This window comes from Ictalurus furcatus, chromosome 12 (genome assembly GCF_023375685.1).
Source record: "Ictalurus furcatus strain D&B chromosome 12, Billie_1.0, whole genome shotgun sequence".
Classification (NCBI taxonomy): domain Eukaryota; kingdom Metazoa; phylum Chordata; class Actinopteri; order Siluriformes; family Ictaluridae; genus Ictalurus; species Ictalurus furcatus.
This window is the reverse complement of record NC_071266.1, coordinates 11,900,381-11,972,469: the sequence shown is the minus strand read 5'-3', so window position 1 is coordinate 11,972,469 and position 72,089 is coordinate 11,900,381. Positions and strand designations below refer to the sequence as shown.

The window sequence follows — 72,089 nt, the reverse complement described above, 5'->3', positions numbered from 1 at the left end:
TGTTTATTCATACATTTTTTCACTACAAAAATCTTGTCATGCCGATAAAGCACACATTCAATTGAGAGTGAGAAACAGAGAGAGAGAGAGAGGCCCATTTATTACAGGTTCATTCCAGTCTACGATCTTTGGCACAGTTTTGCTGACAGAAATGACAGAATTATTCGGCTGTGAGTTGGAAGGATGGAAGGTGTAACATGGCGGCTGATTTAGTGCCACTGAGAACAAAGATGGCCTTCGACAAAGTTCTGTCAGTGAGAGAAATTTCTCACACGATGCTCATCTAAAATCCACCAAAAGGACGACAGCAAACTTATGAGACAGCTACAATCCCGTAAATGAAAGAAATATCTGTATTTCCTGTGAGGGAAATTATTCATTTTTACGTATTTATAGTTTTGTTCTTGTTCTGTTCATGTTCATCTGAGGATAACGCCTAAGAAGGCCATGTCACATCACTGAGGTCAGTACAGAATGTTGATCTGTTTAAAGAGACACAAACATGTTCTTCTGTTCAAGGTTCGTCTGCACATCTTCAAGACCCTAAAACAAAGCCTGTTTGAATTGCCTCAAACCGCATCTTATCGGTACACAGAAGTGTGTCATGCTCTGTGTTTCATACATATAGTAGTGGTTCAGCACGAGCACTTCAGAGCACTCTCATTATTCTATCCTGCTTTATTCTATCCTGTATTAACCATCTTTCTGTAGTAAACCTTTTTTACCTTCAGAGAACGAGTCTGCGAGTGTTGTCTAATTTCCACGAAATTCCTCAAACTCGTTTTTGTTTTTAATTTCCAGAACAATTTGGCATCCCTGGGTGGGCTGCGTGAGTCTTTCAGCTTTTCTGGACAACAAGCAAACCGGAGGACACCTGTGAAAAAGTTTCACCCTGATTTGACACGAAGGCGATTCGCTCTTTATTGTGCAGAGCGAAAGACCGATGCAGCCTTACCACTGACTGGTAGGAATCATCAAGAATTTAGAATTAGAATTTGAATTTTATGAAGTCGTTGTGTATTGCTGTCTGTATGGAAGAGAGTCAATGATATAAGAAATGCGCGTATTACATTGAGAGAAGTATTACATGGAGCAATTTCTTATAAGAAGTTCCAGGAACTTCGCCTCTGCAACAGCAGAGATATTGGTGTTTCTTAGATCACAGCTTCAAAATTAAGACATATACCGATGGGTTTATATAAAGAGAGAGATAATAACGGTAAAAATATTTGCTAACGGAAAGAGTCCGGTTCACTCAATAAATAAGTAAAGAGAATACTTATTAAGAAGCGCAAGAGGCGCAGTATTTTTACGGCGGATTATTATCAAGTGGCATGCCCCATTGACTCATTCCATCATATCAACAGTACGTGATACATTTGGCAAATTTAATGCACAAGTAAATTTTACTGAGAAAAATAAATAAATAAATAAATAAATAATTTTAAAAATTTAAAAACGAAGGGAAGACAAAACTGTAAGTCCTACCAAATTGCTGTATGTGGACTCGCCCTCACAGGTAAACTCTTTTACATTCTTAAGATTTGCTCTATTGAACCTATAGGTTATATGATTAATTGAATGTGTAGAGATTTGGCACACACTAGAACCTTTTCTGTCTGTGCACGAGAATGCATATTCACTTGATTTTCATAGCATGTTAAATTGATTAAAACTTTGAAAGTTATAGAAGCTGTAAAAAAAAAAAAAAAACGAAAAATATGGGAAAAACATGTAGCAAAGCACATCCTGTGACACATGCTATGGTATGTACAGGGTGCTCAAATGTTGATCCTTATATCACATTTATGTGTGTGAATTATGGGGAAGGATGTTTGAACCAATATGATGTATGGGTTAAAGAATGTGGTTTCCTAGAAAAAGATAGTTTTCTCTTAGACAGTTAGAACAACTGAAATTTAACATGGAAGCAAAGGAGAGAGATATTCCTAAAAGTAAAAAAAAAAAAAAAATATGCACAGTTTTTGGCTGACTGGAAGGCATTTGCTGAATGGCAGAGCGAAGCACATAAAAGAGAGAAAAAATGTCAGGCAGGGCCTTCATCTGTTTCTCAGTGTGCTAAATTGCAGAAAGCCGATCCTGACCTGGACTCCGCCCCACTGTGACGCCCACAGCCAGTAAGGAGGAAGGGACCTGCAGTTTCAGAGGCACTTGCTCACGATGAAGCGGCCCAGCCTACGCCACTCTATCCGAACCTGTCAGACCTGAGCCACTAACCCCCCACCAAACTAGGCACCTGGGAACAGAAGAGGTGATATCAGACACCCAAACTATCAGTTAGCTCACAAAGAACAGGAATATATACACACACCCACATCCCACATTAGTCAGACTGATAATTCACAAATGTCTGAACCAGTCATGACCCTTAACCTTTTAAAGTATAATGCCTCTCCTTTTACACAGTTACCATGTATATCTCTTGTAGTTAATGGAAAAAGTGTCACATTTTTGGTACAATCGGGAGCAACGTCCATCCATCCATCCATCTTCAACCGCTTACTCCTTTTCAAGGTCACAGGGAACCTGTAGCCTATCCCAGGGGGCATCGGGCACTAGGCGGGGTACACCCTGGACAGGGTGCCAGTCCATCGCAGGGCTCAATCACATACACACTCACACACCCATTCACACACTACGGACACTTTGGACATGCCAGTCAGCCTACCATGCATGTCTTTGGACTGGGGGAGGAAACCGGAGTACCCGGAGGCAACGTATTCAGTAATAAAACAAACACTGCGAATTAAAAGAATCCCCGAAAATGAGTTAACGGTCACTCCGCTCCATGGGCAGGACATTCAGTATTAGAACGTTTCTCTGAACCACTAGTTTGTGAATGTGAAAATGGGAAATGAGTAACCCACCAATTCCTAATTTCATCTTCATGTCCAGTCAATCTACTGGGCAGGGACTTAATGTGTGTTTTACACTTAAATTTAATGTCCTCACCTCAGGGAGTAACAATAACTGATGACTTTGGGAACTCCATTTGTTAGAGAAACAGGGCTCTGGGTTTATCAATGGTCCATGCATAACAAGCCTAGAGGCTGTGCTCGTTTGTTGATGTTGGCACATGATAAGATGATGGACAACTATGTTGAATTTATGCTGTCCTCTGTCCTCCATTGCACAATGCAAGTGCATGAAGGAAGAGACTTTAATTTTGAGAAAGAATGGTTTATGGATATCCCAGAAAGCGAAGAGCTGTACCTAAAGGCACTATATTGGTGTGACAAAATTTGTGCATGTTCAGTCGAATTGAGTGACACGCAGTTGTGTGTATTTTTTGTCCCAGAATCAGCGCCTCACGTCTCATTAGCCAAAATAAAGAACAAACAGTAGAAAGATGTGGGACTGTGGGTCAGATTATGTGAGAGTGAAAAAATTACAGATTGGGAACAGAAACCCACCTCTAACATATGGTACAGCCTGACACTGGGAGTTTATAAAAAATTCTTTCAGGAAATGTGCAAAGTTAACCTGGATGTACAGTAATATGTCATGACAAGGGAATGTTTCTGAACCTTGGGACAAGCCCCACACACCTAGAGATACACTCACAATTGAAGAAGGTGCCTCTTTAGGCCCAGATAATCGCAATACCCTCTTAAATCAGAAGCTATTGAGGGAATTAGGCCAGTATTTAATTCACTACTTAAAGCAGGGGTCATTGTTCCCTGTCCTGACTCACCAGTGCACGCTCCAATATTTCCAGTGTGAGAAGCAAAAAAAAAATCAAAATCAAGACCCTACAACGTGATGAATGTAGATTTGTACAAGATTTGCAAGTGGTTAATGCAGCAGTAAAACAGAGAGCTCCAGACGTGCCAAATTCTTACACTACATTAAGCCAGGTTCCAGCAAATAGCGAATGGTTTTCAGTCGTAGATTTAGCTAATGCGTTTTTTCAGTATATCTCTTGATAAAGACAGTTTCGGTTTGCATTCATATTTGACGGATGTCCTTACACTTTCACTCGCTTGTGTTAAGGGTATTGTGAGTCAGTAATGATATACACCCAAATGCTGAAGGACAGCTCCGCACCTCTACTACTTTCTCCAGGGCACAGTGTGAAACTGACAACATTAAATTGTTGCAGCATCTTGCTAAGGAAGGGCACAAAGCCAGTCTCTCCAAAATTACAGTATTTAGAACAAGAAGTGAGATTTCTTGGGTCATGACATTTCTGCAAAGGGAAAGAAACTCTCAGCTGACAGAGTATCTGCAATCCAGAAGATTGATGAAGAAACAGGTTCTATCTTTCCTAGGTTCATATTGTAGTTCTTTTTGCAGAAGTTCATATTGCAGAACTTTCATTCTAAGCTATACCATTCTAGAAGCACCACTCAGAGAGATGGCATATGGCAATGACAGGTTGGACAGCTCATTCTCAGGTAAGTTGGATTGAGTCGCTGCAGAGCAGCAGCTGAGAAAGCTGTGGTGGCATCCAAAGACCTGATAGGCTACTCAAAATTGAACCTCTTGGTTCCACATGAGGTGTTGTTACTCCTACTTGAACAGAAAACCTCACACCTGTCCACCCAATGGTGGCTGCACCATACTACTAGATATGCCAAATGTCACTATAAAACAATGTAGTGTTCTTAACCCTGCTACTCTCCTTCCAACAGAGGGAGAAGGGGAACCACATGATTGTGTGGTTCTGACTAACGAACTCTGCTCCCCTAGAGTCGACCTGAAGGATGTTTCATTGGAAAACCCAGATCTGATCCTTTTTGTGGACGGTTCAGCATCACGTGATCCAGAGACAGGTAAAAAACGAGTGGGCTATGCAGTAGTGACTGCACACGAGTCGGTCTGGCAGGAAGTCTCCCCTCAAACCTTTCAGCACAAGCAGCTGAACTATATGCCCTCATAGAGGCATGAAGACATGCTGAGGGACAGTCAGTAAATATCTACACAGACAGTAGATATGCCTTTAGGGAAGTACATGATTTTAGAACAATTTGGAGACACAGGAACTTCCTGACGAGCTCAGGAACACACATAGCCCACCACAAACTAGTCTCTGTGCTGCTGGACGCAGTCCTACTCCCCCCAAACTATCGCAGTATGCAAATGTGATGCACACACTAATAAATTAGACCCTGTTTTCCCAGGAAACTCTCTAGTGGACAGTGAAGCAAAGGAAGCAGCTGCATCTATGGTCCCAAAACTCAAAAAAAAATAATCACTCCTTCTTTACAGCTTTCAGACCTCCAAGCACGAGCTACGGTGGAGGAAAAGGCTGTGTGGTGCAAAGCAGGCCGCACGGTTGTTGATGGAGTTTGGCGGTGCCCCCAGGACTGTCCTTGTCTTCAAAGTTGATGCATGGCAGGGACCATGCGTCTAAAGGGGGCATAATAGTTGCATTAAGCATTGGTTTCTGTAATTACTCAAAAACAAAAAAAAAATTATTTACGATTTTTGCGCAACTCATAATGTGGGTTGAGGTTTGAAGGCAGAGAAGGCCATGTCCCTACATCCAAACAGGACTCAGACGCGGTAGTGATAATGGCACACCTTTTGTGAGCCATGCCCTTAAGTAGGTGGGTGAATATTTGGGTATTGACTTAAAGCAGCACTGTGCGTATCATCCAGCTAGTGGTGGGGTGGTAGAGAGAGAAAATGGGACACTAAAAAACAAACTGAGCAAATGCTGTTCTGAAGCAAATAGGATGGGCTTAGCCCATTTGGGATACAGTTTGGGAGACCTCCACACACAGGAATTGGACCTGTGACAGCTCTTCTTCCCGACGCTGCAGCATGTGATGATGCAATGTTAAATTACTGTGCAATCCTGTCCTCTGCTCTGCATTCTATCCACGAGCATGTAAAGGCAGCGCTTCAAGCTCCAGCCATGGGTCCGCTGCATGATCTGAAGCCCGGAGAGTGGATCGTGATCAAGGACTTCCGCAGGACCAGGTGGAACAAGCCACGGTGGTCCCAGATAAGCCCACAAAATTCTTTAGTAGACTATTGCTGCAGATTGGACGTCAATTAGTAGTTAAAAGCCCGTATGATGTTGGCCGCCTCTGTAATCCGTTCTGTTTCACCTTTCGTCAGAAGAATCACTGCCAACAGTGCTACTTGCACAACATCACATGTCACCTCATCACGCAGACACATAATGGTTATTCTATCATTGAACACATGCGATCTGCAATATGCAACCGTCCGCAGATTTGCGAGACGGGGTTTGATTGGCTGAACTCAGTACTCGGGGGATGGGACTCGTGGATATTAACCGTCTGCCTACCAATAGGTGCAATGATTCCTCATGTCTTGCTCTTCTTGCCTTTTATTGTTTCTCTCATTCGGAGCAGTCTCTCACGCTCATTGAAATCACTAATGACCAAACACTGATGTTGACAAAGACTGATTATGATCCCCATGATGACCAATTTGACTTGTATCCTAAACCTGACTGGGTATCAGATTCTCCCAGCAACACTGACGATGACGTCCCATTGACATCCATTTCAAACCTATTGTAAATATTCCTTTGACCATGATGAATCTTATTTCACTCTAAAATAAGCTTGCTTGACGACAGGATACTTTATATCCGCAAAAACAGCCTTAGCGCCTTCATTATGTCTGTATAATGATGAATTCAGTTGAACTGTGAAAGGTTTCTGAAGTTCTGATGTACTCCCAGCATAATAATTTCTCTGTTAATTTTAGTTATCATATTTTGTAATGATAAAATGGGGGAAATTTGAGAGAAATTATTCATTTTTACGTATTCATAGTTTTGTTCTTGTTCTGTTCATGTTCATCTGAGGATAACGCCTAAGAAGGCCATGTCACATCACTGAGATCAGTACAGAATGTTGATCTGTTTAAAGAGGCACAAACATGTTCTTCTGTTCAAGGTTCGTCTGCACATCTTCAAGACCCTAAAACAAAGCCTGTTTGAACTGCCTCAACCTGCTTCTTATCTGTATACAGAAGTGTGTCATGATCTGCGTTTCATACATATAGTAGTGGCTCAGCACAAGCGCTTCAGAGCACTCTCATTATTCTATCCTGCTTTATTCTATCCTGTATTAGCCATCTTTCTGTAATAAACCTTTTTACCTTCAGAGGACGAGTCTGCGAGTGTTGTCTAATTTCCACGACATTCCTCAAACTCGTTTTCAAGAATGTTTGTGTTTATGTGAGAGAGGGATGATGTAAGCACAACTCAGTCATTTTCTTTCATCGTAGGTGACAACTCAGTCATTTTCTTTCATCGAGAACACGCTCTCACACTTATAGAATTCTGATAAAACTTTACTGCGATCATCTCGGCAAGTAATAATCTTTAAAACATCACTGATTACGTTTACATGGACAGCAGTAATCTAATTATTGACCTTATTCTGAATAAAACAATATTGTGATTAAGATGTTTACATGAGTTGCTTTTAGAATACTCCTGTCATGTTCCCGTTTTACATGTTATAGAACATAGTTCGATTAATGGCACACGTCATTACGTCACTGCGCCACGCCATCTGACGTTCCCTCCAGAATTTCACATATTAACATACAGTTCATCTTCGTTATGGTACCGTATACAGTTGTGGGTGTTTCATTTTTAATTTTATGTACGCTTCAAGTGCAGTTAATTATTTGTCATGCTATACGTGCAAATAGACGACTGCTTGAAGCCGTGAGTCCAAAACCACATACTTACCTACTAGCTATTTATTAGCCAAAATACACGTGTTTCTCCTACTATATAGTAGGTAAATACGCAGTTTTGGATGCAGCCTCGCTCTCTTGTTTGCCATCAAATGCTTGAGCACTGCCGTGTGTGTACGTGTCCTGTCACAAAATGCGGTGAAAACTCCCACACGGCGTTAATAGTGTGATTAAGGTGTGTACATGTCTGTAATGCACGACAATAATGCGACTAAAACAGGAATACTCCACATGTCTTAATTCGATTTGTGTTTACTTCAAGTATGACTTTAGTCGAATTAAGGTCATAAATAATTGCTGTTTACATGCTAGTTTCTTAATCAGAGTATTGTCTTAATCGGATTAATATCGGATTATTGTTGTCCATGTAAACGTACTGACTGAAACCGTACGGTGTAAAATCGGCTTAACGGCATTCAGTTCCTTTTGTCGAGTCCAAATCAGAGCAAAATCGATACGTGTGGTTTGTTTGTCATATCTTTTTTAAAACTTTGGCCTCAATCTGCACAAAAACTGAAGGAACAAACAAACAAACAAACAAACAAACAAACGTTGTATGTGGGGTGTTTTGAAAACATCTTCATAAATCTCATTAGTCAGGGATAAAAAAAGCAGAACTGTGGTAAATATTGGCACTTATCAGCAAAATTTTAGCTATGTGTTTTTAATTATTTATTTATTTATTTATTTTTAATCAATAATTTGGGTTCATTAAACCACTAAAATGTAGAGGAGGAACATGTGGCCTATTTATCCAGACTGCACCGTAAATAAAATTCCCATGATCACATTTCACAGTAAAACTATTTTCTACACTGTGTGTCATATACCAAGTAAACCTTTATGGCCTAATAATTACTTTTGCTCCCTCAGTGTTGGATTGAGATGCGACCTGCTGCATTTCATCACTCCCTTTGTACACATGTTTTACATTGCTGCACTGAGGTCAGTATTTTTCCAGCCTCATCCGTGCTTTACATTAAGAGCAGATACAAAACCTACATCACATGAAGAATAGAAAGAAACAGATATATAACTGAAAGTGATAGTTAGGAAATAATAACAGATAGAGGTAATTAAATACCTGAAGTGGTTCAGTTATTATTATTATTATTATTATTATTATTATTCAGTGAGATTAAGCTGTAAGCTAGAATCTCTCCCTAATCATGTGTACAGAGGAATAAAATATCAGAAGGTTCTGAGGTCAGTCTGATTAACATCTCAGTCAGAGTAAGAATCAGTTTTTCATGGCAGAATCAGAGATGAATTAATCATATGGATTATACATCCATCCATCCATTTTCGATACCACTTATCCTTACTGGGTCGCTTGGAACCTGGTGCTTATCCCAGGGAGCATGGAGCATAAGACGGGGTACACCCTGGACAGGGTGCCAATCCATTGCAGGGCAAAATCACATACACAATCACATTCACACACCCATTCATACACTACAGACCCTTTGGACATGCCGATCATTGAATCATCATGAATTTTACTCTGTATAGACATAACAGACTGGCATAGACAAATTAAATCTGAGAAAACAAACAAACAATCAACTAACAAACTAACTAAATAAACAAATAAATACACATTTTACTTTAGACATTAAAAAATATATATTAAACTATGAATTTGTAAAAATTATTTGATGTAATATATAACTATAGTTTTTATTAACATTTTTTAAAACAATTCCTTTTGTATAAACATACACACAATTATTACATGAATTTAAAACAAAGAATTTCATATTTTTAAAATCAATTATATTAACATGTTAAATAAATATGTAATATGTAAATATGTTAAATTTATCTATAGTTCATGTATATATAAACTAGAATTGTTTTTATGTATATTGATTTAATTAGATTATTTGTCAATAAATGTATTTATAGCCTTTATTATTATTATTATTATTATTATTATTATTATAGCGCATATGATTATATTTAGATACATTTATTTCTAAAGCACACACACAGTGTTATAAACCTGTAACTCAGCTCCCTCTCTGTACACACTAGTGCAATGGCGCCACCTGCCGGACATTCATTCTAAATAATAATAATAATGTTACAGTTCTTTATAACAGGGGTTACCAAACTTTTCCAGGGCAAGGCCCCCCAAATGGCATTAACATTTGACAGAGGCCGCCCTTTTGCAAGATGTCTTTAAAACACATTAAAAATACAGACTTCTGAATATTATTATTATTATTAATAATAATAATTATTATTATTATTATTATAATAAATTTTTAATATATTATTTTATATAATAATAATATATTTTATTAATAATTACATCTTATAGCTTTACATTACATTACATTAGGAATTGATTGTGTGTGTGGGGTTGTCTGAGAGTGAGCATTTATTTTTCACACCAAATTGTTGAGGCCCCCCGGGCGCTCCCTGGCGGCCCCCACTTTGAAAACCACTGCTTTATAAGATTTCACTGCAGTTAAACAGCTCAGAGTTTTTATAAAGGAGCTGAAAACACAGCAGACATTTAGCATTAAAACTTCTTCTACACAGAAAGTGTCACTGTACAGTGTGATGAAATGATGAGGCGAGAAAATCCTCGACTTTCACAGCAAACAGTGAAGTTTTATTAAAGATCTGCAGGATAATTAACAGACAGAAATGTATGTAATTATACTGAATATAATATTTGCATAATGTTTAAAAGTAGTTTTTATTAGCAGAGAAGCAAACCTAATAATGTTGATTAAAAAGCTTTTTGCATGAGTGTACAAGTGTTACAGGAAAAAATGAAGGTTAACAAAGTGTCTGTTACACTGCTTTTACACTTTTCTAACAGAGAATCACTGACTGCACCTCCTTTTGTGCTGATGGAGGAAAAAAAGGCAACACACACACTGTAACCATAACAACGCTCTAAGAGTGCCAGCTGGTAAAGGCTAACTAACTAGCCTAGTTTGTGCTCAAGAGTAGATCTATTATTCTCAGTAATCCAGACGAAATAAAGATTAATGTAAATATCGACAGAGAGATTTTCCCTCTTTATATTCATTCACTAATAAGACTAATTTTTCACCAGCACTTTGTCCTCTATGTTTGTTTTTCTCACTCACCCCCCAACCTGTGACCTGATTGGTCAGGAGCTAATAAAGTTTCAGTATGACAAAAAGAGTCTACTTCCCGTAGAGTTATCTGTAAATTGTGTGCTGTCTGAGTGTGAAGCAGCTGTAAATAAACACCTTGATTCAGTACATTTAAAAATGCATCAGAAGATGAGATGGAATATATTACAGAATTTTTATGTTTCTTGCTGCATACGTTTTAATCAGCATTAACTAAATGAAGTTGGTTTTTATGCGATTTTTAGATTTAAAGAGAGAATTTCAGGTTAGAAAAGAGGCTGTATTTTCCCAACTGGTAATCTTGGAAATACACTGAATATCCGATTATACAATTTTGTGAGTCGTTCGTTCAGGTTGTCAATGGTGGGCGTCCGGACTCGAAAGTTCTCTAGCTCAGCGATGTAGGCCTTCGATGTGAGTTTCCTAATATTGTTTCTATCGGTGCAACAGAAAGCGCTCCAAAAATGACTGGGGATATTAATTCCGTCTTTATACTTTTTCCCGCCTCTTGTTATCGGTATCCAATTATTCCCTGGAACGACCCCGGTCACAATGTACACCTGGTGATTTTGGTCTACCCTGCAAATGTTCTTTATTTCATTAATCATTCGTGTCTCCACTTGCTGTTCCCATGCCCCGTTGCTGTTTTGTGTTTGTGGTGCTATATTGGTTAAAGTGAAGGTGGAATCAGCTTGATCCTGATTAGCAGCAAAGCTACGTGGAAACACGTGACCTCGAGTATACCTAATACCATTATTATCGTTACAGTTTTTATAATCTAAGTTCACAGCCTGCTTAATTATATTTCTCACAGTTGTTTCCTTTACCGGGGAATCCATCATCTCTGTCTTTTTTTTATATTCTTCAATATCTTCAAGCTGTTATGGAGGAGAAATGAAACAGTAGAGAATTAAGCACAAACACATAAAGCAACTCACTCAACACACTGTTCATGATAAATGAAACACAAAAATCATTTTACAGAAATAAAATCCATATTATTGGTGTAAAGTCCAGTGTATAGATGTCTCTTATACTGAATTTTAAATTATACTTACAGTGCAAAAAGAAAGACTTTTAAAATTGGAGAAGGGAATGTTTTATTTATTTGTTTGCTTGTTTGTTTGTCTACTGACTTATTTATTGCATGTACAATTTTTGGTTATTTTGCATTTACTTGCTACTATCAGTCTCCAAACAGTGTTTCCTGCTTGAAAATCATTTAGTTCAGAACTTAAATGATACATATGTGAATAAATCAGTAATGAAAGGTTTAAACACACTGACTGACCTGAGGTTCAATTTTCCATTCATCGCTGCGTTTAGTTTGCCCTTGATGTAAGAACTTGTAGGCCGAGTAAACAGGGATCCTCCTCACAGTGTCATACACGGTGGCAAATCTGTATGCGTTTTTCCAGCGCTGACAAATCGTCTTATACTGATGTCCAGGGAAGATAGTAGGGATGATGATTTCACTTCCATTATGTGGGTTTCGGATGAAGAATGAAGGACAGGATTGTTTAAAAGAATTGACAACCTCCGTCAGGGTCAGTGAGGAGAAAACGGAGAGCAGGAGCACCAGAGCGAGGAGCTTCATCCTGACAGGAGGAGTGTGTGTGAGGAGTGTGTTTGAGGAATGTGTGAGGAGTGTGTGTGGAGTCTGTGAAGCGTGTGTGTTTAGTGTGTGAGGATTCTGTAAGGATTGTCTGAGATGATGGAGAACAGAAATCTACCTGGAGACAGGAGAACAGAAGAACCATTAAATACATCAAATACAGTTAAAATGAGGAGAGACCTGCTCTTATCAGTAGATTGATAGACAGTTAAGGGTTGTGACTGTAGCTCAGTGATCAGCCTGTACAGTGGCTGTGAATTCTGTTTTTTAAGTAGGCCAGTGATCATTAGAAATCCACACACAGATTTGGTGCTTGGACCCATAATATCTATCTATCTATAAACTAAGGGTTCCATAAACTAACTAATTGACGAATACCTTCACTAATCACTGCTGTAGGAATGTCAACTAGTCATTTGGTGGAAAAACAAAGTGAGTCAGACAGTACAGAAAGAAAGCAGCTCTATGAACTGTAATTATGAAAATATCTCATACTCGTTAAAGCCATTTTTACAGTCGACTGCACAAGTCTCCACTGGGTAAATTACTATTTTATTTTGCTTTAAAGGACAGTTAACACTTTGATATGTCTTTGCATGAAGTGGAAGGTGTGTGTGATACTGAACGGGATAGATCATCTAGTTTAGAGTCAGATCAGCGGTGCATGGCAGCACAGAGAGTTTCAGGACGTTACTGAGGCTGGAGTTGAACAAGGTGTTAAAATCTCCCAGATAATGCAGTAGACATTTCAGCCTCCATCCACCATTAAGCACAGAGTTTATTATCATTCAGCTATAAGCAGCTTCCACACATCTTATGACCATTTCAAATGCACACTTTGTGCTTAACATAACACACGTTCATGAAAGTAATGTTTGGGAGCATATTAGATATTAGTTTCTCTTAATTATAATGTGTGTTACAATTATCTGTACACGTTTATAATCAGTACAGAACTCAGAAAGGGAGAGATAGTTAGTTAGATAGATAGATAGAGAGAGAGAGAGAGAGAGAGAGAGAGAGTTCCTCACCACAAGCTGCAGGAACTTGATGTTGAAGTTCAGTAGAAGGTGTGAGATGATCGCAGGAGGAGATCTTTATCTGTAGAAGGACGGCTGGTCTCTCGCTCTTCTGTCTCAGATACTCACCTTTTATAACACTGCTGTCACGTACATTTCTCACGTGGTGTAGTTGTGGTGAAGAACAAGCTAATTTCCTTTTGTTACACATTGGCACTGCCCACTGTCTCAGCCTCCCAAGGAAATAAAGTTTAATAATTTTTTTTTTGTCTTATTAAACCAAGAGAGGAAAAAAAAGAAGCAGAAGAAGGAACAACTGTTTATCATGTAGTTGCTATAAGATAAGGAAATTGTTTCACTGACATTCCACAACATTAAATGTAATTATAAATGGATAAAATGTATGATGTGTTGTTCAATAATCAATTAAAAACTGTAAATAATGGTAAATTGTTCTGGTATAAAACACTTGGGGACGTGCTGTTATGGGAAATAATCACCTTGATGATGGTAACAGTAATTTTCCTTCACTTCACCTGCATCACACCACCCTGTTGTGAATTATTTTCCTGTAATAGCACACAGTGTTACATTTTATTCCATATCTAATGCAGTAAATGTTAGTTAAGGGAACCTTAAGTCAAGAATCAACACTTTATTTACATCTACAGGAGCAGAAACAGCTTTTTGGAACAACATCAGTACAGAGAAGAAACACGTTTATTAGAGAAAGAAGAGTGAATGAAACAGTCATATCAACCTGGAATAATCTATTGCTGAAGTTCATTACTAATGAATTATTTACAATGTTGCAGTTCTAATGTCTGCAACCACCAGTTCACACCTCCAGACCTCAACAAGTCAGATCAAAACTTATGGTTTTTTTTCATGCTTCGTAGGTGGAGACGGAAGCAAGTGCAGCTATGCAGATCAGTGTCAGTAATCCAAAGGGGAAAGGCGAAGTTTGTGGTTGTTAAACAGGCAGGGGTCAGGCGATCATCAGGCAAACAAACAAAACTAGGCAAGGCAGAGAATCGGAGTCGAGAGCAGAAACAATGGTCAAAGTCACTTTGGCAAAACACATTGAAAAGGCTTGGAGAATGGCAGAGAACAAGTAAACTGAATGTTTACTTTGCACCGTCTGAATGTTCCCAAAGTCTCCTTTATGCTACGAGTGCGTGTGTGTGTGATTGAGTGCAGGTGTGTGTGGTTAGAACTCCGGAGAAGGCGGGCGCGTGCGTGTGTGGGAAGTGTAGTCCTCAGTGGCCATGTCTGTAGTTCACGGTGCCTTCTGGGAAACTGAGTTACGGTTTGGCTGTGATATGACAGTTTTAACACACACCATGGTGAGAAAACATTTCACTAAGCAGAATAATGTAACAACTTCTTAGAAGTTTTCACAGCAGTGTTTTTATAAAGAAGCTGAAAAGCTGTGATGAAATGAGGTGACAAACTCCTCCACTTTCTCAGTAAACAGTGAAGATTAATTAAAATTCTGTAGGTCATTCAACAGAGAAATGGGCTTATATTACACAAAAACAGAAAACAATACAGTATGGTGACTGTCTGTTCATCTGTAATTCCACCTCAGCACTGCTGAATTCTGGACTGAGGCAAAGGCACGATCACTTAGATGTTGTTCTTATAGCAAAGGCCATGAGTTAAAAATATTCAGTCATTTATGGTCATGCAGAAAAGAGAAAGACAAAACAAAATGTTGTGCTCTTGCAAAATGCAGAAAACAAACAGGATGCACTTTCCACTGCATCCATCTCTGTGAACGTTCTGGAGCGCGTCACAATAATGAACAGAAACTCAGTGTATAACTGTCATACAGACATGAGAAATATGTCTATAGAAACCATGAAATGCCTAAATATCTTTTAATGAACCAATTTAAATCCAAAACAAATATTCTCTGATTATGTAACATGCATGAAACTAATGATAGGTGCACTTTTTCTGTCTACGCTCATTAGCACGGATAGACACATCCACCCTATTCATATGGTAATGACCCATGCGAGCTGAACAAACATCTTAAATGCCCCCATCGATGTGACAAAAATGGCATCAAGCTTCATCAGATTCATTGACTTTTCATCGCTTTTGGATGATGGAATGCTACACAGTGAAGAAGCTCTTCAGATGGTCCTGGACAGTGAGGAAGAGTTTATTATTCCTCAGAAGATGAACGGATGCATTTTGAAGAGCGACTCGATCCAGCGGAGGAAATAAATTCGAATGAGTAGTCATTTATTCTTACTTACATTAGTTAACGTGTTATGTTTAGATAAGCAGGTACATATTTTACTAGACAGGCTATTTCCCAACTATATTGCCAGACCGAAATCAGACGTTATTTCGAGTGAAATATATTGTCAAGGATATAGGCAACTTTTCATTACATCTAAATGTCATACAAAAACAGTATATAAATTTCATGGAGTATAATATGATAGAAATATGATATGATATGTAATATGATATAAAAATAATATGAATGTTTAAACTATATTTAATTGGCCTAGTTTTGGCTAGATTATGACCAGTGTTTACTGTGTTGCTTGTGCCAGGAATGGCACAAAGGTGTGTGACAGTGTGCTCAAAATCTCTGTGCCCAAAAATGTGCCTTTGACCCATGGCCATTGACACAGCCTAGCATTACAGCCTCTCTAAAACAAAAAGTGTCACGCAAAAGTTAAATCAATGCCTTGTTTAATTGTGAATGAATGAACAGGGTGGTTTTCACAAAATGTTGTAGAAATGACCCTGGCTTACATAATCCAATACTCAAAAGTCTTGTGAAAATATATTTAAATATATTTGTGTTTATACTAACAAAGTTAAAACTTCCTATTTTAAACAAAATTTATTAATTTTTTTTTAAAACAAAAGTTGGTCTGCATAATGCAATGAGACTTTTGGCATTAAAATGCTAAAATTGAAATAAGAACAAATGTCAGGGCATGTCAAAACATCTCCAGGATCCAAAAAATGCCTCTGACAGCTTTAGAAAGCCACTGGTGGGTTTTTTTTTTTTTTTTTTTTTTTTTTTTTACTACAGCTTGCAGTTTTAACACACACTATGCTGAGAAAACATTTCACTACATGGAATAATGTAACAACTTTTAAGAAGTTTTGACCTCAGTTAAAAAGCTCAGCATTTTTATAAAGAAGCTGAAAACAGCAGTGTAATGAAATGAAGGTGAAAAAATCCCCCACTTTCAAAGCAAACAGTGAAGCTTTATTAAACATATGCAGATTATTCAACAGAGAAATTGATTTATATTACTGATATACAGAAAACAATATGGTTATTTTTGGTTGATTTCTAATTCCACCTCAGAAATGTTGAAATCTGGACTGTGATTGGTCAGGAAGTGTTGATTAATTTTCTATAAATTGACAGCATTGAGACAGGTTCCTAGCCAACATTGATATCTGGGCACGAAATGGGTTATGGGTTCCCATGTGGGCATGCGCTAAAAATGGGCAAATTATATGGGTCCCATATGGGTCAATATAGGTATGACCATGCTGGATGATAATATCGATCCTTCATAGGATCTATGTGGGCAAAATGATTTTAGGGCTGCGACTAACGATTATTTTGATAATCAATTAATCGGTCGATTATTTTTTACGATTAATCGATTAGTTGGTTTAAAAGGCCAATTTTTATTTCCTGTATTTCTTCGAAAAAACACGCTATTTCACATTCTGCCCAATGTTGTCCTTCAAACATTGTGCAAATTGAAGGCTATGAAAAAGGTATTAAATGTATCTATGTGGGCTATGCTGAGAATTGTGCAAAGGATTAAAAAAAAAAATTAACATTATATTTTAATAAAACAAAAAAAAAAATCAGCTGATTGTCCATAAGCTTTAAAGTTAAATCACTACATTAAAAATGCTAAAAAAGAAAAACAAAAGCACAAACGAAGTGTTAACGGGTAAGAGGCTAAATGTTCTGAAGTAACACACACATTCACTCATTTGAACACAGTAACATGTTGTACATTCTGGGGGGTGTAAATGCGGTGTAAGGACACATCTGAGAACTAAAACTTACACCTTATTCTGGTGCTGAGAAAAGCTGATGAACACAGTCTGGCTGAAGTTAGCCACTTCCCTGTTCCTTCCCTGCACGTGTGTGTGTGTGTGTGTGTGTGTGTGTGTGTGTTTAAGAATCCTGCAGTGAGGGAGGGAAGGAGAGAAAAAAAGAAAAACACATCTCTGAAGCTCCTCTGACACTGTCACAGATTCAGCCAGCATACCATCAACACCAGGTCCTTTAGCGCCACCTACCCGTTCACAATCACCTGAGTACTGACCTGCCACACCTGTATCACCCTAATCAGGAACCATTCATAAGCACACCACTATCACATGCCTGTTGTCTGGTTTTGTCAGTCTCTACGTGAGTAGCTACCATTCAGGCTCCCTTCGTGGTGACCTCGGGTATGAAGCGCTATCCGCTTTCTCCAGCTTTCTCCAGAACAGAGGAAAGGACTCGTCAGTTAACTGTGTTCGTACCCTTTGAACTGTTGGTGCCATCCCTGCTCAGGCGGACGGCTACGAGGGACTTTCTAGGCCAGTGGATCTCAACCAGGGTGGTGCGGAGCGATCAGAAGTGGGGTGCAAATTGTTTTAAAGAAAAACAAACAGGGCATTATTTGGGTACTCTGTGTATTTTATTGCCTTTCAAATATATTAGGTATTCGCCACATGATAGGGGAGGCTTGGGGGAGGGCCTTTACAAAAGGTTGAGAGCCTCTGTTCTAGGCTATATACTTGCTTGCTCGCTTATTGTATTTATCTCTGCCAATCTGTGAAATAAATATTCCTGTTGATCTTCATGTCTTCTCTGCGGTTTGTGACGGACACGCAGCCAGCTGGCGTGGCTCATGACATGAGAATTAAACTCTTACACGCCTGAGAGATGATAAAACCGTTTCTCCAGAAACACTTCTGATACCACGAAGACATTCTTCTGCTTTCTTCTGAAGAGGGAAAAAACCCACTAAACCAAACTGTCGCAATAATGTCTAGTTAAAAAAACAACAACAATAAATAAAACAAACACATTTTTACATGCGCACAAACAACCTGATCAAAATCCGATTTAGGAGGATTATTCATGTGCTGTTATTAGAAACTAATCAGTAATCAGTGTGTAGCGGTAACTCCGCTGCGTCACACCACCCCGTCACTGATTATTTTACTACAACACCACCACACATGCTGTGTTTTATTCTTTACATCTCTCACCATTAAAGAGCTATACGATCCCTAAAGCACAAAGCAGGATAAGTGTTTCTACAAGCAAAGTAAAGCACACCAAAGCAGCTCAGCTTCATTAAAACGTTTTCATTGTTTTTGCTTTTGGAAGAAGTGGATGAAGCAGTTTTAGGTCTAACTAGAGAACTACAGGGAATGAGCTCGGACGGTATGAAGTCTTACACAAACCGCCAAATACACTGAAATCTTGTTTATACAATGTTCTGAGGCGTTCATTCAGCAAATCAACACTCATCTCACTTAATTCATAAGTCTTGTAGTTTGGTTCATTTTGCCGAGAGAGGTAGGCCTTTGAAAATCTTTCCTTCTTATTGATGTCACAACAGAAAGCAGTCCAGTAATAACTGGGAATGTTAACACCTTTGTCAAATGTTTTAGGTTTATTTTTTTCTTTTCTTGTTATGGCTATCCATTTATTTCCTGGAACCACTCCAGTCACTATATAGGCTGGTTTTGCACGATTTGGCCTGCACTTGGTCTCTATGTCTCTCATCATTGGTGTCTCTACTTGTTCTGCCCATTTGCCATTGCTATGTTGTGTTTGTGGTGCTACATTGGTAAACGTGAAGGTGGAATCTGCCTGATCCTCATCAGCAGCATACTGACGTGGAAACACGTGACCTCTAGTATAAACGATATTAGTATATTTTCCGCTCTCTTTATAGTCTCTGTCCACAGCCTGGTGAACAAACTCATTCATCTCAGCATCAGAGATCTTCTTCATTTCTGGACTGTTCTTATTGTTTTCCAGCTGTTAGGAAGGAAAAGAGAGTGGAAGGAGCTGTTAGTCAGAAAACCCATTAACATGTCCTTCATGGGAGTAGGAAACAATAAAATTTGCAGCACAGGAACGTTTTAGCTTTCAAAGAGAGTTTGTGGAAAAGGTTTTAACAGATGTTTACCTGAACTGAACACACACTGAAATGTGAAGTAGGAAATGAAATAATGGAATGACTCAGTGACTGATGCCGATTCATTCAACTTAGTGACTCATTCAAATGGTTTGTGAAGAAATTATGCATTATGATTAGATGGAGTTTTTTGAAAGGGCAGTCAAACTCAGCAGCTTCACTCACCTGAGGCTCATTTTTCCACTCTTCATTTCGGATATTTTTAGAAAGAGACAGATTCATGGACTCTTTTTGACCAGAGAATGTGTAGGCTGAGTAGACGGGGATCCTCCGCTCTGTGTCATAGAGTGTTGCAAATCTGTATTTGCTGTTCCAGCACTGACAAATCTGCTTAAACTGATGCCCCTTGAAAACAGTCGGGGTGATGATGGTTTTTTTATTCGGGCTTCGGATGAAGAACTCAGAACACCTAGACCTGTCAAAATTCTTCACAACTTCTGACAGAGCCAGTGAGGAGAAAGCAGAGAGCAGGAGCACCAGAGCGAGGAGCTTCATCCTGATACACAGTGGAGGAGTGTGAGAGGAGTGTGTGAGGTGTGTCTGAGGTGATGGAGAGCAGAAATCTACCTGAAGACAGGAGAACACAAGAACCAACAATTTAAAGACAGACAGTTGTCACACTAAATATTGACTTTGTTTAGCTTAAAGCAGAAAATGTTAAATTGCATGATTTTGTTTTACAGAATTTCTTTACATGCACCTAAGACTTCTGTACAGTATACGTACATATATATGTATGCTTCTAGTTTAGTGAGTGGGACTTTCTAATTTTTGTTATGCACACAGCGTTTGTTGATTTAAATAGTGCATGGTGTTGTTTATGGGTATATTAGCTGTTCTTAATTTGCACTCATGCATTTCTTTTTTTCTTGTGTGATAAGTTTTTTTTCTCCCCACGAATATCATGATATGCAGTTCATTCTGTACAGCATGTAAACAAAAACATGAAGGGATATACTGTATGTACTATTTGCAAATAAGGTCAAAGTTGTGATTTGTTTGTCATGCATGCAGACACTTGGACTGTAAGGTGCTGCTTCTTACTGAGGTAAAGCTAGTTTCATATTCAGAGACTCTGGTTTTTGTGGTCAGTAGCTCACAGATGGCACATCTAACCTATTCTAAGTTAGGAAACTTTTTCATATGCTACTGGGTAAAGTTGGTTTATTATTATTATTATTATTAAAAAGCCACATTAAATTGTTTTATTCAATTTCACAGAATTCTTGAGAAGGTCTTCCACAGATACTCAGTACATGACTTTCATATTTTTGAACTGTAGGAAATTAGAATAATGGGATGGCCCAATCTTCTAAAAATGACCTTTTATATCTATCTGTGTCGCATTTCAAACTCGAATCAAACTTGAACTGCAAATTTATTAGACTACTGAAGATGACTTAACAACTTGACATGACTTTCATGCTTTTGTATTTTTCAACTTGTATTTGAAAATATGGCATGGGAAAGTCCTCCATTAAGCAATAAAAGTCAGTTAGGAACAGTCCTATTTTTCTGAAACGTTCTTACCTACACACAGAATTATTGAATGTTAGGGTAATATTGGTTTACAGGAGATCATGCCTTAAATAATTAAATGAAAAAATAATACCACAATTCTGCTACGGCCTGGCGTCCAATTAAACTGCATAAGTGCACCACACTTATTGATTTATTCATATAGATCATGCAGGGATATTATTTAACATATTTATTCATATCTTGAAATTACTTCCTGGTCAGCATAAAAAAAGGCATTGAAGCTGGAATTGCAATTGGCAGCCTGTAGGGTAGTCCACACGGTGTCACACACAATGTGCAATAATTATCTGTAAAAGTTTATAAACAGTACAAAACTGAGAGAGACACACACACACACAGAGAGAGAGAGAGAGAGAGAGAGAGAGAGAGAGAGAGAGAAAGAGAAAGAGAGAGTTTCTCACCACACGCTGCTGGAACTTGATGTTGAAGTTCAGTAGAAGATGTGAGATGATCGCAGGAGATCTTAGTAGAGAGATCTTTATCTGTGGGTGGACCGGCTGGTCTTTTGTTCTCCTGTTTCACACACACCTTTTTAAAACACTGCTGTCACATACACTTGTAGTCATTATTTCATGTCTATCTAACTCCTGTAGAAGTTGTGGTTACTGCTAGAGCAGGTGAAACTGCCATCCTTCTTCCTCTTCTTCTTCTTCTGAATTGTGTGGAAGGTACTAAAATGAAATAATGGAATGACAGTGAACTATACTGAATCTTTCAACTTACTTGTTCATTCAAAAAGACTGAATCGTTTGTGAAAAATTTATGCATTATGATTGGCCGTATTTTGTTAAGGGCAGTCAAACTCAGCAGCTTCTCTGTCACACAAACATATACACTGCTTCACTCACCTGAGGACTATTTTCGCACTCTTTGTTTCAAATGTATTCCGAAAAAAAACAAAAACAAAACAGATTCACTGTTTCTTTTTGACCAGAGAAAGGGTGATGGTGATGTTTGTTTCTGGGTTTTGGATGAAGAATTCAGCACACTGGATCACCTTCATAAAATCCTTCACAACCTCTGAGCTCAGGAGCTTCATCCTGATGCACAGTGGTGGAGGGTGTGAGGAGTGTGTAAGGTGATGGAGAGCAGAAATCCACCTGAAGACAGGAGAACACATGAACCAATAAATACCTGCAATACAGTTAACATGGAGGTGAGACCTGTCTGCTGCTCTTAACTATAGAGCGATAAGGCAGTTTTGTGGCTGTAGCTCAGTGCTAACCCTGTGAAACACAAATTTCTTGCTTTTGAATTGTATTAATTGAGTTTCTCATCACAAGCTGCTGGAACTTGATGTTGAAGTTCAGTAGAATATGTGATATGATCGCAGGAGATCTTAATAGACAGATCTTTATCTGTAGGAGCACTGGCTGGTCTTTTGTTGTCCTGTTTCACACACTCACCTTTAGATACACTGCTGTCATGCATATGTGTGGTCATGAGGTTTTGCCAACCTAATTTCAGTAGAAGTCGAGGTTACCACTAGAGCAGGTTAAGCCATCCTTCCATTTGCAACATTCTACTTCTTCTAAATAATATTTTTTCCCTACTACTACTACTATTATTATTATTATTATTATTATTATTATTATTATTATCTGGAAAGCAACTTGAACTTCAGTACAGAGAAAAAGTACGAAACAAAGGTGAAAGTTTTCTTTTTTAGAAGCACTGAACTGCAGACTGAACTGAGTTTCGGTATGAATCATTTACGTGCATGAGAACAGATCAGATCTTTCCAGATGTGACCGCACTGACCAGGACACACAGGTTTGTGAGGTACAGTTTAAGTTAGTGTTTCTCCTCTACGGGGAAAAAAGTCCAGAGAAACAATTCATGTTAAACTAATTGTTAAAGTACGGAAGTGAGTCAAAATCTTATTTGATTCAAAGTAGAATTATTGAGCCAAAAATGAGTGATGCTCAAAAAGGATCAACATTAAAAGTATTGCTGCATGCGCGGCCCTGCATTGTATTTTGAAGCCACTGAAAAAAGCTGGTCATCTGTAACAGCAGCCACCAGTAACCCAGTAACTCTAAACTCCAACCACTGGGAGCCCACACCCCAGGAACTCCAGCCATCTGTACCACAGCCACCCTCAAACATGATAAGATCACTGAAACACAAACCAAACACTAAATAAACCAGTGCTATGTCTGAAATTTGTCTCAAACTTATGCAATCTTCTAGACAATAACTGAGTAGTAACACTAACTGGTTTTCCTATTAGAGTCAGTGTTTATATAAAATTAAACCTCACACATCAACCTCACCTTCCAATCTACTGAAAAGTCTGGTTTGTGTAACAGTATTTAGGATTTTCTGGATTATTATTATTATTTTTTAAAATTTGATTTTATACACAGATCATAACAGCAATCATGAAAACAGCAGAAAGTTTTTTATTAGAAACAGAGCTGTGTATTTAACATTGCTGTGCATGAAATCACTAAACATTTTACAGTTCAATGGACACGGATGTTTTAATGCTGTTCCACAAATTCACACTTCCAGACCTCAACAAGTGTCATTTTCACCTTTAACCAGTTTCAGAAACCCACTGGTGTGACTTACATAGAGTGCTATTTTACATTTGTGCAGCCTTTTCTTTATCAGGCCTTTGGAACACTGACCATGCTGAGAAAACATTTCACTAAACAGAATAATGTAATGGGTTCTTAGAAGTTAAACAGATGGTCCACATACATGGTCCAAAAACATGTGTGTAATACCCTGGTGGTCGGTGTGATGGAACTGAGGAGACGTGATTGTAGGCATGCCTTCTGCTGACTCCACCAACCAACCCTTTCTTCGAGAGAGAGGACATCTCTCACAGTTATCTGCACCCCGTACTGTAGATCAAATTAAATTAACTGGCTGAAGTGGCAGGTACCAAGGAATAATCCCTGCATTGACATCCTTCAACTGGTGGAACCACTGGAGTGAGGTGTGCTCCAAAAAAGGGCGAATGCCCACCTTATCAGATAGTATTGGAGAGTGAGGACCAGCCAGTTGGTGTTATAGTGCTATATCTTCGTTATGGAGCGTTTACAGCTGATGTACAGCATTGGGCACTCCTTCCCCCTGTTGATGTAAGAGTGGGCTACCATAAAGCACAGCTTTCACCTGACTAAAGGTCTATTAGCATGACTCCATCAACTGCATCGGGTTTGGTGCTCCCTTTTTAGTGAGGTCAGTCAGAGGACTGGGTACGTCTGAATTATTATATAGGAATACAATGGGATAATATCCCGGCAGCCCTTGTTGATCTTGGGTTTTGAGTAGACAGCAATCACTACTGGCTTGTAATTTTGGGGATGCACTTCCAGTTCCTGTTCAGTTCTTTGGCTTTGCTGCCTGTCTCAAGGATCCCAGGACAACCCTCAGATGTTAAATCACTGGGTCTGCTGCCAGCCCTTGCTATAATTTTACAGTTATCTAATATGGCCAATGCTTTTATCTTAAGCAAATTAAAATTGTAAATGGATACAGCTGAGCAGTGGAGAGTTAAGGGCCTTGCTCAGGGATCCAACAATGGCAGCACTGTGGTGCTGAGATTTGACCTCATGACCTTATGATTAGAAGCTCAGTAGCCCAATGCCTTAGCCACCACTGAGCTGCTATAGCCTTTAAATAATAATGTCATGCATAGAGAGGTATATGTGTGTCAAATTTAGACACCTCACTGATTTTCTAAAGTTCTCACAGAACTGACTGACCTGTCTGCTATGGGAATCAGGACAACAGGGCTAGACCACTCACTCTGGGACTCCTCAATTAAACCCACATTAAGACCCTATGATTGAGCTGTTACTATGGAAACAATGACGTATTAGAATGAGCGCATTAATATAAACCTGTGATTTGCAGCTGCACTAATTTCAGAGTTGCTGTCACCAAAAATTAAGCACCTTCAGCTTCAAGTTCTCAACAGCATTGTGGTAATATTAACATTAACAATTGTTAATCTCCAGCAGAAATAAACCCTAAGCAATGCTACAATAGAAAATTAAGCCATGTTATAAACATCAGTGTTAAAGAAATTTGTCTGTATCGACTGTTTATTCAAAACATGACAAAAAAAAACAAAACAAAACAAAAAACGACATCATATTTCTAAAAGTTGATAATGTCCTGAAGGATGTAACTGAACCACCACTAAAACATAAATTATATTGACATGAACTAACAACTACAGTGTTATAAGTAGGCAAGGGTGATAAATCAGCCCTCTGGCTTGAGACAGTAGATCCACCCTAAGGGCTCAAATGGGGCACCCGAAAACCTTCCAGGACCACAGAAGGTCCCAGGAAGGTATGCGCGGCCTGCAGATGGGTCTCAACCGTCTGACACCACGCATGAACCTCGAAGTTAGAGGATGTTGCCCCAGAGAAGCTCCATCAACAGAGGCATGGCTGGCCGAAACGGCGGCCAAGTAACCCTGATTGTAGAAGGAGCCCAGCCCACTGAGAAACATTCTTGTAAGAACTCCAGGACTGTAGCTATTGTGCAGTTCACTGGGTCTAGCTGACGTTCCTCACACCACAAGACAAAGAGCTGCCACTTGAGTGCATACAATTTCCTTGTGGATGGTGCTCTAGCATTTAACATGGTTTCAACAATCTCAGTTGTGAGACCAGAATCCATGAGCTGGTGCCCCTCAGGGGCCAGACCCACAGTTTCCGTAGTTCTGGCAGAGGGTGATAAATCAGCCCTCCGGCTTGAGACAGTAGATCCACTCTAGGGGCTCAAATGGGGCACCCGACAGACCTTCCAGGACCACAGAAGGTCCCAGGAACGTATGCGCGGCCTGCAGATGGGTCTCAGCCGTCTGACACCACGCATGAACCTTGAAGTTAGAGGATGTTGCCCCAGAGAAGCTCCATCAACAGAGGCATGGCTGGCCGAAACGGCGGCCAAGTAACCCTGATTGTAGAAGGAGCCCAGCCCACTGAGAAACGTTCTTGTAGGAGCTCCAGGACTGTAGCTATTGCACAGTTTACTGGGTCTACAGTGGATCTCTGTGGACGGGAATCTGCCAAGGAGTGCCATCTCGCAGGAATATTATCTCTCAGAACCATGTTCGAGTGGGCCAAAAAGGTGCTACTAGCAGACTGTCTTGGCGAACTCTCGCTAGAGCTTGTGGGAGCAGAGCGATGGGGGGAGCAGCATACAGATGTGACCTCGGCCACATGTGTGGACTCCACCCCAAAAGTCTCCCAAGATCCAGCTTTATCTTGCTCAGTGTTGATAGGATTGACACTACGCATATTGGGGATAGAAATGTACTCATCGTAGTAGAATCATATAACCCCTAGAAAAGTTGTCCTCTGCACCGGGGAAAGCATACTTTTCTGAGATTCAACCTGAGCCCCAAGCTCTTCATGTGGGCGAGAACAACATCTCGATGTTGAACCGCCAGCTCCCTGGATCATGCTAGAATTAACCAGTCGTCCAGGTAGTTTGGTACACAGATGCCCTGGAGTCCCAATGGAGCCAGAGTGACATCCATGCACTTTGTGAAGGTGCGAGGGGATAAAGCTAGCGATATTCCTACGTGGAAATATGAACCTTTTAGATCTATCACCACAAACCATTTCTCGAACTGAATCTGTGGCACGATAAGTTTGAGCATCAGCCTCTGAACCTGTATGTCCGAAGAGTACGGTTCAGATGACGCAGATCTAAAATCGGCCGCATACTCCCACTTTTTTGCGGAACAGGAAATAATGGCTGTAAACCTCCCCCCCTTTGGGAACGGGGTACATGTTCTATGGCCCCATTGTCCAAAAGGGAACTTACTTCCTGCGCTAACGTCTGCCTCTGGCCTGTGCTGACTGCTGTGGTGAGCACATCTGTGAAGGGGGGGGGGGGGGTCGTTGAGCTATAAACTGTACCTGGTAACCCTTCCTACAGTAGACAGAACCCATGGAGACGCATTTGGCAGTAGTTTGCACGCTGCCCGATGGTCTTTTAGTGACGTTAACTATTCCACATTCTATTGGAGGGAAAGCATCAGATTTTCGTTGCCCTGTGACAGCTCGCTGACCAGAGAACACTGAAAACTCGGGGACCGCCTTGGCTAGGGGAGGCCCTACAGTCGCACTGGGGGCTACCTGCCCTAACAACCTCATGTCCCCAGATACATCCCTCCACGGCCCCTCAGGACCGCTCTTCTGTGCCTGCATGGCCTTTATGACCATTTTCAGATCAGGCCTAGTAGCAGACCGCGACTGTGGCCATCCGGTTCCCCTGGCTGTCTGTGGGGGTTGGCGGGCTGCCATACTCACCTTCTGGGTCTCCCTCACACTAGTGCTGGACCACGCTCCATTCGTGGACGCCCGGGTGAGCTCGAGACAACAGGGAAGGAACTGGCTTTTTTTTGAATGCCGCAATATGTCGAGCACACTCAGCAGGTCTGCTTGGTAGGCCTGCAACACTGTCATTGTCTGCAGTGACCCACAAGCAAGACTACTACTGCATAGGCTTGCCCACCAATGCCACGGTGGCCTTACATGGCTTGGATGCAAGCCGGCCCCCGTAATTACCTGCCGTCGGCTAAATAGCCATGCCGTTCATTCCCACAATGGCCGAATAATCCAACATCATGGGGTTATGAATATGGCTTATGCATGGTTTTCCCCCAGAAGCCTGAGATTTTGTCATGCCCTTCTGGAAGACAGGGGAGTTTCTGCAGTGTGAGGGATGTACTTTCACTGGGTAATCACTTCAAGCAGCTCTCTATATGCTGCTCTCAGCTTTTAACACATCCTTCTAACTGCTCGGAATCAGAGAGGAATTATTACCTTTTGGTGTTCCATAGAGGAAGGAGGAGTTGCGATGTGAGCTCCAAAACCCAGTGGAGAGCCGAACCCAGAAGACAGAGCAAGAGATAGAGCAGCGCTCATCTCCGGCTCCTCTTCCGGATCCATAAGAGATCTCCCGAACCTCAGACGGCTAGCTGCCTCGGCAGCGGCCGGCCTAGATCCGCGAGGCTCTGAAACCCAACTCGCTTCGGCATCCGAGAAGAGCGCGAGTCGAGCTGCTTAATGTAGGCGTTACAATGCGCAGCCTCTTGAGGCTGCCATCGCATGCTACACTCCTAAACACTTCACCCAGAAATTGTGCACTTTTCCCCGTGATGAAACGGGAGCAAGCCGTAACACACTTCCTGAATTCTTTCTCGCTCATTACTCACCTCTCTTTTCCTCTAAAAAAACCCCAGAAAAGTTAAGAGATTTTGAGAAAATATCGAGAAGAAATGAAGCTGCTTTTTTTTGTTTGTTTGTTTATTTATTTATTTTTTATGGTCACACAAACAGCAGCAGTCTCGCTGAAGATAATAGAGTCTGGCAGCGTGGTTCACAGGTGCCATATATATCATGCGACGCACTTAATTGCCACGTCACCTGATCATGGCAGGCCTATAAGTAGAGGCATGATTTTACACAAGCTTCAGATACCGGTCACGCGCGCTAGGCGTTCCCATACTGTTATGCTAAATGCAACGTCGAAGTTCCCTTTGAAAGGGAACAACTTCTATTCAGAAAGTGTCACTGTGCCGTGTGATGAAATTGTGAGGTGACAAAATCTTTCTGAAAAATAAAAAAATCTGAAAAATAAAAAAATCACCTTTTGTGAGCCATACCCTTAAGTAGGTGGGTGAATATTTGGGTACTGACTTAAAGCAGCACTGTGCGTATCATCCAGCTAGTGGTGGGGTGGTAGAGAGAGAAAATGGGACACTAAAAAACAGACTGAGCAAATGCTGTTCTGAAGCAAATAGGATGGTCTTAGCCCCTTTGGGATACTGTTTGGGAGGCCTCCACACACAGGAGATGGGCTTGTGACAACTCCTCTTCCCGACACTGCAGCATGTGATGATGCAATGTTAAATTATTGTGCAATCCTGTCCTCTGCTCTGCACTCTATCCACAAGCAGGTAAAGGCAGTGCTTCCAGCTCCAGCCATGGGTCCGCTGCATGATCTGAAGCCCGGAGAGTGGATCATGATCAAGGACTTCCGCAGGACCAGGTGGACCAAGCCACGGTGGTCAGGGCCATTCTAGATCCTTTTCGTCACTCACTCCATGGTAAAGGTCAGCCAGAGAGCAATGTGGATGCACACCAGCCACTGCAGGAGAGTGCCAGAGCCGAGGAATGAGCTGGAGAAGACGGGACTTCGACAGGACTAGAAAGTGATTCTCTATCAAGAGGCCTCTCTATCAAGAGGACTGATGCTCACGAGCAACGATCTGCATATACACACCCTCACACATGACACACTACACCCAGACACATCAACACACCAATCCCACGTGACTCCACGACAGACGGTCTTAAGTGGTATCTGGTAGCCTGTGAAATCATGGTACTTTTTGGAGAAAATGTTGATGACATGGAAACTGTACTCTTAGGAGGACTGAACTTCATTAGTGAGTACTATATAGCCACGTGACCAGGACAGAGGTTAGACGACGTGACTTTGCTACCTCACGTCTTACGCCCCAAAGGTCCCTGACTACAGACTACTGTTGTAGACTAGTCACAAATCATTAGATGTCGACCTGCACATCCACTTATACATACTACTCCTAATCATGCACCCTTCTCCTGGTATAGGTGGTATCTTTTAGTAAGCCCTGCCACAGAAATAAACTCACAAATCACTGGGACCGTTCCCGACAACACTGGGGGTACAGGGGTAGACACTTAATCTGGAAAGATAAACGAAAGCACGATATGTTTATTGGGTGGAAGACTTAATGATCAATCCCGCCAATCACATCCTTGCAGCAGAAAGAGTGCATGATGCACACACTTTTACCCAAATTTGGTATTTAGCTGATCGTGGTGACGGGACTAAGTGCCTAAGGCGACATGATTTCTATAGGTCCCACATAAGCCCGCGAAGTTCTTTAGTAGAATATTGCTGCATATTGGACGACAATCAGTAGTTAAAAGCCCGTATGCCAAGATATTGGCCGCCTCTGTAAACCGTTCTGTATCACCTTTTGTCAGAAGAATCATTGCCATCAGTGCTACCCACACAACGTCACACATCCCCTCGTCACGCAGACATATAATGGTTATTCTATCATTGAACACATGCGGTCTGTGATACGCAACCCTCTAGCGAGACGGGGTTTGATTGGCTGAACTCAGTACTCGGGGGATGGGGCTCGTGGATATTAACCTTCTGCCTACCAATAGGTGCAATGATTCTTCTTGTCTTGCTCATTTTGCCTTGTATTGTTTCTCTCGTTTGGAGCAGTCTCTCACGCTCACTGAAATCACTAATGACCAAACACTGATGCTGACAAACACTGATTATGATCCCTATGATGACCAACCTGACTTGTATCCTAAACCTGACTAGGTCCCCTTTATGGCCTAATAGTTACTTTTGCTCCCTCAGTGTTGGATTGAGACACGACCCGCTGCATTTCATTACTCCCCCTATACACATGTTTTACATTGCTGCAGTGAGGTCAGTATTTTTCCAGCCTCTCCTGTACTTTACATTAAGAGCAGATACAAAACCTACATATATATATAACTGAAAGTGATAGTTAGGAAATAATAACAGATAGAGGTAATTAACTACCTGAAGTGGTTCAGTTATAATAATAATAATAATAATAATAATAATCTTATTATTATTATTCAGTGAGATTAAGCTGTAAGCTAAAATCTCCCCCTAATCATGTGTATGGAGGAATAAAATATAAGACGTTTCTGAGGTCAGTCTGATTAACATATCAGTCAGAGTCAGAATCAGTTTTCATGGAGGAATTAGAGATGAATTATCCATTCATCCATCCAATTTCTATACCACTTATCCTTACTGGGTCGCTTGGAACCTGGCGCTTATCCCAGGGAGCATGGGGCACAAGACGGGGTACACCCTGGACAGGGTGCCAATCCATCGCACACACATTCACACACCCACTGAATCATCATGAAGTTTACTCTGTAATTATTCACACTGGCACAGACAAATAAAATCTGAGATAAAACAAACAAACAAACAAAAACTAACTAACTAACTAACTAAACGAGTAAATAAACATCTTACTGAGATATCTAAAAATATATATTAAACTATGAATTTGTAAAAATTATTTGATGTAAGATATAACTATTGTTTTTATGAACATTTTAAAAAACAATTCCTTTTGTATAAACACATACATTTATTACATAAATTTAAAACAAATATAAAAGTATTTAATATTTTTTTTAAAAACCAATTATATTAAAATGTAAAATAAATATGTGATATATATATATATATATATATATATATATATATATATATATATATATATATATATATATATATATATATATATAAATAAACTAGGAGAATTGTTTTTATGTATATTGTTTTAATTAGATTGTTTGTCAATAAATGTATTTACAAAATTTATATTTTATAGAATGTATTTATATAAATGTATTTATTATTATTATTATTATTATTATTATTATTATTATTATTATTATTATTATAGCGGATATGATTATATTTAGTTTAAATTATTTCTAAAACACACACAGTGTTATAAACTTGTAACTCAGCTCCCTCTCTGTACACACTGGTGCAATGGCGCCACCTGCTGGACATTCATTCTAATAATAATAATAATAATAATAATAATAATAATAATAATAAATACATTTTATAAAATATAAATAATAATGTAACAGTTCTTTATAAGATTTCACTGCAGTTAAACAGCTCAGAGTTTTTATAAAGGAGCTGAAAACTCAGCTGTCATTTAGCATTAAAACTTCTTTTACACAGAAAGTGTCACTGTGCAGTGTGATGAAATAATGACACGAGAAAATTCTCCACTTTCACAGCAAACTGAAGTTTTATTAAAGATCTGCAGGATAATTAACAGACAGAAATGTATGTAATTATACAGAATATAATATTTGCATAATGTTTAATAATAGTTTTTATTAGCAGAGAAGCAAACCTAACAATGTTGATTAAAAAGCTTTTTGCATGAGTGTACAAGTGTTACAGGAAAAATGAAGGTTAACAAAGTGTCTTTTACGCTGCTTTTACACTTTTCTAACAGATCTATTATTCTCAGTAATCCAGATGAAATAAAGATTAATGTAAATATCTTTATATTCATTCGCTAATAAGACTCATTTTATACCAGCACTTTGTCCTCCATGTTTGTTTTTCTCACTCACCCCTAACCTGTGACCTGATTGGTCAGGAGCTAATAAAGATTCAGTATGACTAAAAGAGTCTACTTCTATAGAGATATCTGTAAATCATGCGCTGTCCGAGTGTGAAGCAGGCGTAAATAAACACCTTGATTTAGTACAATTAAAAATCCATCAGAAGATGAGATGGAATATAATAGAGCATTTTAATGTTTCTTGTTACATATGTTTTTAACTAAATGAAGCTGTTTTATGCGATTTTTAGATTTAAATAGAGAATTTCAGGTTAGAAAGGAGGCTGTATTTTCTCAACTGAGAATCCTGGAAACACACTGAAATTCTGACCATACAATTCTGTGAGTCGTTTATTCAGCCTGCCAATGGAGGGCTTCAGTACTTTAAAGTTCTCTAGCTCAGCGATGTAGGCCTTCGATATGAGTTTCTTATGATCATTTTTACCGGTGCAACAGAAAGCGCTCCAAAAATGACTAGGGATATTAATTCCTTCTTCATAATTGTTTTCGCCTCTTGTTATCATTATCCAATTATTCCCTGGAACGACCCCGGTCACAATGTATGCCATGTGATTTTGGTCTAGCCTGCAAATGTTCTTTGTTTCATTAAGCATCGGTTCCTCCACTTGCTTTGCCCACGCCCCATTGTTTTCATTTGTTTGTGGTGCTATATTGGTTAAAGTGAAGGTGGAATCTGCTTGATCCTGATTAGCAGCATAGCTACTTGGAAACACATGACCTCGAGTATACACACTCTTTCCATAATCTAAGTCCACAGCCTGGTTAATTATATTTCCCACAGTTTTCAGGTCTCTCGGGGAATCCATCATCTCTGTCTTGTTTTTATATTCGTTGATATCTTCAAGCTGTTATGGAGGAGAAATGAAATAGTAGTGAATTAAACACAAACACATTAAACAACTCAATCAACACTGTTCATAATAAATAAAACACAAAAACCTAATTTTACAGAAATAAAATCTTAAAATTGGTGTAAAGTCTTAAAAGTCTTAGAATGTTTTATTTATTTATTTGCTTGTTTGTTTGTTTACTGACTTATTTATTGCATGCACTATTTTTTGGTTATTTCGCATTTACTTGCTGCAATCTTTGTCCAAACAGTTTTTCCTGCCTGAAAATCATTTAGTTCAGTACGTAAATGCTGCATACGTGAATAAATCAGTAATGAAAGGTTTAAACACACTGACTGACCTGAGGTTCAATTTTCCATACATCGCGTTCAGTCTTCTCTACCTTTAACAACGTGTAGGCTGAGTAAACAGGGATCCTCCTCACAGTGTCATACACGGCAAATCTGTATGTGTTTTTCCAGCGCTGACAAATCGTCTTATACTGACGTCCAGGGAAGATAGTGGGGATGATGATTTTATTTTTCATTTCTGGGTTTTGGATGAAGAATGACGGACAGTGTTCTTTAAAAGGATTGACAACCATCGTCAGGGTCAGTGAGGAGAAAGTGGAGAGCAGGAGCACCAGAGCGAGGAGCTTCATCCTGATGCACAGTGGAGGAGTGTGTGTAAGAGGAGTGTGTGTGTGAGAGGAGTGTATGAGGAGTGTGTGTGAGGAGTGTGTGAGGAGTGTGTGAGGAGTGTGAGAGGAATGTGTGTGAGGCGTGTGTGTTTAGTGTGTGGGGAGTGTGTAAGGATTCTGTGAGGAGTGTCTGAGATGATCAAGAGCAGAAATCAACCTGGCGACAGGAGAACAAAAGAACCATTAAATAGATCAAATACAGTTAAAATGAGGAGTGTATACAGTACCGTAACGAAGACGAACTGTATGTTGATACGTGAAATTCTGGAGGGACGTCGGATGGCGGTGACGTAATGACGCGGGCTGTTAATCTAATTATATTCTATAACATGTAAAACGGGAACATGACAGGAGTATTCTAAAAGCAACTCATGTAAACACCTTAATCACATTATTATCTTAATCAGAGTAAGGTCAATAATTAGATTACTGCTGTCCATGTAAACGTAGTCAGTGTTTCGAATCTGTTAAACCTGGGCTCGTGTGAATCTTTGTCCAGTAGGGGGAGCTAGTGAACTGTTATACTGTTAATCTGCTGAAAGATGGAGATATCCAGAAACCACACACACACACACGCACACACACACACACACGCGAGGAAATAAATGTAGTAAATAAGATGGGGCAGCTCTGGTAGCAGATGCTGTGTGTGTGTGTGTGTGTGCATTCTCGAGCAGAGGAGCTAATTGGAGCAGCCCGGGGAAGGATCTGGTGTCAAACAGAACACTACAGAAAATAAGCGGTGAACAGTTGTGTGTGTGTGTGTGTGTGTGTGTGTGTGCGCAACTACATCACAATTCTGACACAGCCATCAGCACGCTGGAAATGTGAGGGCAAGAGTGGCGTGAGTGTAATATCACACACACTCACATGGATCATTTTAATGTTCAGCTGGTAATTTTCATTTCAAATAATAATAATAATTATTATTATTACATTTTTGACAGTTTCAGTCAAAAAGCATATAAGCAAATAAATACATGAATTTAAAAGAGTGTAATTGTAGATAATAAACACTTTTCAGTGATGTCCTGCTGACTGGAGGAAATCATATTGTAAGAGGGGTTAAGGAGAACTTGAGAAGGTCCAATCTCGAAATGGGTTTGAATAATGCAGGCACACGCACTTTGACATAATGCTTTTACTAACTTTATCGTCAGAGCTACATTTCCTCATTGAGTCACTCACATGAACTTTTCGCGCTCTCCCCCTTGCGCATGTCCCTGAACCCCAACATGAACTCAGTGCGTCACTCACACCAGTGGAACAGCACTACTTCTCTTACTCAACACGATTATATTGAAGTATAAATGACTCATAACATACATTAGCCTAATCGCACATAAACATTTCAAATAAAATAAACAATTTAAAACTCTTATACAAAATATAAAACAGAGAAATAAACCTCACATTATATTCAAGTTCATTTTAAATCATAGAAATGTACTTTTACTTCACTATTGATTGCGTTCTTCCATTACTGTTTCTCACCACAAGCTGCTGAAACTTGATGATGAAGTTCAGCAGAAGATGTGAGACAAGTGCAGGAAGAGACCTTTGTATTGACATCTTTATCCGTATAAGGACTGTCTGGTCTCTGGCTTTGTCACGCACACTTGTGGTCATGAATTCATGTCCATCTAATTTCTGTAGAAGTCATGTTTAACACGACATTTGAAGAGGTTTTATTATTAACGTACATAAAAAGTTTAATGTTTTTGTGTTCAGAACCACTGAACTCCAGACTGCTGTTACAACCCGCTAATCTTTGGGATGGGAAGTTTTTTCTGTGTGCTGTGCCATATTTTGTGTGCAGGTCCGAGCTCCCTCCCAGAGTTTCCAGCCTGCCTTGCTCCAGCCTTCCCTGATGACATCACTGAATGGCGACCATATTTAAAGAGGAAGAGGGCCGAGGGAGGAGGATGTTGGAGGTGGTTATGTGAGAGCTGGTGTTAGGAGTGTGTATTTGGTTCGTGTATTTGGTCCGTGTATTTGGTCCGTGTATTTGGTCCGTGTATTTGGTTCGTGTATTTGCTTCGTGTATTTGCTTCGTGTATTTCTTTGTGTTGCTTGCCCTTGTGCCTCTAAATATTCTGTGTTCTGACTGCTGTTCTGGTTTTGACTCTTGCCTGGTTCTGATTGTGAGTTTGGTTGTCCCTGTATCTGTTTGTGCATTATATTCACCACTGTATATATGTTTCACTCGGTTTACTGGCAGTAGGGGTGTGGCTTCCATTTCTTTTGGAAGAGGAGTCCTTTTGTCTCTGTTTTTGGCTTAGGTAGTTAGGGAAGTATACTTGTATGTTCTTTATTTTCCTTTTAGGTAAACTAGCTACCTAAAATTCACTTGTTTATTATTTTGGCCCACCCTGAAGGTATGCCTGGTGTTGGTACTCTGTTCTCTCTCTCGTTCTCTCTCGTTCTCAATCTCTCTCTCTCTCTCTCTCTCTCTCTCTCTCTCTCTCTCTCTCTCTCTCTCTCACTCTCTCAGTCTCACTCTCTCTGATTATTTCCTTTGGATCATGAGCTGGTTACTCTGTGTGGCCTAACCTAGACTAGGTTATAACACCGGAGTTTCGGTGTGAATCAGCTACCTGCATGAGAGGTGTAATGAGAACACAGAGGGTGGTGAGATGCATTTTAAGTAAGCATTCTTCCTTTGCAGGGTTAGAAAAGGTTCAGAGAAACAATATTTGGGTACAAAGTAAAAATCTTACTTAATTCAAAAAAGAAATATGGAACCAAAAACATGTGCAATAAGACTATTTTTATTTATTTCAATGTCACCTAGTGATTATAACTGGCATTGCCATCCACAAAGTAAAATATTCATCTAGATTAGTTGTAATAAGTGTATGTTATTGGGTTCTCCATTGTAGATAATAGGCCATTTGACTGTTATAAAGCATATAGTTTAGTGTATCCAATAGCCATAATTTGTTTACTAATGTCATTACTGTTGTTTTAATATAAGGCCAATTCTGATTCCAGCAAGTACATGTGTTAAACTGTCTCTTGAATCAAGAGGGTGTGATCACATGGTAGTCATGAATATAGTTGATAATCCTGACTTCTCTTTTGTTTTTAATCGGACACCATGTGGTTGGCTCCTACTACCCAAAGCAGTGTTGAAAAATCAGGTGGGTGGATGTGAGGTCCATTCTAAAAATAAATGGAACACTTATATAGTGCTTTTATCCAAAGTGCTTTACAATGTGTCTCATTCACCCATTCTCACACACACTCACACACCAATGGTAGCAGAGCTGCCATGCAAGGTACTAACTTGCCATCGGGAGCAACTTGGGGTTCAGTGTCTTGCCCAAGGACACTTTGGCATGTGGAGTCATGTGAGCTGGGAATCAAACCGCCAACCCTACAATTAATGGACAACCCGCTCTACCAACTGAGCCACAGCCACCCACATTCTTTCACTTAGCCTCCCAAACTGATCAGCTACCCTAAACGCCAGCTGTCCATAACACAATCACCCATAATGTCATTACTGGTGTTTTAATGTAAGGCAAATTTTGATTGCAGAAAGCACACGTATTAAACATCGTCTCCTGGAGCAAAAGGGTGTGATCACGTGGTTGTAATGAATAAAGTTGATAATCCTGACTTCTCTTTAGTTTTTAATCGGACACCATGTGGTTGGCTCATACTACCCAAAGCAGTGTTAAAAATCAGGTGGGTGGATGTGACTTCATCCATTCTTTCACTCAGCCTCCCAAACTGATCAGCCACCCTAAACACCAGCTGTCCAGAACACATTCACCCATAACCCCAGCCACCCCTAACCTCAACCACCTGAAACCCATTTTCCCCACTGTGTACAATTGCACATTATGCCCTGTTCTCCTAGATCTTTTTTGGACAGCCAAAATGTAAGAATTTCACTCACTCTTATAGTATTTATTTATTTATTTATTTATTTATTTATTTATTCACCTGTGTAAAGTGTGATGTCACAATAAAATCCAAATCTTGCCTAAGAACACCCTCACCCTTGATAAAATCACTGTAACACACACCCTCTTGTGGCTGATTACTTTAATACAGAAGTTCTTAACCAGGGCTCACTTCACAAAGTTGAATGAGAAACACACAATGTATTCTTATGGTTTATTTGTTTGTTTTCCAAATAGGAGAAATATTGCTTTAACTATGATAAGGAATTTTCTCTGCTTCTATTTTGAAATGTTATTGAGAGTCCTAGTCAAACAAGCCACATTTAAATGATGACTGTACATGCTATTTTAGACTTTTCTAGACTGCACTTCTGCTACGGCCTGGCATCCAACTAAAATGCATGAGCTCACTGCACTTATTGATTTAATCATATAGATGGTCATTGTTTTAAAGTTGCTTATCATTAAAGAAACATATGATCCCCAAAGCACAATAAAGTGTTTCTGCAAGTGAAATAAAGCATATTAAAGAATCATTGCTTGATTAAAATGCTCAGTGTTTTTGCTTTTTGAATAAATAAGTGGATGAAGCAGTTTTAGGTCTAGAGAATTAGAGGGAATTAACTCGACAGAATTAAGTCACAAATCGCCAAAAATGCTGAAAGTTTGTTTATACAATCTGGTGAGGTGTATGTTCAGCCTATTAACACTCATCACAGTAAATTCATAAGTCTTTTTATTTGGTTCGTTTTGCAGAGAGAGGTAGGCCTTTGAAATTCTTTCCTTATTATTATTGTCGCAACAGAAAGCAGTCCAATAATAACTGGGAATGTTAATTCCTTCTTCATATGTTTTGTTTTCGGCTCTTTTTATGGGTATCCAATTATTCCCTGGAACGACCCCGGTCACAATGTACGCCTGGTGATTTTGGTCTAGCCTGCAAATTTTATTTATTTCTTTAAGCATTGGTGTCTCCACTTGCTGTTCCCATGCCCCGTTGCTGTTTTGTGTTTGTGGTGCTATATTGGTTAAAGTGAAGGTGGAATCTGCTTGATCCTGATTAGCAGCATAGCTACGTGGAAACACGTGACCTCGAGTATACCCACTGCCTGTATAATCTTTGTACACGGCCTGGTTAATTATATTTCCCACAGTTGTCGCATTTATGGGGGAATCAATCATCTCTTTCTTTTCTTTATATTCTTCAATATCTTCAAGCTGTTATGGAGGAGAAATGAAATAGTAGTGAATTAAACAAAAACACATTAAACAACTCACTCAACACACTGTTCATGATAAATAAAACACAACAATCTAATTTTACAGAAATAAAATCCATATTATTGGCGTAAAGTCCAGTGTTTAGATGTCTCTTATACTGAAATTTAAATTACACTTACAGTGCAAAAAGAAAGACTTTTAAAATTGGAGAAGGGAATGTTTATTTATTTATTTATTTGTTTGTATACTGACTTACTTATTGCTTGCACTACTTTTTGGTTATTTCATATTTACTTGCTACAATCTGTGTCCACTGTGTTTAACTGCACACACAGTGTCTCCTAAATTCAACATGTAAACGCTGCATATGTGAATAAATCAGTAATTAAATATTTAAACACACGGACTGACCTGAGGTTCAATTTTCCATACATTGCTGCGTTTAGTCTTCTCTACCTTTAACAACGTGTAGGCTGAGTAAACAGGGATCCTCCTCACAGTGTCATACACGGTGGCAAATCTGTATGCGTTTTTCCAGCGCTGACAAATCTTCTTATACTGATCTCCAGGGAAGATAGTGGGGATGATGATTTCATTTTGTTTTTCTGGGTTTGGAATGAAGAATGACGGACAGTGTTTTTTAAAAAAACTCAAAGTATCCTCAACCTCCGTCAGGGTCAGTGAGGAGAAAGTGGAGAGCAGGAGCACCAGAACGAGGAGCTTCATCTTGATGCACAGTGGAGGAGTGTGTGTGAGAGGAGTGTGTGAGGAGTGTGAGAGGAGTGTGTGTGAGGAGTGTGTGAGGTGATGGAGAGCAGATATCCACCTGAAGAGAAGAGGAACATGAACACCAATAAATACTCAAATTCATCATGAATCTGTCTATCTATCTGTTAATCATCATTTTAAATAAAGAAACAAACAAATCAAACAAAATAAATACAAACAAACTGCCATCTCTAATCACTGACTTCTTATCAAATACTTTCTATTCTGACAGTCTTGATGTTTTCAGGTGATCTTGTTGTGCAACACTAGATTAAACATTGTTAAAATATTAACAGAAGTCGTTCTTAATCGTTAAAAACCTCTGTGGATTACAACTGACCTTAAGATTATTCTAAAATAAACAGAATGTATTAACAAATAATTAACAATTAATAACTATGACATTTTTATGAACTATTTAAAGAATTAATTAATAAACAAATAAAGAAGTAAAACAATTTTAATTAATTAAATAAATGACTAAATAAATATTTTTTCTCAAAATTATTAAATTAAACTTAATATGAAGTTTCGTGCAAAATTTGAACTGAGAGAGAGAGAGAGAGAGAGAGAGAGAGAGAAAGGGGGATTCTCACCACAAGCTGCAGGAACTTGATGTTGAAGTTCAGTAGAAGGTGTGAGATGATCGCAGGAGGAGATCTTTGTAGAGAGATCTTTATCTGTAGAAGGACGGCTGGTCTCTCGCTCTTCTGTCTCAGATACTCGCCTTTTATAACACTGCTGTCACGTACACTTGTCATGTGGTGGGTTTCCATATGATTTTGGTAGAAGTCGTGATTCTGGTCCTGGTACATATTTGCACTTTCTATAATCTCTCGCCTCTCAGATAAATAGTTTTTCATTTACTCACTTCCTTGTAAGTGCTTTATCCTGGTCAGGGGCGTGGTGGATCCGGAACCTTTCCCAGGAACACTGAGCATGAGATGGGAATATGTCCTGAATGGGACATCTGTCCATCGCAGGGTAAAATGTAATAATTAACTTTGACTGTATTAATATATAATTTTATCATTATATATAAACATTTAGAGAAGGAAGTGTTCCTGTTCAGCAGAGACAGCTGGCCTATGTACAGAACAACTGAACTGTAGATCAATGAGTTTTTAGATGAATAAATTTTATTAATAGTAACAATCTGATCCTTTCACACTCACAAAAGACAAAAAAATGATTTGCTAATGGCATATAAAGCTCTAAATGCTTTAGCTCTGCCTTACCTCACTGATTATTACTGAGCATTACAGGCCATCTTTAACACTTGGTTCTGCTGAGGCAGATTTATCATTAACACCTAGGATTAATCATAGCTCACCCAAAGTTAGATATTTTTTTCTTAAATTGCACCTAAACTCTGGAATAGTCTTCCAGGGGATAAGAGAAATGTAGCTCCTATACATGTCTTAATTTAAGTTTTAGCACATTTAGATAGTTTTAAAAATTTAAGTTTTAGTTTTAAAAACTTGTCACATGGTGTACTTGTGGTGAAGAACAAACTAATGTCCTTTTGTTACACATCAGCACTGCCCACTGTCTCAGCCTCCCAAGTAAATACAGTTTAATAAAGTTTTTTTATTGTCTTATTAAAATCAAGAGAGGAAAAAGAGGCAGTTGAAGGAACAACTGTTTATCATGTAGTTGCTCTAAGATAAGGAAATTTTTTCACTGACATTCCACAACATATAATTATAGACCAATAAAATGTATGATGTGTTTTTCAATAATAAATTAAAAACTGTAAATAATGGTAAATTATTCTGGTATAAAACACTTGGGGACGTGCTGTTATGGGAAATAATCACCTTCATGGTGGTAACAGTAATCAAAAATTAAATGAGAAAACATTTCACTAAGCAGAATAATGTAACAATTATTAGAAGTTTTCATCGCAGTGTTTTTATAAAGAAGCTGAAAAGCTGTGATGAAATGAGGTGACAAAATCCTCCACTTTCACAGTAAATAGTGAAGATTAATTAAAATTCTGTAGGTCATTCAACAGAGAAATGGACTTATATTACACAAATACAGAATACAATACAGTATTTGTTCATCTCTAATTCCACCTCAGCACTGTTGAATTCTGGACTCAGGCGAAGGCACGATCACTTAGATGTTGTTCTTATAGCAAAGGCCATGATTTAAAATGCTCAGTCGTTTATGGTCATGCAGAAATGAGAAAGACAAAACAAAATGTTGTGCTCTTGCAAAACACAGAAAACAAACAGGATGCACTTTCCACTGCATCCATCTCTGTGAACGTTCTGGAGCGCGTCACAAAAATGAACAGGAAGTCAGTGTATAACTGTCATACAGACATGAGGAATATGTCTATAGAAACCTTGAAATGTCTAAATATCTTTTAACGAACCAATTTAAATCCAAAACAAATATTCTCTGATTATGCAATGTGCATGAACCTAATGATAGATGCACTTTTTCTGTTTACGCTCACTAGCGTGGATGGACACATTCACTCTATTCATTTGGTAATGACCCATGCGAGCCGAACAAACATGGTAAATGCCCCCATCGATGTGAAAAAAATGACAGCAAGCTTCATAAGATTCATTGACTTATCCTCACTTTTGGATGATGGCACGCTACACAGTGAGGAAGCTCTCCAGATGGTCCTAGACAGTGAGGAAGAGTTTGATTATTCCTCAGAAGATGAACGGATGCATTTTGAAGAGCGACTCGATCCACCGGAGGAAATAAATTTGAATGAGTAAGTAATTTATTCTTACTTACATTAGTTTATGTGTTATGTTTAGATAAGCAGGTACATATTTTACTAGTCAGGCTATTTCCCAAATATATTGCCAGATGGAAATCAGACGTTATTTTGAGTGAAATATATTGTCAAGGATATAGGCAACTTTTCATTACATCTAAATGTCATACAAAACCAGTATATAAATTTCATGCAGTATAATATGATAGAAATTTGATGATATGTACAGTGAGGGAAAGAAGTATTTGATCCCCTGCTGATTTTGTACGTTTGCCCACTGACAAAGAAATAATCAGTCTATAATTTTAATGGTAGATTTATTTGAACAGTGAGAGACTGAATAACAACAAGAAAATCCAGAAAAACGCATGTCAACAATGTTATAAATTGATTTGCATTTTAATGAGGGAAATATGTATTTGACCCCTCTGCAAAACATGACTTAGTACTTGGTGGCAAAACCCTTGTTGACAATCACAAAGGTCAGACGTTTCTTGTTGGCCACCAGGTTTGCACACATCTCAGGAGGGATTTTGTCCCACTCCTCTTTGCAGATCTTCTCCAAGTCATTAAGTCATTAAGGTTTCTATTTCCTGTATTTCTTCGAAAAAACACGCTATTTCACATTCTGCCCAATGTTGTCCTTCAAACATTGTGCAAATTGAAGGCTATGAAAAAGGTATTAAATGTATCTATGTGGGCTATGCTGAGAATTGTGCAAAGGATTTAAAAAAAAATTAACATTATATTTTAATAAAACAAACAAAAAAATCAGCTGATTGTCCATAAGCTTTAAAGTTAAATCACTACATTAAAAATGCTAAAAAAGAAAAACAAAAATGTTCTGAAGTAACACACACATTCACTCATTTGAACACAGTAACATGTTGTACATTCTGGGGGGTGTAAATGCAGTGTAAGGACACATCTGAGAACTAAAACTTACACCTTATTCTGGTGCTGGAAAAGCTGATGAACACAGTCTGGCTGAAGTTAGCCACTTCCCTGTTCCTTCCCTGCACGTGTGTGTGTGTGTGTGTGTGTGTGTGTGTGTGTGTTTAAGAATCCTGCAGTGAGGGAGGGAAGGAGAGAAAAAAAGAAAAACACATCTCTGAAGCTCCTCTGACACTGTCACAGATTCAGCCAGCATACCATCAACACCAGGTCCTTTAGCGCCACCTACCCGTTCACAATCACCTGAGTACTGACCTGCCACACCTGTATCACCCTAATCAGGAACCATAAGCACACCGCTATCACATGCCTGTTGTCTGGTCTTGTCAGTCTCTACGTGAGTAGCTACCATTCAGGCTCCCTTCGTGGTGACCTCGGGTATGAAGCGCTATCAGCTTTCTCCAGCTTTCTCCAGAACAGAGGAAAGGACTCGACTGTTAACTGTGTTCGTACCCTTTGAACTGTTGGTGCCATCCCTGCTCAGGCGGACGGCTACGAGGGACTTTCTAGGCCAGTGGATCTCAACCAGGGCGGCGCGGAGCGATCGGAAGTGAGGTGCAAATTGTTTTAAAGAAAAACAAACAGGGCATTATTTGGGTACTCTGTGTATTTTATTGCCTTTCAAATATATTAGGTATTCGCCACATGATAGGGGAGGCTTGGGGGAGGGCCTTTACAAAAGGTTGAGAGCCTCTGTTCTAGGCTATATACTTGCTTGCTCGCTTATTGTATTTATCTCTGCCAATCTGTGAAATAAATATTCCTGTTGATCTTCATGTCTTCTCTGCGGTTTGTCAGCTGGCGTGTGTCACAGCTCGGTCCGATCAGAACTCAAATTCCCAAGATGCAACACTCACTTCTCATGCACGCATGCGCTCACCATCCCCGGAGTTCTGATCAGTCACACCTGGCACCAATCACACACACTCACCGCTAGTATTTAGGGAAGTCATTCACCCAGTTTATACGCGAAGTATACGCTCAGTAGCTCGTTTCTCTGCGTTACCAAGCCGTTCTAGTTTGTTTCTTTCTCGTGATCCTCGACCCTTGTTTTCTGTCTCGACTACGCTTTCTGCCTATCCCCGTTTGTATTGTTCGCCCGATCGCTTGACCCTTGTTTACCCTACGACTACGTTTCTGGAACTTCCCGATTCTACGCTCTACCCCCGCCGCCCGCTCCTGCGTCCGTGCCGTTTCGAGGATTGTGACAGCGTGGCTCATGACATGAGAATTAAACTCTTACACGCCTGAGAGATCAGAGAATCGTTTCTCCAGAAACACTTCTGATACCACGAAGACATTCTTCTGCTTTCTTCTGAAGAGGGGGAAAAAACCCACTAAAACAAACTGTTGCAATAATGTCTAGTTAAAAAAACAACAAAAAAATAAAACACATTTTTACATGCGCACAAACAACCTGATCAAAATCCGATTTAGGAGGATTATTCATGTCTTATTTTTTTTACTACTAATATTTAATTACATTATGTTGCCTATATACACACCATAATCAAAAACAAACAATTGCTAATGCAGAGAAGTTTTCTTTAAGTAAGGACATGTTTCTGTAATGTTTTAGGGAAGGAGTCTCCAGTGTCAGAAGTAAAGGTAACTACATTTTCAGGACAGATCTTTTTCAGTGACCATTTCTCTGCAAAATGATAACATTTCATCTAGGGGTGGATTTAGTGACTTGGGGCCCCTGGCAAAATATAGGAATGGGGCATTCATTTCAGTGCTTCAACGTCGATGTTTAAATTTTCAAAATATGATATTTAGCATTAATAGCAATAATCAGTGGTGGACTAGGACCAAAAAGTGGCCCTGGACTTTCTGGCGAACCACCACACCCGGCCCACCACAATCAACATCATAACACACTGGCTTATTGATGGTTAGACCAATTTTTAACACCACTTACTAGCATAAAAATAACACAATGCAGTAACATAAATGCTATTTAAACATTTATTTGAAGTAGCACTGATCAGATCAAGTCATATTTGTAAAATAGTCAAACAGAAGCACAGCGTGACCAAAATATAAAAAAATGAAAACATGTTAGCAAATCAGGGGTCATCATCTGGGTGCAGTGTAGGAGAACTGCACCACTCATCTGTACAACTCTTCAATCAGAACTGAACCTTTTTTTTTTTAGCACTAACATGAATCCACATCTAATAATTTTACATATAATAATATTAATTCTTCTTGTTGTTATTATTGTTATCATAATTGTATTTTATTTTCTAATATTATTATGACATTTGTCTCGATATTAGGCCTATATTAAGTCTTTCACTACGACCACTAACCAACAGCAAACTAAGTTGCTGTATGGTACAGTAGGACAGCAGCTTATTAAAATATTCTTCTTTTTCCTAAATTGTTGTACTATGTAAACATATTTATTTGAAGTAGCACTGAACATGAATCCACAGCTGAATGGCACACTATCACCATGTGACAATAAACTCACATATGATCATGTCTGCAGAGTTCAGGGATTCATTTGGGAACAGGTCAGCAGAGCTTTAGGAGGGAATGAGGAGGAGAAGAGGCATTCTGATGGCATTCTAATGGCATTTTGGCATATGGATTTTTTAGACAAACACAATTAATTAGCAAAAAAAAAAAAAAAAAAAAAAAAAGTAAGACTTTCTTAACCATAAGTTTATGCAGTGTTTTGGGGGCCCTTGGTAGCTTGGGGCACAAGACAATTGCTGACCTTTACCTAATAGTAAAGTGCTTGTTGCTGCATCTGCTGCATTCCTTTCTTGTCACTACACCCTGGTCTAATTTACTCACGTTACAACCCGTTTAGGAGAGGGGAAAAGGGTGCAACATGTGGGCCACCAGGCCTAAAACAGACTCCGGTAATGTGGCGCTGGTTGCCACTGATTATAAGCTGGTCTAACAATGTTTCTTGTCTCTCTGCCTCCCTCTAGTGATGGAACCAGACCGAGCTGGCTGTCCCTTTACAATGCAATAAATTACTTACAATGTTCTAACATCTTTAGGCAACAGGTTACTCCTCCAGAACTCAACAAGAGTCATGTGAGCTTTAACCAGTTTCATAAAACCACTGGTGTGACTTACACATTATTATTATTATTATTATTATTATTATTATTATTATTATTATTATTAACATTTTGTCAGGGCAAAATTTGCTGTTTGATTACACACCCTGCTGAAAAAATAAATAAAATAAAAATCACTAAACAGAATAATGTAATGTTTTTATTACATTCTTTGTTTGTTTTAATTTATATATAAGATTTCACTACAGCTTAACAGCTCAGAGTTTTTATAAAGGAACTGGAAACTCAGCTGTCATTTAGCATTAAATCATCTTGCATGCAGAAAGTGTCACTTTGCTGTGTGATGAAATGATGAAATGAAAAAATCGTCCACTTTCACAGCAAACAGGGAAGTTTTATTAAATATCTGCAGGATAAAATTAACAGAGTGAAATGTATTTACATTACAGAAATATGTAAAAAAAAAAAACCCCAAAACATGGCTACCACATAACTTGTTTCAAAAACAGTAAATGCAACTACAAATGGATAAAAAGTGTGATGTCATTGTTTAACACAAAATTGTAACTGTAACAGATTGCTGTGGTATGAGAAGAATCAAACACTTTGGGACGTGCTGTTATTAGAAACTAATCAGTAATCAGTGTGTAGCGGTAACTCCACTGAGTCACACCACCCCGTCACTGATTATTTTACTACAACACCACCACACATGCTGTGTTTTATTCTTTACATCTCTCACCATTAAAGAGCTATACGATCCCTAAAGCACAAAGCAGGATAAGTGTTTCTACAAGCAAAGTAAAGCACACCAAAGCAGCTCTGCTTCATTAAAACGTTTTCATTGTTTTTGCTTTTGGAAGAAGTGGATGAAGCAGTTTTAGGTCTAACTAGAGAACTACAGGGAATGAGCTCGGTATGAAGTCTTACACAAACCGCCAAAAACACTGAAATCTTGTTTATACAATGTGCTGAGGTGTTCATTCAACAAATCAACACTCATCTCACTTAATTCATAAGTCTTGTTGTTTGGTTCATTTTGCCGAGAGAGGTAGGCCTTTGACAATCTTTCCTTCTTATTGATGTCACAACAGAAAGCAGTCCAGTAATAACTGGGAATGTTAACACCTTTGTCAAATGTTTTAGGTTTATTTTTTTCAATTCTTGTTATGGCTATCCATTTATTTCCTGGAACCACTCCAGCCACTATATAGGCTGTTTTTTTTGTACGATTTTCCGTGCACTTGCTCTCTATGTCTTTCATCATTGGTGTCTCTACTTGTTCTGCCCATTTGCCATTGCTATGTTGTGTTTGTGGTGCTACATTGGTAAACGTGAAGGTGGAATCTGCCTGATCCTCATCAGCAGCATACTGACGTGGAAACACGTGACCTCTAGTATAAGCGATATTAGTATATTTTCCGCTCTCTTTATAGTCTCTGTCCACAGCCTGGTGAACAAACTCGTTCATCTCAGCATCAGAGATCTTCTTCATGTCTGGACTGTCCTTATTGTTTTCCAGCTGTTAGGAAGGAAAAGAGAGTGGAAGGAGCTGTTAGTCAGAAAACCCATTAACATGTCCGTCTGAAACATGTCCTGTAGGAAACAATAAAATTTGCAGCACAGGAACGTTTTAGCTTTCAAAGAGAGTTTGTGGAAAAGGTTTTTAACAGATGTTTACCTGAACTGAACACACACTGAAAGTGAAGTAGGAAATGAAATAATGGAATGACTCAGTGACTGATGCCGATTCAAAAATGACCTTTATATCTATCTGTGTCGCATTTCAAACTCGAATCAAACTTGAACTGCAAATTTATTAGACTATTGAAGATGACTTAACAACTTGACATGACTTCCATGCTTTTGTATTTTTCAACTTGTATTTTCAAAATATGGCGTGGGAAAGTCCTCCATTAAGCAATAAAATTCAGTTAGGAACAGTCCTGTTTTTCTGAAACGTTCTTACCTACACACCAGAATTATTGAATGCTAGGTAATATTGGTTTACAGGAGATCATGCTTAAATAATTAAATGAAAAAATAATACCACAATTCTGCTACGGCCTGGCGTCCAATTAAACTGCATAAGCGCACCACACTTATTGATTTATTCATATAGATCATGCAGGGATATTATTTAACATATTTACTCATATCTTGAAATTACTTCCTGGTCAGCATAAAAAAAGCATTGAAGCTGGAATTGCAATTGGCAGCCTGTAGGGTAGTCCACACGGTGTCACACACAATGTGCAATAATTATCTGTAAAAGTTTATAATCAGTACAGAACTGAGAGAGACACAGAGAGAGAGAGAGAGAGAGAGAGAGAGAGAGAGAGAGAGAGAGAGAGAGAGAGTTTCTCACCACAAGCTGCAGGAACTTGATGTTGAAGTTCAGTAGAAGATGTGAGATGATCGCAGGAGATGTTAGTAGAGAGATCTTTATCTGTGGATGGACCGGCTGGTCTTTTGTTCTCCTGTTTCACACACTCACCTTTTTAAAACACTGCTGTCACATACACTTGTGGTCATTATTTCATGTCTATCTAACTTCTGTAGAAGTTGTGGTTACTGCTAGAGCAAGTGAAACTACCATCCTCTTCCTCTTCTTCTTCTTCTGAATTGTGTGGAAGGTACTGAAATGAAATAATGGAATGACAGTGAACTATACTGAATCTTTCAACTTACTTGTTCATTCAAAAAGATTGAATCGTTTGTGAAAAATTTATGCATTATGATTGGCCGTATTTTTTTAAGGGCAGTCAAACTCAGCAGCTTCTCTGTCACACAAACATATACACTGCTTCACTCACTTGAGGACTATTTTCGCACTCTTTGTTTCAAATGTATTCCGAAAACGAAAAACAAAAAACAGATTCACTGTTTCTTTTTGACCAGAGAAAGGGTGATGGTGATGTTTGTTTCTGGGTTTTGGATGAAGAATTCAGCACACTGGATCACCTTCATAAAATCCTTCACAACCTCTGAGCTCAGGAGCTTCATCCTGATGCACAGTGGTGGAGTGTGTGAGGAGTGCGTGAGGTGATGGAGAGCAGAAATCCACCTGAAGACAGGAGAACACATGAACCAATAAATACCTGCAATACAGTTAACATGGAGGTGAGACCTGTCTGCTGCTCTTAACTATAGAGCGATAAGGCAGTTTTGTGGCTGTAGCTCAGTGCTAACCCTGTAAAACGCAAATTTCTTGCTTTTGAATTGTATTAATTGAGTTTCTCATCACAAGCTGCTGGAACTTGATGTTGAAGTTCAGTAGAATATGTGATATGATCGCAGGAGATCTTAATAGACAGATCTTTATCTGTAGGAGGACTGGCTGGTCTTTTGTTGTCCTGTTTCACACACTAACCGTTAGATACACTGCTGTCATGCATATGTGTGGTCATGAGGTTTTGCCCACCTAATTTCAGTAGAAGTCGAGGTTACCACTAGAGCAGGTGAAGCCATCCTTCCATTTGCAACATTCTTCTTCTTCTAAATAATATTTTTTCCCTACTATTATTATTATTATTATTATTATTATTATTATTATTATTATCTGGAAAGCAACTTGAACTTCAGTACAGAGAAAAAGTACGAAACAAAGGGGAAAGTTTTCTTTTTTAGAAGCACTGAAGTGCAGACTGAACTGAGTTTCGGTATGAATCATTTACGTGCATGAGAACAGATCAGATCTTTTCAGATGTGACCGCACTGACCAGGACACACAGGTTTGTGAGGTACATTTTAAGTTAGTGTTTCTCCTCTGCGGGGGTAGAAAAAGTCCAGAGAAACAATTCATGTTAAACTACTTGTTAAAGTATGGAAGTGAGTCAAAATCTTATTTGATTCAAAGTAGAACTATTGAGCCAAAAATGAGTGATGCTCAAAAAGAGTCAACATTAAAAGTATTTAATGTATTCTTTGTATTTTGAAGCCACTGAAAAAAGCTGGTCATCTGTAACAGCAGCCACCAGTAACCCAGTAACCCTAAACTCCAACCACTGGGAGCCCAGACCCCAGGAACTCCAGCCATCTGTACCACAGCCACCCTCAAACATGATAAGATCACTGAAACACAATCCAAACACTAAATAAACCAATGCTATGTCTGAAATTTGTCTCAAACTTATGCAATCTTCTAGACAGTAACTGAGTAGTAACACTAACTGGTTTTCCTATTAGAGTCAGTGTTTTACTACATTTTACTAAACGGAATAATGTAATGGGTTCTTAGAAGTTAAACAGATGGTCCACATACATAGTCCAAAAACATGTGTGTAATACCCTGGTGGTCGGTGTGATGGAACTGAGGAGACGTGATTGCAGGCATGCCTTCTGCTGACTCCACCAACCAACCCTTTCTTCGAGAGACAGGACATCTCTCACAGTTATCTGCACCCCGTACTGTAGATCAAATTAAATTAACTGGCTGAAGTGGCAGGTACCAAGGAATAATCCCTGCATTGACATCCTTCATCTGGTGGAACCACTGGAGTGAGGTGTGCTCCAAAAAAGGGCGAATGCCCACCTTAACAGATAGTATTGGAGATTGAGGACCAGCCAGTTGGTGTTATAGTGCTATATCTTCCTTATGGAGAGTTTACAGCTGATGTACAGCATTGGGCACTCCTTCCCCCTGTTGATGTAAGAGTGGGCTACCATAAAGCACAGCTTTCACCTGACTAAAGGTCTATTAGCATGACTCCATCAACTGCATCGGGTTTGGTGCTCCCTTTTTAGTGTGGTCAGTCAGAGGACTGGGTACGTATGAATTATTATATAGGAATACAATGGGATAATATCCCGGCAGCCCTTGTTGATCTTGGGTTTTGAGTAGACAGCAATCACTACTGGCTTGTAATTTTGGGGATGCACTTCCAGTTCCTGTTCAGTTCTTTGGCTTTGCTGCCTGTCTCAAGGATCCCAGGACAACCCTCAGATGTTAAATCACTGGGTCTGCTGCCAGCCCTTGCTATAATTTTACAGTTATCTAATATGGCCAATGTTTTTATCTTAAGCAAATTAAAATTGTAAATGGATACAGCTGAGCAGTGGAGAGTTAAGGGCCTTGCTCAGGGATCCAACAATGGCAGCACTGTGGTGCTGAGATTTGACCTCATGACCTTATGATTAGAAGCTCAGTAGCCCAATGCCTTAGCCACCACTGAGCTGCTATAGCCTTTAAATAATAATGTCATGCATAGAGAGGTATATGTGTGTCAAATTTAGACACCTCACTGATTTTCTAAAGTTCTCACAGAACTGACTGACCTGTCTGCTATGGGAATCAGGACAACAGGGCTAGACCACTCACTCTGGGACTCCTCAATTAAACCCACATTAAGACCCTATGATTGAGCTGTTACTATGGAAACAATGATGTATTAGAATGAGCACATTAATATAAACCTGTGATTTGCAGCTGCACTACTTTCAGAGTTGCTGTCACCAAAAATTAAGCACCTTCAGCTTCAAGTTCTCAACAGCATTGTGGTAATATTAACATTAACAATTGTTAATCTCCAGCAGAAATAAACCCTAAGCAATGCTACAATAGAAAATTAAGCCATGTTATAAACATCAGTGTTAAAGAAATTTGTCTGTATCGACTGTTTATTCAAACCATGACAAAAAAAACAAAACAAAACAAAAAACGACATCATATTTCTAAAAGTTGATAATGTCCTGAAGGATGTAACTGAACCACCACTACAACATAAATTATATTGACATGAACTAACAACTACAGTGTTATAAGTAGGCAAGGGTGATAAATCAGCCCTCCGGCTTGAGACAGTAGATCCACCCTAAGGGCTCAAATAGGGCACCCGAAAGACCTTCCAGGACCACAGAAGGTCCCAGGAAGGTATGCGCGTCCTGCAGATGGGTCTCAACCATCTGACACCACACATTAACCTCGAAGTTAGAGGATGTTGCCCCAGAGAAGCTCCATCAACAGAGGCATGGCTGGCCGAAACGGCGGCCAAGTAACCCTGATTGTAGAAGGAGCCCAGCCCACTGAGAAACATTCTTGTAAGAACTCCAGGACTGTAGCTATTGTGCAGTTCACTGGGTCTAGCTGACGTTCCTCACACCACAAGACAAAAAGCTGCCACTTGAGTGCATACAATTTCCTTGTGGATGGTGCTCTAGCATTTAACATGGCTTCAACAATCTCAGTTGTGAGACCAGAATCTATGAGCTGGTGCCCCTCAGGGGCCAGACCCACAGTTTCCGTAGTTCTGGCAGAGGGTGATAAATCAGCCCTCCGGCTTGAGACAGTAGATCCACTCTAGGGGCTCAAATGGGGCACCCGACAGACCTTCCAGGACCACAGAAGGTCACAGGCACGTATGCGCGGCCTGCAGATGGATCTCAGCTGTCTGACACCACGCATGAACCTCGAAGTTAGAGGATGTTGCCCCAGAGAAGCTCCATCAACAGAGGCATGGCTGGCCGAAACGGCGGCCAAGTAACCCTGATTGTAGAAGGAGCCCAGCCCACTGAGAAACGTTCTTGTAGGAGCTCCAGGACTGTAGCTATTGCACAGTTTACTGGGTCTACAGTGGATCTCTGTGGACGGGAATCTCCCAAGGAGTGCCATCTCGCAGGAATATTATCTCTCAAAACCATGTTTGAGCGGGCCAAAAAGGTGCTACTAGCAGACTGTCTTGGCGAACTCTCGCTAGAGCTTGTGGGAGCAGAGCGATGGGGGGAGCAGCATACAGATGTGACCTCGGCCACATGTGTGGACTCCACCCCAAAAGTCTCCCAAGATCCAGCTTTATCTTGCTCAGTGTTGATAGGATTGACACTACGCATATTGGAGATAGAAATGTACTCATCGTAGTAGAATCATATGCACCGGGGAAAGCATACTTTTCTGAGATTCAACCTGAGCCCCAAGCTCTTCATGTGGGCGAGAACAACATCTCGATGTTGAACCGCCAGCTCCCTGGATCATGCTAGAATTAACCAGTTGTCCAGGTAGTTTGGTACACAGATGCCCTGGAGTCCCAATGGAGCCAGAGTGACATCTATGCACTTTGTGAAGGTGCGAGGGGATAAAGCTAGCGATATTCCTACGTGGAAATATGAACCTTTTAGATCTATCACCACAAACCAGTTCTCGAACTGAATCTGTGGCACGATAAGTTTGAGCATCAGCCTCTGAACCTGTATGTCCGAAGAGTACGGTTCAGATGACGCAGATCTAAAATCGGCCGCATACTCCCACTTTTTTGCGGAACAGGAAATAATGGCTGTAAACCTCCCCCTCTTCGGGAACGGGGTACATGTTCTATGGCCCCATTGTCCAAAAGGAAACTTACTTCCTGCGGTAACGTTTGCCTCTGGTCTGTGCTGACTGCTGTGGTGAGCACATCTGTGAACGGGGGGGGGGGGGGGGGGTCGTCGAGCTATAAACTGTACCTGGTAACCCTTCCTACAGTAGACAGAACCCATGGAGACGCATTTGGCAGTAGTTTGCACGCTGCCCGATGGTCTTTTAGTGACGTTAACTATTCCACATTCTATTGGAGGGAAAGCATCAGATTTTCGTTGCCCTGTGACAGCTCACTGACCAGAGAACACTGAAAACTCGGGGACTGCCTTGGCTAAGGGAGGCCCTACAGTAGCACTGGGGGCTACCTGCCCTAACAACCTCATGTCCCCAGATACATCCCTCCATGGCCCCTCAGGACCGCTCTTCTGTGCCTGCATGGCCTTTATGACCATTTTCTGATCAGGCCTAGTAGCAGACCGCGACTGTGGCCACCCGGTTCCCCTGGCTGTCTGTGGGGGTTGGCGGGCTGCCATACTCACCTTCTGGGTCTCCCTCACACTAGTGCTGGACCAGGCTCCATTCGTGGACGCCCGGGTGAGCTCTAGACAACAGGGAAGGAACTGGCTTTTTTTTGAATGCCGCAATATGTCGAGCTCACTCAGCAGGTCTGCTTGGTAGGCCTGCAACACTGTCATTGTCTGCAGTGACCCACAAGCAAGACTACTACTGCATAGGCTTGCCCACCAATGCCACGGTGGCCTTACATGGCTTGGATGCAAGCCGGCCCCCGTAATTACCTGCCGTCGGCTAAATAACCATGCCGTTCATTCCCACAATGGCCAAATAATCCAACATCGTGGGGTTATGAATATGGCTTATGCATGGTTTTCCCCCAGAAGCCTGAGATTTTGCAGTGTGAGGGATTTACTTTCACTGGGTAATCACTTCAAGCAGCTCTTTATATGCTGCTCTCAGCTTTTAACACGTCCTTCTAACTGCTCGGAATCAGAGAGGAATTATTACCTTTTGGTGTTCCGTAGAGGAAGGAGGAGTCGCGATGTGAGCTCCAAAACCCAGCGGAGAGCCGAACCCGGAAGACAGAGCAAGAGATAGAGCAGTGCTCATCTCCGGCTCCTCTTCCGGATCCATAAGAGATCTCCCGATCCTCAGACGGCTAGCTGCCTCGGCAGCGGCCGGCCTAGATCCGCAAGGCTCTGAAACCCAACTCGCTTCGGCATCCGAGAAGAGCGCGAGTCGAGCTGCTTAATGTAGCCGTTACAATGCACAGCCTCTTGAGGCTGCCATCGCATGCTACACTCCTAAACACTTCACCCAGAAAGTGTGCACTTTTCCCCGTGATGAAACGGGAGCAAGCCGTAACACACTTCCTGAATTCTTTCTCGCTCATTACTCACCTCTCTTTTCCTCTAAAAAAAAAAACCAGAAAAGTTAAGAGATTTTGAGAAAATATCGAGAAGAAATGAAGCTGCTTTTTTTTGTTTGTTTGTTTATTTATTTATTTTTTTTGGTCACACAAACAGCAGCAGTCTCGCTGAAGATAATAGAGTCTGGCGGCGTGGTTCACAGGTGCCATATATATCATGCGACGCACTTAATTGCCACATCACCTGATCATGGCAGGCCTATAAGTAGAGGCATGATTTTACACAAGCTTCAGATACCGGTCACGCGCTAGGCGTTCCCATACTGTTATGCTAAATGCAACGTCGAAGTTCCCTTTGAAAGGGAACTTTTTGTATTCAGAAAGTGTCACTGTGCCGTGTGATAAAATTATGAGGTGGCAAAATCTGTTTTTTATTTCTGAAAAATAAAAAAATCTGAAAAATAAAAAAATCACCTTTTGTGAGCCATACCCTTAAGTAGGTGGGTGAATATTTGGGTACTGACTTAAAGCAGCACTGTGCGTATCATTCAGCTAGTGGTGGGGTGGTAGAGAGAGAAAATGGGACACTAAAAAACAGACTGAGGAAATGCTGTTCTGAAGCAAATAGGATGGTCTTAGCCCCTTTGGGATACTGTTTGGGAGACCTCCACACACAGGACATGGGCTTGTGACAGCTCCTCTTCCCGACGCTGCAGCATGTGATGATGCAATGTTAAATTATTGTGCAATCCTGTCCTCTGCTCTGCACTCTATCCACAAGCAGGTAAAGGCAGCGCTTCAAGCTCCAGCCATGGGTCCGCTGCATGATCTGAAGCCCGGAGAGTGGATCATGATCAAGGACTTCCGCAGGACCAGGTGGAGCAAGCCACGGTGGTCAGGGCCATTCTAGATCCTTTTCGTCACTCACTCCATGGTAAAGGTCAGCCAGAGAGCAATGTGGATGCACACCAGCCACTGCAGGAGTGTGCCAGAGCCGAGGAATGAGCTGGAGAAGACGGGACTTCGACAGGACTAGAAAGTGATTCTCTATCAAGAGGCCTCTCTATCAAGAGGACTGATGCTCACAAGCAACGATCTGCATATACACACCCACACACATGACACACTACACCCAGACACATCAGCACACCAATCTCACGTGACTCCACGACAGACAGTCTTAAGTGGTATCTGGTAGCCTGTGAAATCATGGTACTTTTTGGAGAAAATGTTGATGACATGGAAACTGTACTCTTAGGAGAACTGAACTTCATTAGTGAGTACTATATAGCCACGTGACCAGGACAGCGGTTAGACGACGTGACTTTGCTACCTCACGTCTTATGTCCCAAAGGTCCCTGACTACAGACTACTGTTGTAGACTAGACACAAATCATTAGATGTCGATCTGCACATCCACTCATACATACAATTCCTAATCATGCACCCTTCTCTTGGTATAGGTGGTATCTTTTAGTAAGCCCTGCCACAGAAATAAACTCACAAATCACTGGGACCATTCCCGACAACACTGGGGGTATGGGGGTAGACATTTAATCTGGAAAGATAAACCAAAGCGTGATATTGAAGTTTATTGGGTGGAAGACTTAATGATCAATCCCGCCAATCACATCCTTGCAGCAGAAAGAGAGCATGATGCACACACTTTTACCCAAATTTGGTATTTAGCTGATCGTGGTGACGGGACTAAGTGCCTAAGGCGACATGATTTCTATAGGTCCCACATAAGCCCGCGAAGTTCTTTAGTAGAATATTGCTGCATATTGGACGACAATTAGTAGTTAAAAGCCCGTATGCCAAGATATTGGCTGCCTCTGTAAACCGTTCTGTATCACCTTTTGTCAGAAGAATCATTGCCAACAGTGCTACCCACACAACGTCACATGTCCCCTCGTCACGCAGACATATAATGGTTATTCTATCATTGAACACATGCGGTCTGTGATACGCAACCCTCTAGCGAGACAGGGTTTGATTGGCTGAACTCAGTACTCGGGGGATGGGGCTCGTGGATATTAACCTTCTGCCTACCAATAGGTGCAATGATTCTTCTTGTCTTGCTCATTTTGCCTTGTATTGTTTCTCTCGTTTGGAGCAGTCTCTCACGCTCACTGAAATCACTAATGACCAAACACTGATGCTGACAAACACTGATTATGATCCCTATGATGACCAACCTGACTTGTATCCTAAACCTGACTAGGTCCCCTTTATGGCCTAATAGTTATTTTTGCTCCCTCAGTGTTGGATTGAGACACGACCCGCTGCATTTCATCACTCCCCCTGTACACATGTTTTACATTGCTGCAGTGAGGTCAGTATTTTTCCAGCCTCTCCTGTGCTTTACATTAAGAGCAGATACAAAACCTACAGATATATAACTGAAAGTGATAGTAATAATAACAGATAGAGGTAATTAACTACCTGAAGTGGTTCAGTTATAATAATAATAATAATAATAATAATAATAATAATAATAATAATAATCTTATTATTATTATTCAGTGAGATTAAGCTGTAAGCTAAAATCTCCCCCTAATCATGTGTATGGAGGAATAAAATATCATACGTTTCTGAGGTCAGTCTGATTAACATATCAGTCAGAGTCAGAATCAGTTTTCATGGAGGAATTAGAGATGAATTATCCATCCATCCATCCAATTTCTATACCACTTATCCTTACTGGGTCGCTTGGAACCTGGCGCTTATCCCAGGGAGCATGGGGCACAAGACGGGGTACACCCTGGACAGGGTGCCAATCCATCGGACGCACATTCACACACCCACTGAATCATCATGAAGTTTACTCTGTAATTATTCACACTGGCACAGACAAATAAAATCTGAGATAAAACAAACAAACAAACAAACAAACAAAAAACTAACTAACTAACTAACTAAACAAGTAAATAAACATCTTACTGAGATATTTAAAAATATATATTAAACTATGAATTTGTAAAAATTATTTGATGTAAGATATAACTATTGTTTTTATGAACATTTTAAAAAACAATTCCTTTTGTATAAACACACATACATTTATTACATAAATTTAAAACAAATATAAAAGTATTTAATTAAAAAAAACAATTATATTAAAATGTAAAATAAATATGTGATACGTATATATATATATATATATATATATATATATATATATATATATATATATATATATATATATATATATACACATGTTTATATAAACTAGGAAAATTGTTTTTATGTATATTGTTTTAATTAGATTGTTTGTCAATAAATGTATTTACAAAATTTATATTTTATAAAATGTATTTATATAAATGTATTCATTATTATTATTATTATTATTATTATTATTATTATTATTATTATTATTATTATTATAGCGGATATGATTATATTTATTTTAAATTATTTCTAAAACACACACGGTGTTATAAACTTGTAACTCAGCTCCCTCTCTGTACACACTGGTGCAATGGCGCCACCTGCTGGAAATTCATTCTAAATATCATAATAATAATAATAATAATAATAATAATAATAATAATAATAATAATAATAATAAATACATTTTATAAAATATAAATTTTAAAATATAAATAATAATGTAACAGTTCTTTATAAGATTTCACTGCAGTTAAACAGCTCAGAGTTTTTATAAAGGAGCTGAAAACTCAGCTGTCATTTAGCATTAAAACTTCTTTTACACAGAAAGTGTCACTGTGCAGTGTGATGAAATAATGACACGAGAAAATTCTCCACTTTCACAGCAAACTGAAGTTTTATTAAAGATCTGCAGGATAATTAACAGACAGAAATGTATGTAATTATACTGAATATAATATTTGCATAATGTTTAATAATAGTTTTTATTAGCAGAGAAGCAAACCTAACAATGTTGATTAAAAAGCTTTTTGCATGAGTGTACAAGTGTTACAGGAAAAATGAAGGTTAACAAAGTGTCTTTTACGCTGCTTTTACACTTTTCTAACAGATCTATTATTCTCAGTAATCCAGATGAAATAAAGATTAATGTAAATATCTTTATATTCATTCGCTAATAAGACTCACTGCTGTCCGAGTGTGAAGCAGCCGTAAATAAACACCTTGATTTCGTACCATTAAAAATGCATCAGAAGATGAGATGGAATATAATAGAGCATTTTTAAAAATGTTTTCTTTGCATACGTTTTAATCAGCATTAATGAAGCTGTTTTATGCGATTTTTAGATTTAAATAAAGAATTTCAGGTTAGAAAGGAGGCTGTATTTTCTCAACTGATAATCCTGGAAACACACTGAAATTCTGACCATACAATTCTGTGAGTCGTTTATTCAGGTTGTCAGTGGAGGGCTTCAGTACTTTAAAGTTCTCTAGCTCAGCGATGTAGGCCTTCGATATGAGTTCCTTATGATCATTTTTACCGGTGCAACAGAAAGCGCTCCAAAAATGACTAGGGATATTAATTCCTTTTTCATAATTGTTTTCGCCTCTTGTTATCGGTATCCAATTATTCCCTGGAACGACCCCGGTCACAATGTACGCCAGGTGATCATGGTCTACCCTGCAACTGTTCTTTATTTCTTTACGCATCGGTTCCTCCACTTGCTTTGCCCATGCCCCGTTGCTGTTTTGTGTTTGTGGTGCTATATTGGTTAAAGTGAAGGTGGAATCTGCTTGATCCTGATTAGCAGCATAGCTACGTGGAAACACATGACCTCGAGTATACACACTGCCTGTATAATCTGAGTCCACAGCCTGGTTAATTATATTTCCCACAGTTTTCAGGTCTCTCGGGGAATCCATCATCTCTGTCTTGTTTTTATATTCGTTGATATCTTCAAGCTGTTATGGAGGAGAAATGAAATAGTAGTGAATTAAACACAAACACATTATACAACTCAATCAACACTGTTCATAATAAATAAAACACAAAAACCTAATTTTACAGAAATAAAATCTTAAAATTGGTGTACAGTCTTAAAAGTCTTAGAATGTTTTATTTATTTATTTGCTTGTTTGTTTGTTTACTGACTTATTTATTGCATGCACTATTTTTTGGTTATTTCGCATTTACTTGCTACAATCTTTGTCCAAACAGTTTTTCCTGCCTGAAAATCATTTAGTTCAGTACGTAAATGCTGCATACGTGAATAAATCAGTAATGAAAGGTTTAAACACACTGACTGACCTGAGGTTCAATTTTCCATACATCGCGTTCAGTCTTCTCTACCTTTAACAACGTGTAGGCCGAGTAAACAGGGATCCTCCTCACAGTGTCATACACGGTGGCAAATCTGTATGCGTTTTTCCAGCGCTGACAAATCGTCTTATACTGACGTCCAGGGAAGATAGTGGGGATGATGATTTTATTTTTCATTTCTGGGTTTCGGATGAAGAATGAAGGACAGTGTTGTTTAAAAGAATTGACAACCTCCGTCAGGGTCAGTGAGGAGAAAGTGGAGAGCAGGAGCACCAGAGCGAGGAGCTTCATCCTGATGCACAGTGGAGGAGTGTGTGTGAGAGGAGTGTGTGTGTGAGAGGAGTGTATGAGGAGTGTGTGTGAGGAGTGTATGAGGAGTGTGAGAGGAATGTGTGTGAGGCGTGTGTGTTTAGTGTGTGGGGAGTGTGTAAGGATTCTGTGAGGAGTGTCTGAGATGATCAAGAGCAGAAATCAACCTGGAGACAGGAGAACAAAAGAACCATTAAATAGATCAAATACAGTTAAAGTGAGGAGTGTATACAGTACCGTAACGAAGACGAACTGTATGTTGATACGTGAAATTCTGGAGGGACGTCGGATGGCGGTGACGTAATGACGCGGGCTGTTAATCTAATTATATTCTATAACATGTAAAACGGGAACATGACAGGAGTATTCTAAAAGCAACTCATGTAAACACCTTAATCACATTATTATCTTAATCAGAGTAAGGTCAATAATTAGATTACTGCTGTCCATGTAAACGTAGTCAGTGTTTCGAATCTGTTAAACCTGGGCTCGTGTGAATCTTTGTCCAGTAGGGGGAGCTAGTGAACTGTTATACTGTTAATCTGCTGAAAGATGGAGATATCCAGAAACCACACACACACACACGCACACACACACACACACGCGAGGAAATAAATGTAGTAAATAAGATGGGGCAGCTCTGGTAGCAGATGCTGTGTGTGTGTGTGTGTGTGCATTCTCGAGCAGAGGAGCTAATTGGAGCAGCCCGGGGAAGGATCTGGTGTCAAACAGAACACTACAGAAAATAAGCGGTGAACAGTTGTGTGTGTGTGTGTGTGTGTGTGTGTGTGCGCAACTACATCACAATTCTGACACAGCCATCAGCACGCTGGAAATGTGAGGGCAAGAGTGGCGTGAGTGTAATATCACACACACTCACATGGATCATTTTAATGTTCAGCTGGTAATTTTCATTTCAAATAATAATAATAATAATTATTATTACATTTTTGACAGTTTCAGTCAAAAAGCATCTAAGTAAGTAAACACATGAATTTAAAAGAGTGTAATTGTAGATAATAAACACTTTTCAGTGATGTCCTGCTGACTGGAGGAAATCATATTGTAAGAGGGGTTAAGGAGAACTTGAGAAGGTCCAATCTCGAAATGGGTTTGAATAATGCAGGCATACGCACTTAGACATAATGCTTTTACTAACTTTATTGTCAGAGCTACATTTCCTCATTGAGTCACTCACATGAACTTTTCGCGCTCTCCCCCTTGCGCATGTCCCTGAACCCCAACATGAACTCAGTGCGTCACTCACACCAGTGGAACAGCACTACTTCTCTTACTCAACACGATTATATTGAAGTATAAATGACTCATAACATACATTAGCCTAATCGCACATAAACATTTCAAATAAAATAAACAATTTAAAACTCTTATACAAAATATAAAACAGAGAAATAAACCTCACATTATATTCAAGTTCATTTTAAATCATAGAAATGTACTTTTACTTCACTATTGATTGCGTTCTTCCATTACTGTTTCTCACCACAAGCTGCTGAAACTTGATGATGAAGTTCAGCAGAAGATGTGAGACAAGTGCAGGAAGAGACCTTTGTATAGAGATCTTTATCCGTATAAGGACCGTCTGATCTCTGGCTTTGTCACACACACTTGTGGTCATGAATTCATGTCCATCTAATTTCTGTAGAAGTCATGTTTAACACTAGACATTTGAAGACGTTTTATTATTAAGGTACATAAAAAGTTTAATGTTTTTGTGTTCAGAACCACTGAACTCCAGACTACTGTTACAACCCGCTAATCTTTGGGATGGGAAGTTTTTTCTGTGTGCTGTGCCATATTTTGTGTGCAGGTCCGAGCTCCCTCCCAGAGTTTCCAGCCTGCCTTGCTCCAGCCTTCCCTGATGACATCACTGAATGGCGACCATATTTAAAGAGGAAGAGGGCCGAGGGAGGAGGATGTTGGAGGTGGTTATGTGAGAGCTGGTGTTAGGAGTGTGTATTTGCTTCGTGTATTTGCTTCGTGTATTTGCTTTGTGTTGCTTGCCCTTGTGGCTCTAAATATTCTGTGTTCTGACTGCTGTTCTGGTTTTGACTCTTGCCTGGTTCTGATTGTGAGTTTGGTTGTCCCTGTATCTGTTTGTGCATTATATTCACCACTGTATATATTTTTCACTCGGTTTACCGGCAGTAGGGGTGTGGCTTCCATTTCTTTTGGAAGAGGAGTCCTTTTGTCTCTGTTTTTGGCTTAGGTAGTTAGGGAAGTATACTTGTATGTTCTTTATTTTCCTTTTAGGTAAACTAGCTACCTAAAATTCTCTTGTTTATTATTTTGGCCCACCCTGAAGGTATGCCTGGTGTTGGTACTCTGTAGTGTCTCTCTCTCTCTCTCTCTCTCTCTCTCTCTCTCTCTGATTATTTCCTTTGGATCATGAGCTGGTTACTCTGCGTGGCCTAACCTAGACTAGGTCATAACACCAGAGTTTCGGTATGAATCAGCTACCTGCATGAGAGGTGTAATGAGAACACAGAGGGTGGTGAGATGCATTTTAAGTAAGCATTCTTCCTTTGCAGGGTTAGAAAAGGTTCAGAGAAACAATATTTGGGTACGAAATAAAAATCTTACTTAATTCAAAAAAGAAATATGGAACCAAAAACATGTGCAATAAGACTATTTTTATTTATTTCAATGCCACCTAGTGATTATAACTGGCATTGCCATCCACAAAGTAAAATATTCATCTAGATTAGTTGTAATAAGTGTATGTTATTGGGTTCTCCATTGTAGATAATAGTCCATTTGACTGTTATAAAGCATATAGTTTAGTGTATCCAATAGCCATAATTTGTTTACTAATGTCATTACTGTTGTTTTAATATAAGGCCAATTTTGATTCCAGCAAGCACATGTATTAAACTGTCTCTTGAATCAAGAGGGTGTGATCACATGGTAGTCATGAATATAGTTGATAATCCTGACTTCTCTTTTGTTTTTAATCGGACACCATGTGGTTGGCTCCTACTACCCAAAGCAGTGTTGAAAAATCAGGTGGGTGGATGTGAGGTCCATTCTAAAAATAAATGGCACACTTATATAGTGCTTTTATCCAAAGTGCTTTACACTGTGTCTCATTCACCCATTCTCACACACCAACGGTAGCAGAGCTGCCATGCAAGGTACTAACTTGCCATCGGGAGCAACTTGGGGTTCAGTGTCTTGCCCAAGGACACTTTGGCATGTGGAGTCATGTGAGCTGGGAATCGAACCGCCAACCCTACAATTAATGGACAACCCACTCTACCAACTGAGCCACAGCCACCCACATTCTTTCACTTAGCCTCCCAAACTGATCAGCTACCCTAAACGCCAGCTGTCCATAACACAATCACCCATAATGTCATTACTGGTGTTTTAATGTAAGGCAAATTTTGATTGCAGAAAGCACACGTATTAAACATTGTCTCCTGGAGCAAAAGGGTGTGATCACGTGGTTGTGATGAATAAAGATGATAATCCTGACTTCTCTTTAGTTTTTAATTGGACACCATGTGGTTGGCTCATACTACCCAAAGCAGTGTTAAAAATCAGGTGGGTGGATGTGACTTCATCCATTCTTTCACTCAGCCTCCCAAACTGATCAGCCACCCTAAACACCAGCTGTCCAGAACACATTCACCCATAACCCCAGCCACCCCTAACCTCAACCACCTGAAACCCATTTTCCCCACTGTGTACAATTGCACATTATGCCCTGTTCTCCTAGATCTTTTTTGGACAGCCTTTCACTCACTCTTATAGTATTTATTTATTTATTTATTTATTTATTTATTTATTTATTTATTTATTTATTTATTAACCTGTGTAAAGTGTGATGTCACAATAAAATCCAAATCTTGCCTAAGAACACCCTCACCCTTGATAAAATCACTGTAACACACACCCTCTTGTGGCTGATTACTTTAATACAGAAGTTCTTAACCAGGGCTCACTTCACAAAGTTGAATGAGAAACACACAATGTATTCTTATGGTTTATTTGTTTGTTTTCCAAATAGGAGAAATATTGCTTTAACTATGATAAGGAATTTTCTCTGCTTCTATTTTGAAATGTTATTGAGAGTCCTAGTCAAACAAGCCACATTTAAATGATGACTGTACATGCTATTTTAGACTTTTCTAGACTGCACTTCTGCTACGGCCTGGCATCCAACTAAAATGCATGAGCTCACTGCACTTATTGATTTAATCATATAGATGGTCATTGTTTTAAAGTTGCTTATCATTAAAGAAACATATGATCCCCAAAGCACAATAAAGTGTTTCTGCAAGTGAAATAAAGCATATTAAAGAATCATTGCTTGATTAAAATGCTCAGTGTTTTTGCTTTTTGAATAAATAAGTGGATGAAGCAGTTTTAGGTCTAGAGAATTAGAGGGAATTAACTCGACAGAATTAAGTCACAAATCGCCAAAAATGCTGAAAGTTTGTTTATACAATCTGGTGAGGTGTATGTTCAGCCTATTAACACTCATCACAGTAAATTCATAAGTCTTTTTATTTGGTTCGTTTTGCAGAGAGAGGTAGGCCTTTGAAATTCTTTCCTTATTATTATTGTCGCAACAGAAAGCAGTCCAATAATAACTGGGAATGTTAATTCCTTCTTCATATGTTTTGTTTTCGGCTCTTTTTATGGGTATCCAATTATTCCCTGGAACGACCCCGGTCACAATGTACGCCTGGTGATTTTGGTCTAGCCTGCAAATTTTATTTATTTCTTTAAGCATCGGTTCCTCCACTTGCTTTGCCCACGCCCCGTTGCTGTTTTGTGTTTGTGGTGCTATATTGGTTAAAGTGAAGGTGGAATCTGCTTGATCCTGATTAGCAGCATAGCTACGTGGAAACACGTGACCTCGAGTATACCCACTGCCTGTATAATCTTTGTACACGGCCTGGTTAATTATATTTCCCACAGTTGTCGCATTTATGGGGGAATCAATCATCTCTTTCTTTTCTTTATATTCTTCAATATCTTCAAGCTGTTATGGAGGAGAAATGAAATAGTAGTGAATTAAACAAAAACACATTAAACAACTCACTCAACACACTGTTCATGATAAATAAAACACAACAATCTAATTTTACAGAAATAAAATCCATATTATTGGCGTAAAGTCCAGTGTTTAGATGTCTCTTATACTGAAATTTAAATTACACTTACAGTGCAAAAAGAAAGACTTTTAAAATTGGAGAAGGGAATGTTTATTTATTTATTTATTTGTTTGTATACTGACTTACTTATTGCTTGCACTACTTTTTGGTTATTTCATATTTACTTGCTACAATCTGTGTCCACTGTGTTTAACTGCACACACAGTGTCTCCTAAATTCGACATGTAAACGCTGCATATGTGAATAAATCAGTAATTAAATATTTAAACACACGGACTGACCTGAGGTTCAATTTTCCATACATCGCTGCGTTTAGTCTTCTCTACCTTTAACAACGTGTAGGCTGAGTAAACAGGGATCCTCCTCACAGTGTCATACACGGTGGCAAATCTGTATGCGTTTTTCCAGTGCTGACAAATCTTCTTATACTGATCTCCAGGGAAGATAGTGGGGATGATGATTTCATTTTGTTTATCTGGGTTTGGAATGAAGAATGACGGACAGTGTTTTTTAAAAAAACTCAAAGTATCCTCAACCTCCGTCAGGGTCAGTGAGGAGAAAGCGGAGAGCAGGAGCACCAGAGTGAGGAGCTTCATCCTGACACACAGTGGAGGAGTGTGTGAGGAATGTGTGAGGAGTGTGTGTGAGGTGTGTTTGTTTAGTGTGTGAGGAGTGTTTGTTTAGTGTGTGAGGCGTGTGTGTAAGGAGTGTCTGAGATGATGGAGAGCAGAAATCTACCTGAAGACAGGAGAACAGAAGAATAACTGAATAGATCAAATACAGTTAAAATGAGGAGAGACCTGCTCTCATCAGTAGATTGATAGATAGATAAGAGTTGTGACTGTAGCTCAGTGCTCAGCCTGTACAGTGGCTGTGAAATCTGTTTTTTAAGTAGTCCAGTGGTCCACACACTGATTCGGTGCTTGGACCCCTAATATCTATTTATCTATAAGCTAAGGGTTCCATAGAATAACTAATAGACTAATTCCTTCACTAATCACTGCTGTAGGAATGTCAACTAGTTGTTTGATGGAAAAACAAAGAGAGACAGACAGTAGAGAAAGAAAGCAGCTCTATGAACTCTGTAATTATGATATCTATCTCATACTTTATAAAGCCGTTTCTACAGTCGACTGCACAAGTCTACACTGGGAAAATTATTATTTTCTTTTGCTTTAAAGGACAGTTAACACTTTGATATGACTTTGCATGAAGTGGAAGGTGTGTGTGAGTCTGAGCGAGACAGATCAGCTAGTTTAGAGTCAGATCAGCGGTGCATGACAGCACAGAGAGGTTGATCTGGACTCGTTTCTGTCACAATTCGAGGTTGAGCCAGAAGCAGGTGCAGATAATGACTTTTATTGAAGCAAACATACTAAGAAACAAAGACACTAAGACAACTTGAAAAAACACTGTGGCATGAAACAAAACACTGAGACATAAACAACGTGAGTCTTAGACACTACTTGGTAGAATACTGTGGCAAAACTAATCATAGACTAACAAGATCAGGAAACATGGAACACAGGGGTCTGAGACAACGAAAGACAAGCACATAGTGCAGACCAGGACTATATATACACATGAGTGCTCATTAACCAAAACATGAATCAGGTGCAGGTGGTCATGTGACAACTAGAGCAGTGCAGTGGCTGATGGGAAGTGGAGTCCAGAGTTTCTTGATACGTGACAGTTTCAGGACGTTACTGAGGCTGGAGTTGAACAAGGTGTTAAAATCGCCCAGATAATGCAGTAGACATTTCAGCCTCCATCCACCATTAAGCACAGAGTTTATTATCATTCAGCTATAAGCAGGTTCCACACATCTTATGACCATTTGAAATGCACACTGGGTGCTTAACATAAAACACGTTTATGAAAGTAATATTCGGGAGCATATTATATATTAGTTTCTCTTAATTCACACTCATGCATGTTTTTGTGCAGTGTTTATTTTGAAGGATATACTTATGTACCAGCTGCAAATAAGTTATGATAGCGTGTCATTTATTTTCTGATTTGTGTACTTGTTCATTAATGGAAGGTAATGTAGTAGGTGTAATGAGAAAAATGTATAGTGAATGTTGCATTTGTCATGCATGCAGACAGTTGGGCTGCAAGGTGCTGATTCTTACTGCAGTAAAGTTAGTTTCGTATTCAGACATTTGGGTATTTGTGGTCAATAACTCATGAACGGCATATTGAACTATTGGAAGACCATGTGTTTCTAATGTCACATTAAAAATTGAACCAGCTACAATCATGTCATCAATTCTGGGAATTACTGAAGCTGCTACTGGGGTAAAGTTGGTTTTAGTTCTCAGTCCTAGTGCTACATTAGTATTTCACAATATACAGTGAAGGAAATAAGTGTTGAATGTGTCAACATTTTTTGCAGTAAATATATTTTCAATGAGGTTATTCACATGAAATTTTCACCAGACATCAGTACTAATCGTATGAAATGTTGATGTGTCCAATACTTATTTCCCCCACTGTGTGCGAGGGTGTGTGTGTGTGTGTGTGTGCGTGTGTGTGTGTATATATATATATATATATATATATATATATATATATATATATATATCTAGAGAGAGAGAGAGAGAGAGAGTTTCTCACCACAAGCTGCAGGAACTTGATGTTAAAGTTCAGTAGAAGGTGTGAGATGATCGCAGGAGGAGATCTTTGTAGAGAGATATTTATCTGTAGAAGGACGGCTGGTCTCTCGCTCTTCTGGCTCAGATACTCGCCTTTTATAACACTGCTGTCACGTACACTTGTCACGTGGTGTAGTTGTGGTGAAGAACAAGCTAATGTCCTTTTGTTACACATCAGCACTGCCCACTGTCTCAGCCTCCAAAGTAAATACAGTTTAATAAAGTTATTTTTGTCTTATTAAAATTAAGAGAGGAAAAAGAGGCAGTTGAAGGAACAACTGTTTATCATGTAGTTGCTATAAAATAAGGAAATTGTTTCACTGACATTCCACAACATTAAATGTAATTATAAATGGATAAAATGTATGATGTGTTGTTCATTAATAAATTAAAATGTGTAAATAATGGTAAATTATTCTGGTATAAAACACTTGGGGACGTGCTGTTATGGGAAATATTCACCTTCATGGCGGTGACAGTAATTCCCCTTCACTTCACCTGCGTCATACCACCCTGTTGTGAATTATTTTCCTGTAATAGCACACAATGTTGCATTTTATTCCATCCCTAATGCAGTAAATGTTAGTTAAATAAACCTTATATGAAGAGTCAACACTTTATTTACATCTAAAGGAGCAGGAACAGCTTTTAGGATCAGCATCTGTATAGAGAAGAAAGACGTTTATTAGTGAAAGAAACTTGAAGGAAGCCGTTATATCAACCTGAAATAAACTATTGCTGAAGTTCATTACTAATGAATTATTTATATGTTCTTGTTCTTATGTCTTCAACCACCAGTTCACACCTCCAGACCTCAACAAGCACCATGCGAGCTTTAAACAGCTTCAGAAAGCCACTGGTGTGAAGTTTTCAGTTTGTTTTTTTTATTTCTTGTTGTAAAACTAACACACATGGTGAGAAAACATTTCACTAAAGAAAATAATGTTACAACTTCTTAGAAGTTTTCACCGCAATTAAACAGCTCACTGTTTTTATGAACAAGCTGAAAACTCAGCAGTGTGATGAAAGGTGACAAAATCCTCCACTTTCACAGAAAAGAGTGAAGTTTTAGTAAAAATCTTTGGACTGAATAATTCTGGATTGTGATTGGTCAGGTGGCGTTGATTAATTTTCTATAACAGCAGCTCTGACAGTAGTGCAGCTGCTAATCAGAGGTTTATATTAACGCACTCATTCTAATATGCAGTCATTTCAAGAAATTTCACAGCAAACTGGAGTTTTATTAAAGATCTGCAGGTCCTTCAACAGTGAAATTGATTTATTTTACAGAAATACAGAAAACAATATGGTGACTGTCTGTTTATCTCTAATTCCACCTCAGCACTGTTGAATTCTGGACTGTGATTGGTCAGGAAGTGTTGAAGAATATTCTATAAAGCAGCTCTGACAGCAGTGAGACAGGTTTATACACATTCATGAAAGTAATGTTTGGGAGCATATTAGATATCAGTCTCTCTTAATTCACACTCATGCATGTTTTTGTGCAGTGTTTATTTTGAAGGATATACGTATGTACCGGCTGCAAATAAGTTATGATAGAGTGTCATTTATTTTCTGATTTGTGTACTTGTTCAATAATGGAAGGTAATGTAGTTGGTGTAATGAAAAAAATGAATAATGAACGTTGCATTTGTCATGCATGCAGACAGTTGGGCTGCAAGGTGCTGATTCTTACTGCAGAAAGTTAGTTCCATGTTCAGACATTTGGGTATTTGTGGTCAATAACACAGGAACTTCATGACGAACTATTAGGAGACCACATGTTTCTAATGTCACATCAAAAATAGAACCAGCTACAATCATGTCATCAGTTCTGGGAATTACTGAGGTAAAGTTGGTTTCAGATTTGCACGATCAGAGTTCTGTCTTCAATAGCTTTTGAGCTCTGGAGTGAAACAGTTAATAAGTGCAAATTAATGTTATTCTCAATCAAGACAGACAAATCAGCTACAACTTATTCTTTTTCAACAATAATTGATAATTTCTAATTAGTAAGTTACAGTTAATTAGTTAGTTACATTTACATTTATATAGTGGTAGCGCTTTCTAGACAATCAAAGCACCTTACACTGTATGGGGGATCTCCTCAACCACCACTAGTGTATAGCATCCACCTGGATGATGCGACGGCAGCCATAGTGTGCCAGAACTCCCACCACACACCAGCTACTAGTGGAGAGTAGAGAGTGATGTAGGCAATTCAGAGATGGAGATTATTAGGGGGCTATAATAGAGAAGAGCCAATGGGGGAATTTCACCAGGACACCGGCGTTATACCCATACTCTTTACGATAAGTGTCCTGGGATTTTTAATGGCCACAGAGTGTCAGGATCTCTGGTTAACGTCTTATCTGTAAGACGGTGCTGTTTTTACAGTGTAGTGTCCCTGTCACTATACTGGGGCATTAGGCCCCACACAGACCACAGTGTGAGCGGCCCCTGCTGGCCTCAGTAATACCAGTAATGCCAGCTGTCCATAACACAATCACCCATAATGTCATTACTGGTGTTTTAATGTAAGGCAAATTTTGATTGCAGAAAGCACACGTATTAAACATTGTCTCCTGGAGCAAAAGGGTGTGATCACGTGGTTGTGATGAATAAAGATGATAATCCTGACTTCTCTTTAGTTTTTAATTGGACACCATGTGGTTGGCTCATACTACCCAAAGCAGTGTTAAAAGGATTAAGCACAGCTCACCCAGAGTTAGATATTTTTTTCTTACATTGCCCCTAAACTCTATGAGAAATGTAGCCCCTATACATGCCTTAATTTAAGTTTTAGCACATTTAGATAGTTTTAAAAATTTAAGTTTTAGTTTTAAAAACATGTCACATGGTGTAGTTGTGGTGAAGAACAAACTAATGTCCTTTTGTTACACATCAGCACTGCCCACTGTCTCAGCCTCCCAAGTAAATACAGTTTAATAAAGTTTTTTTTTGTCTTATTAAAATCAAGAGAGGAAAAAGAGGCAGTTGAAGGAACAACTGTTTATCATGTAGTTGCTCTAAGATAAGGAAATTGTTTCACTGACATTCCACAACATATAATTATAGACCAATAAAATGTATGATGTGTTGTTCAATAATAAATTAAAAACTGTAAATAATGGTAAATTGTTCTGGTATAAAACACTTGGGGACGTGCTGTTATGGGAAATAATCACCTTCATGGTGGTGACAGTAATTCCCCTTAACTTCACCTGCATCATGCCACGCTGTTGTGAATTATTTTCCTGTAATAGCACACAGTGTTGCATTTTATTCCATCCCTAATGCAGTAAATGTTAGTTAAGGGAACCTTATGTTGAGACTCAACACTTTATTTACATCTAAACAAGCAGAAACATGTTGAAATGTCTTCAAACACCAGTTCACACCTAAAGACTAGTCAGACAAGTCAGACTAATACTTGTGGTTTTAAGACACGCCATG

At 39.3% G+C, this 72,089-nt stretch overlaps 4 protein-coding genes and 1 long non-coding RNA gene across 7 annotated transcripts in view; 1 reads left to right on the top strand and 4 right to left on the bottom strand.

Moving 5' to 3' along the window:
* si:dkey-237i9.1 (SEC14-like protein 1) overlaps window positions 1-952 on the bottom strand; it is a 42,422-nt gene extending 41,470 nt beyond the window's left edge. The window contains exon 1 of the mRNA XM_053638790.1: window positions 726-952. The gene's annotated coding sequence lies outside the window, so the exon portion shown is untranslated. The remainder of the gene's footprint in view (window positions 1-725) is intronic.
* A 64-nt stretch (window positions 953-1,016) lies between these two features.
* Window positions 1,017-7,112, top strand: LOC128616226 (uncharacterized). 2 transcript variants are annotated; one of them, XR_008387391.1, is made up of 5 exons: window positions 1,017-1,519; window positions 2,076-2,272; window positions 4,362-4,418; window positions 4,656-4,796; window positions 5,233-7,112. It is a non-coding gene; the product is annotated as an uncharacterized LOC128616226 (long non-coding RNA). The 2 variants fall into 2 exon arrangements; XR_008387390.1 differs by lacking the exon at window positions 1,017-1,519 and having other exon boundaries at window positions 1,538-2,272.
* A 3,224-nt stretch (window positions 7,113-10,336) lies between these two features.
* On the bottom strand, window positions 10,337-13,585 carry LOC128616224 (endonuclease domain-containing 1 protein-like). 2 transcript variants are annotated; one of them, XM_053638792.1, is made up of 3 exons: window positions 13,482-13,585; window positions 12,127-12,568; window positions 10,337-11,713 (listed from the first exon to the last, which is right to left on the bottom strand). In XM_053638792.1, exons 2-3 carry the CDS (start codon window positions 12,430-12,432, stop codon window positions 11,102-11,104), a joined length of 918 nt encoding a protein of 305 aa, XP_053494767.1. In that variant the 5' UTR covers window positions 12,433-12,568; window positions 13,482-13,585; the 3' UTR covers window positions 10,337-11,101. The 2 variants fall into 2 exon arrangements, with proteins under 2 accessions (XP_053494767.1, XP_053494768.1); XM_053638793.1 differs by having other exon boundaries at window positions 12,127-12,564; window positions 13,482-13,561.
* A 4,070-nt stretch (window positions 13,586-17,655) lies between these two features.
* On the bottom strand, window positions 17,656-20,369 carry LOC128615772 (endonuclease domain-containing 1 protein-like). The gene is made up of 4 exons (XM_053638094.1): window positions 19,850-20,369; window positions 19,282-19,524; window positions 17,781-17,825; window positions 17,656-17,664 (listed from the first exon to the last, which is right to left on the bottom strand). Exons 1-4 carry the CDS (start codon window positions 20,177-20,179, stop codon window positions 17,656-17,658), a joined length of 627 nt encoding a protein of 208 aa, XP_053494069.1. The 5' UTR covers window positions 20,180-20,369.
* Window positions 20,370-49,513: 29,144 nt separating this feature from the next.
* Window positions 49,514-68,842, bottom strand: LOC128615771 (endonuclease domain-containing 1 protein-like). The gene is made up of 4 exons (XM_053638093.1): window positions 68,596-68,842; window positions 66,258-66,714; window positions 65,563-65,843; window positions 49,514-49,700 (listed from the first exon to the last, which is right to left on the bottom strand). The coding sequence occupies exons 2-4, from the start codon at window positions 66,570-66,572 to the stop codon at window positions 49,514-49,516; spliced, it is 783 nt and encodes a 260-aa protein (XP_053494068.1). The 5' UTR covers window positions 66,573-66,714; window positions 68,596-68,842.
* Window positions 68,843-72,089: the final 3,247 nt, after the last annotated feature.

Bases quoted from the DNA above. Each gene is read 5' to 3' on its own strand.
- LOC128615772 (XM_053638094.1), bottom strand. From the start codon at position 20,179: ATGAAGCTCCTCGCTCTGGTGCTCCTGCTCTCTGCTTTCTCCTCACTG. The intron at 19,525-19,849 runs GTGAGTGAAGCT...CCTTCCTAACAG, and splicing joins AGTGGAAAAATGAGCCTCAG to CTGGAAAACAATAAGAACAG. The intron at 17,826-19,281 runs GTAGAGACACCA...GTTCCTGATTAG, and splicing joins ATGGCAAATGGGCAGAACAA to GGTGATACAGGTGTGGCAGG.
- LOC128616224 (XM_053638792.1), bottom strand. From the start codon at position 12,432: ATGAAGCTCCTCGCTCTGGTGCTCCTGCTCTCCGTTTTCTCCTCACTG. The intron at 11,714-12,126 runs GTCAGTCAGTGT...CCTCCATAACAG, and splicing joins AATGGAAAATTGAACCTCAG to CTTGAAGATATTGAAGAATA.
- LOC128615771 (XM_053638093.1), bottom strand. From the start codon at position 66,572: ATGAAGCTCCTCACTCTGGTGCTCCTGCTCTCCGCTTTCTCCTCACTG. The intron at 65,844-66,257 runs GTCAGTCCGTGT...CCTCCATAACAG, and splicing joins TATGGAAAATTGAACCTCAG to CTTGAAGATATTGAAGAATA. The intron at 49,701-65,562 runs GCTAGACCAAAA...TCCTGTCTTCAG, and splicing joins GAAATAAATAAAATTTGCAG to GTGGATTTCTGCTCTCCATC.